Below are 61,031 nucleotides of genomic sequence, written 5' to 3'. Positions count from 1 at the left end.
AAAACCAAATATGAAAACACAATGTGTAAAAGTCAAACCGAGCCCCCGGATCACACGTGACAGGATTTTAAAAAACGAGGCCAACCTTGAACATTCAATGAAAATGTGAAAAATGGTCTCTGGGGTGTCACAAAAGGGGCACAATTCCGAGTTTTCAGGACATATACGGTGGGACAGGATGTTGCAAGGCAGGATATGGTGCGCTAACCGCCATTGTAGATCACCCGAGCGCTTGACAGTGGGTTCTTTGTACATCACCTGCCAGTTTATTGTTGTGAAACGGTTAGCTTGGAGCAGCGCTCGCCAATGAGCTTGTGGCTCTGCAGGTTTGCCAGGAAAAAGAGTGAGAACACATAGATTGTACACTGAGGATTTCTCCATCTGGGTAAAGAGCCTAAAACTTTGAAATAAAATTAAAAGATTTGGGAAAGGACATTGGGATCGATGGAGGGCATCTTCTATGTCTGGGTCCCATTTTAACCCGGTTTGCTTAAAGGTCCGTAAAATCACAGAGAAAATTCTGCCAATGACTCTGATGGACCTCACACTGGTGGCCACGGCAATGTCAGCAGCTGGCTTCCATCTATGTACAAAGGGGTTCCTGAGGTGTTTTACTCTGGTAACACCGGCATCAATAAACTTTTGCATAAAAGATCTGTCACTACAGACCCCATCAAAGAAAGAATTTAGAAATATTGGTTCATTTAGGAACATCTGAAGGGAGTAAGCACTGGTGTCACGGCGAAAAGAAACAGCCTGCACGCTTCCAGCATGCTTCGGTAAAACAACGGGACCGATGTCATATCCACGTGCTTCGCGTCAAGAAGAAAAAGCTCGTCACCAAAGCCAAGTTTCCAGCTTGCCTAAGCAAGCAATGGGCAAAGGCTTTCCATGGGACGTCGGAGTATAGAAGCCTTCGTACTGAGAGGAGGCGAAAAGCCATCACTTTGCTCGTCACATCTATTAGCCCTGTCCACCTTCTGCAATCGGCAGGCTTAGTATTCCTGGCCGGAGCCAGTGCTCCCCCCCCCAGAAAAAAAATCCACAAAAAAGCTTTGAAGTTTTTTAAGGACAAAACCTGGGGCCTGCAGTGCTTTGAAACATGCCAGAGCATTGATGCCGCGAGATTATTAATGACCAGAGTACGACCCCGGAAGGAAAGCTGCCTCAATAGTCCCCTCCATTTTATCAACCGCTGCTCAGTTTTGGTAATCAGCGACTCCCAGTTTTTTTAAATAAAATCTTGAGTTCCAAGAAAGACACCGAGGTAGTGTATTCCTTCATTGGTCCATACAAGCTGCCCTGGTAGGGTTGGAGGGGGAGTTTCATTCTGTGGACCTAAGTAAAAAGCTTTGCTCTTTTCCCAATTAACTTTAGTCGAGCTTGCCAGGCTGAATTCCTCGACAGACTCAACCAGAGCGCGAACATCGTCATCGGAGTACACAATTGCGCAGAGGTCATCCGCATAAGCAATGGTCTTTACGGGATTTTCTAACGGCAGAGGATAAAACCCTTGTAGCCGTGAGAGAGAGAGAGAGAGAGAGAGAGAGAGAGAGAGAGAGACCGTGGAGAGAGAGAGAGAGAGAGAGAGAGAGAGAGAGAGAGACCGTGGAGAGAGAGAGAGAGAGAGAGAGAGACCGTGGAGAGAGAGAGAGAGAGAGAGAGACCGTGGAGAGAGAGAGAGAGAGAGAGAGAGAGAGAGAGAGAGAGAGAGAGAGAGAGAGAGACCGTGGAGAGAGAGAGAGAGAGAGGACCGTGGAGAGAGAGAGAGAGAGAGAGAGACCGTGGAGAGAGAGAGAGAGACAGAGACAGAGACAGAGACAGAGACAGAGACAGAGAGAGAGAGAGAGAGAGAGAGAGAGAGAGAGAGAGAGAGAGAGAGAGAGAGAGAGACTTTTACATCCTTTTATTACAAAAATATCAAAAAGTATATTTTGTAAAACGTATAAATACAACCATTTCACAAAGCATTTCACAAATCAGAGGTAAAAAAACAAGCAAAACCATTTTTAAAGAGAGAGAGAGACTTGACTTTTATGTCCTTTTATTATAAACAATGTAAAGCCATTTCACAAGCAGTTGTAAAAAAAAAACACATTTCACAAAGCAGTTGTAAAAAAAAAAAAAAACCACAGCAACTAGTTTAAAGAAATTGCATAAGGATCATGAAGGCACCACAAAAAGAGCAAAGGGTATTTAAAAGAAACCAGCAAATATACAAAAAAGTATATATTGAGCAAATTAAGCGAAAAACTAAGAGAGAGAGAGAGAAATGTATTCAAGGACACAGGAAGAAACATATATGCAAGCAATCAGTTCCAAAGAAAAAAGTCAAATCAATCAGGAATTATAAAGTAATTACCACTTTTGAATCATCGACTGAGCACAGAACATTGCCAATACACCACTTTCTCTCAAAAAGTTGGACGTTTCCATTACTGACAAAGAAATCAAATTCTAGCTTGAGTCGTGTTGAGACAAACCCTTTAAAAATAGAAATAGCCTCAGAGCCATAGCCGTTATCTATTTTAATTTTCCGAGATTTATATATCGCATATTTTGCAACAGCAACCAAAAAATTGAGAAGAACACCCACATCCCTACATGTGGGCCTGAAAGACACACCAAATATAAACATATGCATATTGAAAGGGAAGGACAATTGGTGAAAAAGATATTCAAGGAACAAGAAAAGCGATGTCAGTCTACGACACTGTACATAAGCATGAAACAAATCCTCCTTCTGGTCACAGAAAGGACAAGTTTCCGGCAGTGAGCTGTTAATACGGTGGACAAAAATATTGGAGGGAAGCGCCCAGTGTGCTAACCTCCATTGTAATGTCCGCTAACACACCATGTATTGGTAAGGTGTACATGTGAGGCCAAAGGGGGGTAGAGGGAGACCCCAACCCTAACCGCTCTGACCACAAAGCTACTCGTGTTCTCCCAGAGAGGGGTACATTCTTATTTTGTCGAGAGAGATCACGGATTCCAATCTTAGTTACAAGATGAAAAGGGGTGGTATGTTCAATCTCCGGCTGAAGAGAAGACGAAAGGAGCACTTTGATTTCAGGGAAACCTAACCGAAAGTCCTCAATGTTACCAACACCTTCCCAGCCGATGTTTAGCTGTCTAAATTTTCTTATGACTATACGTACAACTTGGTCTACAAGTCGGACAGACCGAGATCCAACTGAGGTTGCCACCAAACCAGCAGGTTTCCACTTAACTCCAGATGAATCTCTCAGATCACATACTTTGTTAATCCCTCCTTGGATAAATTTTTAATCAGGGCATGGCTATGAGGGATACCAGGAAAAAAGTTATTGAAGAAAAGGGGTTCTTGAAGGAACATTCGACAATTATAGCCCTCAAGGAAGCGGTGGACGTCAAACCTTTTCCAAGTGTCCAATAAACTCTGATAGAATCTCGGAAGAGACGCAAAATTTATATGCTCGAGGTCTATCAAAAGAAGCTGCCGATCATATCTCAGTCTACCAGCCTGTTGTAACAGAAAAAATGCAAAGGGCCGCCAGGGCAGCTGTTCAGCGAACAGTAGTCTCTGCAGAGACTGCAGCCGAAAGGCACAACCCGACCAGAGATATCAACAATGCCCTGGCCACCTTCCTTCCGGGGGGGTAGTACAATATCTCAGGCCTCAGCCAATGGTAGCCACTCCAAAAGAAGTTTACTAGCATTCGCTGAGTAGCCATAATTAGTTGGTTTGATGGCTGTAAAGCAATAATTCTGTGCCATAATTTTGTTGCAACCAGATTGTTTATGACAAGGGTACGGCCTCGATAGGAGATGGACCTCAGCAGTCCTTCCCATGCTTTCAATCTGTGCATAATTTGCTCCAACACTCCTTCCCAATTTTTCATTTCTGTTTCACGATTACCGATATGCACTCCAAGATATTTAACTCCGTCCGTTCTCCAGACCAGGTTGTGTGGGAGTGAGGGTGGTGATACACAAGAGAGATTGCCTTTGCCACACCATAATGCTGTACTTTTATTCCAATTGATCCCACCGGAAGAGGCTGCAGAGAAATCTCGCATACAACGTTGTAAAGCAGAGACATCATTGGAGCTTCTAATCAAAACACAGACATCATCAGCATAAGCCGTCTGCACAAATTCTGCTCCTTCTATACTTCTCATTCCCTGAGGTATTTGCTGTCTAATAGACCGAAGGAGTGGTTCAAGGGCGACTATATATAGAAGCCCAGAGAGGGGGGCAACCTTGGCGAATACCCCGTTGGAAAGGAAAGGGAGAGCATAACCTATTGTTGATCTTCATCATACATTGAGTATTAGTATACAGGAGTTTCACATAAGAGGTGAAAGTTACACCAAACCCCATTCCTTTCAGGACAGAAAAAAGGTACTTGTGGTCAACACGATCGAAGGCCTTAGTTTGATCAAGAAACAGCAACCCAAAATCGTCACGCAGGAACTTATTGCATGAAATAATATCTCTTACCAAAAAAATATTATCATAAATAGATTTTCCAGGCACACAGTAGGTCTGGTCCGGGTGTATAACTGAACTGATCACAGTCTTCATACGATTAGCAAGTACTTTAGAGAAAATCTTGTAATCAACACACAATAAGGAGACAGGTCGCCAGTTATCAACCAGTTGAAGATTCCCAGCTTTTGGTAGCAAACAAACGACTGCTCGTCTACAAGACATTGGAAGTTCTCCGACACGTATGCTTTCATCGAGTACATCGAGTAAGTCAGGTCCCACAAGGGCCCAGAAGGTCTTGTAGAATTCTGTGGGCAGGCCATCTATTCCAGAAGCTTTCCCATCTTTCAGGCTCCGCACAGCTGCTTCAAGTTCATCAGCCGAGATTGGGGAATCGAGCATGCATCGCTCATCCTCCTCGACACTCGGAAGCCCAGCAGTTAACTCTCGTATCACCTCATTGTCCACGTTCTGAGGAGAATACAAGTTAGAATAGAACCCTTTCAGAGTACACCTGATCGCCTGCTGAGAGGTCACCAGCGACCCATTGGGAGTGAGTAAAGTATGAATTTGTTGTGACCTTTTGAGGGAAGACTCTAACTTAAAGAACTCTTTGTTTGGCATGTCCAGAGTTAAATAGCTCATTCGCATTCGGACCAAGGCACCCATCGCCCGTTGCCGTACCGCTTCCTCAGCACTGCTTTCTTTGCCCATATTAGTTGGTCACGTGCACCTCTCCCAACCTCGTCAACATTCTGTTCTAACGATATAATTTCAGATTTTAACTGATCTATTGATATTGATTGGATTTTGGTGGTGTATGCACTATATTGTTGACAGAAATTCTTAATTTGGGATTTTGCAATGTCCCACCACAGCCGGAGACTATCATACTCAGGTCTGGAGGAGCGAATTTTCTCCCACACGACGTGAAAGGCCTCATTAAATTCCTTGTCATGTAAGAGACGAGTATTCAAAGACCAGTAAGCACTACCACCGGGTGGAAAGGGTAACTTAAAGGACATTGAGATTAAACTGTGGTCTGTGAATCCAGTTGGTAAAATTTTGGAGACAGACACCACATTCAACATTGGCTTGTTCACATAGAATCTGTCCAGCCTTGCCATTGACATAATACCATCATTGCATCTACACCATGTATAACAGCGTGAGAGTGGGTGTTGTGATCTCCACACATCCTTAAACCGAAAGATGTTGATGGTGTCCTCTAGAGCTTTCGTAGAGGCAACATGAGGTTCATGACCATTCCTATCAATTGACGGACAAATTGTGCAATTAAAATCTCGCGCGATACAGATAAAGGCTGTTGGGTCCAGAGTTTTTACAAAATCCCGCAGAGTGGAAAAGAAAATTTTCCTCTCCATTGGGTCACACGGTGCAGTAAACATTCACTACGATAATCTTTTGGGTATTATAAAGAAAATCTACGGAGATCAAATGCCCTTTATAGATTTCTTTAAATGAAACCTGTTGAGCACAAATCTTGTGACTTAGGCAAATGGCAACACCGGCCCGAGGTGTAGGAACCCACTTAGCCACCATTGCCCTTTAAAAAGTTTCCCCCAATCGGCTACTTGAGCACTAGTAGCGTGGGTCTCTTGTAAGAGAATAATGTCAAGCCTTTTTCTTTTCCAACCGCTTGAATGGTTTGCACCCTCCGTAAGGGGGGCACGACCCCCATTTATATTTAAGGATACAACATTTAGTTCCATGGTTGATTCTTCTAGGGGGGTGAAGTCCTCTTCCTCAATTAATTCCTTGTTTGCCTTCGTGATGGATTTCCTCAGCCGCTGAAATTCAGGTTCGGAGATTTCCACATGCTCACTCCTTTGCAGCAAAGGTTTTGCGGCTGCAAGGAAGGCCTGGATATTAGGAAAATGATCCTTAATTCGTACATGCCTTTGTCTGAAAGTTTCCTTCAAAATCTGACAATATTTTCTTTTGAGATCTCCAAAGGCTGCTCTTCCTCCTGAGGGGGGGAAGCCCCTGTCAACCATTGCCACTGGTTCCTCATGGCCGATCAGTGTCTCTGTAGTTAGAATTCCCTCCGTGACGCTAGTAACGAGTTCCTCCTGAACCTGTACAGAAACACCTGTTCCATCCCCATCTACCTTAGGTTCTTCATCCTCTTCATCCTCATGCATCATTGCAATGGGGGGGGAGGAGTCGTTATTAGTAGTAATGGGTATTTTGCATTCCCCCATTAGAATTGATATGGTCATCAGTAGGCTGTTCGGTTTCGCAGGTTGATTTACAACCTTCAGGAAAAAGTTCCCCTTCATCCTGAGCAGGTGGTATCATGTCAGCCATAGTCTCACCACCTTGCTGATCTTCATGTGGAGGACTGTCTGAATCGTTTAAACTGCTTCCTGTCTGCACCACCAACACTTTAACACCTTTGTCCTCATTCCTCGCACTTACAAGTGACCGTTTCAAATTTTTCCGAGACGCCGCATCTACAATCTGCTGCTCCTCACAAAACATTCCCTCTACAGGTAGAGGCTTCTCCCTTACATTTGCTGACTCATCGTTTGCACGATGGCCAGCTGTACTGGATGACTCATCGCTTACACGAAGCACATCCGTATCGGTCTCATCAGCACCACTCTTAGCCGTACCTTGATGGTCCGATGTAGATTCCCGCACTGAAGGCGAAACATCTATAGAATCATCCGTAGTGGTCACGGGGGGAGGTGGTCCGGCTGCTGTGGCATACGTTTTCTCCCCATCAGGACAATACTGCCGAGTGTGTCCATGTACACCACACCCCGTAACAAATCAACCTCTCCGTTGCCGCAAAAATCCTGTGCTCACGTTTTGACGACTTAAAAACGGAGAGAGACATTCAATTGCGTCAAACCATCCTTCAAAACAACATAACAAAACCGTCTAAACGTTTCGATATGCTTAAGCTTCCCGTCTGTGGTGCGAATGGAGGCTTGGATAATTCTCGGCACCACAGTACCGTACTGACCGAGCTTCTGAAGAATTTCCTCATTAGACAGCGTCGGTAGAAACGTTTGATAGTATTACCTTCGAGGCCGGAGTGTTCCATGGCGAAACCGGAACAAACTGGTCATTGCCCAAGGTGAGTCCGTTCTGCACGACGATGCGTGCGAAATGGACACGTGAAACGAAGACAACCACCTTGTGGTGCATTCGGGACGCTGCCCGTATGTTCTCACAACCGATCAATTCTCCGATTGCGAGGAGCGTCTCCTCCAGCGAGACATCTTCCGGTGGGACAAAACACATGCCGTGTTCATCTGTTAACCCCTCATCGGCGTCACGACCGGCATTACTTCGACTATTCTTGCTAGCCATTTGAAGTAACTAAACGAAAAAAAGTAACCAATAAATGGTACAAAGGTTTATAAAGCCGAAATAAATGAAAAAATAAACAACAACAACAATAACTGGGAAATAAATAAATAAATCCCGTTAACCACCTAAAGTGGATAACTCTAACCGCGCTGTCTCTCCCTCTCTCGCTCAGTAGACAAGACGATAGAAAGGGACACCGACACTCGGACAGCAGAAAGGACCAAAAGGTAGGAAAAAAGCAACACGAGACACAGCACGTACCGCCAGTGACTGAGCAACAGACCTGGCAATCGCACGTGCGTGCTAAGCGAGCGGCAGCTGTGGAGAGAGAGAGAAAGAGAAAGAGAAAGAGAAAGAGGAAAGAGAAAGAGAAAGAGAAAGAGAAAGAGAAAGAGAAAGAGAAAGAGAAAGAGAAAGAGAAAGAGAAAGAGAAAGAGAAAGAAAGAGAGAAAGAGAGAAAGAGAGAGAAGAGAGAAGGAGAGAAGAGAAGAAGAGAAGAGAAAGAGAGAGAGAGAGAGAGAGAGAGAGAGAGAGAGAGAGAGAGAGAGAGAGAGAGAGAGAGACTTTTTTTTGTTGACTTTTTTATTACAAAAATATAAAAATACAAGCCAGTCGGTGAAGATACTATTCAATACAGGCACAATAATCAAAAATACAGAAAAGAAAAAGAGATAATGACAGAAATCAAAACAGTCCAATGAACTAGAAAAGAAAAACAACAGAAAAAACCGACCACACACTGATTCAATCCCAACAAACCTACAAATATATCAATAATTCATTCTCCTGCACCATGCAGATCCCATCAAAACACCAGATGTTCATAAACTCATCAATACATTTCTTTCTTCCAGAATCACAAAATTCAAGTTTGAGTCTTGCAGATATCAAGGCATTAAAAAAGAACAAGACATCACATTGCCCAATCGGCTTTCCTTTCAGTTTTTCCTTCCTCGATAAATAAATTGCCATTTTCGCCGTGGCCACTAAAAACAAAAACAACATATGTACATGTTCTTTCATATCATTGAAACCAAAAATAAATGATCGCAGAGAAAAAGTGATCTTCATTTTTCCAGCCATGTAGTTCAGCCATTGAAATAAAGGCACAAGCCTTGCACAATCAACGTATGCATGGAACACATCCTCTGTGTAAACACAGAACGGGCAACACGTAGATATGGGCGCGAAATGACTCACTAATTTATTAGATGGAATGATCCAGTGTATCATTCGCCACTGGAGATCACCTGTCCTTTTGCTTACCAGCTTACTGTATACTGATTCCCATGCAGGCTCAGATGGGAGTCCTTCCGGCATTAGCCCTTTCCACCTGGCCACTCCATTTAACGGTGAGTTCCCAAGCAGAACTGCAGTGCATAACCGATACAGGTCTTTACTACTGCATTTCTGAAAAATGTTTTGTCCCTCACTAATTGGGGGCAAGTCTCCGTGACTAGGCTGTACCAATAAACCAGGAAAATGCCAGTCATTGGATGTCACCAAAACTTCCTGGGTCCATCTTAGTCCAAGTTGGAAGCTTTTCTTTACTATTCCCTTTAGTATTCTTCCGATTATTCTGTTTGACCATATTCCAGTCATATCGGCTATCTCTTGCACCGACTTCCACCCCCAACCAGAATCATGGCGGAGGTCCAACACTTTGATTATGCCCGCTGTAATAAAGTGTTGATAAAAGTCTCGGCTTCTTGGAATTGCAGGAAACAGTAGGTTGTAAAAAAGGGGTTCTTCCACAAACATGCTTGTAGCATAGGTTTCTTGCTGGCGACTAGTCGAAAGGCTTTGCCAGGCATTCAGAAGGCTCTGATAGAATGATGGTAGATGAGATGTGTCGACATGTTGGAGTTGGACTAAGAAAAGTTCAAGGCCATATCCGAGCCCGCTTGCTTTTCGCAGCACGTGATAGGCCAGAAGTCGGCTTGGCAGTCGTTCCTTGTACAGCAACTGCTGTATGGTACACAGCCGAAAAGCCATGATACGACTTTTTATGTCGATCAGTCCCTGGCCACCTTCAGACAAGGGGCTACATATGACATTTGGTAGTAACCAATGGTGACCACTCCAAAAAAAATCCACGAGTAGCCTCTGCACTGCCTTTAGTAGTGCCTCTGGCGGCTGAAGGCAGATAAACCTATGCCACAGGGAAGAAGCCACCAAATTATTCACCACTAGAACCCTGCCTTTGTAGGAAAGGTGGGGCAGAGCTCGTTTCCACAGTCCCAGTCTTTTTTTGACATGCTCAACAATCCCGTCCCAATTTTTGAGGACGTAATGTGGAGATCCCAGGAAAACCCCAAGGTATTTGACTCCGTCTTCCACCCATTTTAACTTTGTTGGTAGATGCACAGGTGGTACCAGCACTCTTCCAGGTGGAATGTTCTTGAGACAGGGAATCCATAAGGCCTTACTCTTGTCCCAGTTACACTTCAAAGAAGAAGCGAGGCAAAAAAGATTTAAACATTCAACAAGTGCTGGGATATCACTCTCCTTCTTAACAACCACACAGACATCATCTGCATAAGCCGATACAACTACTGAAGGACTCCCAGGGGATACAGTCACTCCTGAAATATTTTTCCTAAATAAAATTAGGAGTGATTCCATTACCAAGGAAAATAATAACCCAGAAACCGGGCATCCTTGTCTCACCCCTCTTTGAACCTGTACCGGAGAGCTGAGTTCGTTATTTATTTTAAATAAACTAAATATATTGTTGTACAACAAAGTCACGTAGGCCCTAAAATTGACACCAAAGCCACATGCTTCTAGCACCCGATACAAAAAAACATGATCCACACTGTCAAAAGCCCTTTCCAAATCCAGGAATATTATCCCAAAATCTTTTTCCAAGCAATCACATTCCATTAAGTCTCTAATCAAAAAAATATTATCATAAATAGATCTGTTTGGGATGCAGTAACTCTGATCATGGTGGACTAGATCACCGATTACCGTCTTCAACCGACTGGCCAACACTTTTGACAATATTTTATAGTCCGTACATAATAACGAGACCGGCCGCCAATTCTTTATCTGTCGTAGATCCCCAGTCTTTGGAATCAGCGACACCACTGCTCTTCTGAAGCTTAGTGGGAGTTCTCCAAGCACCAAGGATGATTCCAGGACATTCAATAATTCAGGGCCCAAAAGGTCCCAAAAAGCCAAGAAAAATTCTGCCGGTAGGCCGTCAATCCCAGGAGCTTTCCCAGAGTCCATTTCACTTAGGGCCTGCGTTAGCTCAGGCAAAGTAATTGTTGAATCCAGGCCCAGGCACTGAGGCTCAGTTAGGGATGAAAGGTGAGAAGTTAAAAATTCCATGGTTTGCTCACAAACATTTTGTTTTGCATAGACTTTTGAAAAAAACTCTCTAATGCACAACCTTACATCTCCAGGGTTGGCAACCATGTTTCCCCTAAAGTCTTGTACAGAGAAAAGGGTTTTGGGTGACTTATTGACAAAATCCATTTGGAAAAAAGATTTACTCGGGGTGTCTGATACCTTTAAATTGTTTATTCTTAATCTAATTAACAGGCCTGCTGCTTTCTCCTGAATCAGCTCTCTCAGTTGAGCCTTCTTTTCAACCAATAACCTGTGGTCTCTTCTGATATTATCTTTAGCCAGTTTACACTCTAACCGTATAATATCAGCTTCTAAACACGCCATTGTTATATTTTTTATGTCAGTTCCATTTGAAACAAACTGCTGACAAAACACTCTAATCTGAGCTTTTGTATTATCCCACCATAATGCTAAAGAAGAGAAAGAGGGCTTTCTTGAAAGTTGGATGACCCAAAAAGCACGGAAGGCGTCTTTAAACAAAGCATCTTCGAGAAGACTGGTATTGAATTTCCAGTATGCACTTTTGCGTAAGGGTTGAGGGAAAAAGAGGCCCATGGTAACTAAATGATGATCAGAAAACAAAGATGGAAAATGATTTGGAGAGATAACCGCATTCCTGAACTGTGAGTTTATGTACCAACGGTCAAGTCTAGCGAAGGTCATTCTCCCATTGGCACATCGTCCCCAAGTATACTCAGATTTGTTGGGGTAATGCAGTCTCCATGCATCTAGCACACCCACTGCCGAAAAATAATTTAACAAATCAGTACTACCTTCGGGATGAGGTTCTGCTGTATTTCGGTCTATACTGGGTTTAAAGGTGCAATTAAAGTCACCCCCCATGCAAATACAATTATTGAGATCTATCGACTGCATGTGTCGAATTAAAGATGAAAAGAAAGCTCTTCGTTCCACACTCTCACTTGGTGCATAAACGTTGAATAGTGTAAACCGAAAATTATTAATGACCAGTTCCAATGAAATAAACCGGCCTTTAATCACCTCCTGGAAGAGGCATGACTCAGGTACCAGGCCTGGTCTGAGTAAAAAGGCTACACCAGCAGAAGAAGAAGACATGTTACTAAAAAAGCATTGTCCTTTAAAGAGGCGACACCAGTCGTACTCCCCATTTTGAATTATATGGGTTTCCTGGAGTAAGAGCACATCAATTTTCTTGCGCTCAAATAAACTTTTCACCTGAACCTGGCGGTTTTGGCTTGCACCTCCGCCATTCATATTTAAGGTTCCAAAGGTGATTTTTTTCATGGATTATCAAAAGGCGTGAGCGGTTGCTGGGAAATCTCGCTCCCTGCTTTTGTAACAGCCTTTCTAAGCCGATGAAACAGCGACCTTGTTAAATGAAATTCATCCGGCCTCCTAATTATGTCCTTTGCAGTCTGGATGAATGAAATTAAATCAGGAAAATGATCTTTTACAATCACATTTCGGTGTCGGTAGGTGTCATTCAGAAAAGAAATAACGAGTTGAGGGGCTATGGATGACTGATCAGATGAAGATTGAGACAACTCAGTCATCTCAACTTCATCCTCTGAATCTGACAAATCAGAAACAGCTCCACCCGGGTCACATATATCAGTCTGCCCAGTCCCCATTTTGATTCCAGCCAAGTCCGAAGATTTGCTGGAATGTTCTATGGTAGAGTCATCCTCACTCTGGTACCCGTGACATTCAGCAGGAACTGAAATCTCGGCTTCACCCTCCTGCAGGGAGATGTTCACTGGCTCAGTTGACGAACCAGTGTCATGATTTAGATCTTGCAGGGGTAAAGAGGAGCTTGGGGCTGAGACATTCCCAATCCGCTCGGTCTCAGCAGGTAGTAAAGGTGGCGGCTCACTAATGGGCTCACCATCATCTTTAGTCTCACCATCTACTTTTTCTCCCAGGTTTTCGGTGCTGCCCGATAATGTTTCAGAATTAATTAATTCATGTTCCTTCTCCCTGGTGTCAACACAGCTTGTGGACACCTGAGAAAGACGTTCCAGGGCGTCTGCACCCACACTGTCTTTATCCAACACTACCTTTTTCAAAGTAATGTTGGAGTTACAAGCACCAGGTGCTCTTCGTTTCTTTGTCACCACAATGGGATTTTCTTCCATCTCCTCACTGCACGTAGCATCTGCCACCACAGGTGGGTTATCTGGGGTTATTTCATTATTTACCGAATCAGCGGTGTTGTCGTTTACACTAAGACGAACAGGAGTATTACCCCTACTCCTCGAGTGCGAGGGAGCGTCGGTAGGAACCGTTCGGGTATTTCGGTTTACGTTGTTTCGTACGTTAGAGACCGGGGTGTTATCTCTTTTACAATCAGCGTCACTATGACCTGCTTCACCACACCTTACACACGATACCTTCGGACAAAACCTTTTCACATGGCCAAAAGCTCCGCACTGAAAACATGTTAATGAGGCCGATGACGCATACATCCGATACTCATGGTTGTTCACCTTTACCTTGAACGTGATGTTTAACCCCGTGTCATCGCCTCGATCCGGAAGCACCATATACACCTGCCGTCTGAAGCTCATCACGTGTTTAACACGTTCATCCTGAGACCGGAGCGGAATCATTGTGATTTTTGACACAGCTGTTCCGTATCGGGACAAAACGGACATCAGCTGGTTGCAGGTTATAAATGGGGGTACGTTAGATATGACGACCCTCATCGACGGAGTGTCCATAGGCGACGCCAAGACAAAGAGACCAGTCTCTGTGGTTAAACCCGCACTTACAACATCGTGAACGAATTTTTCATCGGACACAAATACAACAACTTTTTGATTCATTCTCGACGCTGCTCGTACATTTTCACAACCGATTATTTTCCCCACCGACAAAACAATGTCCTCAGTGGAAGTTCCTTCGGGTGGAACACACACAAATGCATGCTTCCTTGTTAAGTTGTCGAACGCCTCAAACCGAGAGCGTGCATTCGCCATCCCAGCGAATTAACACCCCCCCCACTTGTCCGAACCGGACAAGTAGGTACCAAAACGAAATAAATCAAACTAGAATAAATAATAAACGTGCAGTATAAGCACAAAAAGGCTTACAAAGCGTCGTCGAAGCCGGTAGGCCGCACCCAAAATGGGTCCGCTCTCAAACCTCTCTCTCTCTTGAAGACAAAGGTATAGGAAGGATGAAAAACAAAATGCCAAAGTACACAGGATGGAAAGGAGAGGGAGGGGGGGGGGCAGGGGAGGGCAGGAGAGGAGGAAAACTCACAAAGAACTCGCTACACCACAGAGCAGTTGCTCACAGCCGCCATGACGCCACGCCCAACACACGAACGGCCAGCAGGGGGCGCGAGAGAGAGAGAGAGAGAGAGAGAGAGAGAGAGAGAGAGACTTGACTTTTAAGCTCTTTTTATTATAAAAGTATAAAACAAGAATACCACCAAAAGCAATCAATCAGTAAAATCATAGCAATCCCGAAAGGAAAAAAACAAACGGTGCACTGCAAACCCAGCAACAGAAAGGTGCAAATGCCAGAAAAAAACAGCACACGATAAGAAACACCCGCACTGTATTATACGGAGATTAACAATTTGTTTTCCTGGACCTCACAAATCCCTCCAACACACCAAGTCGCAACAAAATTAGCAAGGTCCTTTGCCGTTTGGACACAGCCAAATTCAAGCTTGAGCCTTGCTGACACCAATGAACTAAAGAACGCCATGATACTGCATTCCTGCATGGGTCTGCCGCCCAGCTTCGCCTTCCGCGACAGGTATACGGCCAGTTTAGCAGTAGCGGTTAGGAACCCGAATACAATGGATGTGGTTCCCTTTTTGGGAGGAAAGCCAAAGATGTAAGCTTTCAAAGAAAAGGTAACCTGCAATCTATGGGAAATAAAATTTAACCAATGAAACAAAGGAGAAAGTCTTTCACAATTAATGAAAGCATGAAGCAAATCTTCCCTCGCCGGACAAAAGGGGCAACAGCCGGAAATGGGGGAAAAAAAACGGATGACAGCATTGGAAGGAACAATCCAGTGGACCAAACGCCACTGAAGGTCACCTGTTCTTTTAGAAATAAGTCCAGCATACATTGTATCCCATAAAGGCTCAGAGGGGGGACCGGGAGGCAAGAGTCCTTTCCACCGGGTACCCCAGCTAGAGGTGGGTCCCCAAGAAGAAGTTTCACACAAGACCTATAGATACTCTTGCTGCTCATGCCATGGAAGGGGGGTGACCCTGCGCTCATGGGGGGCAGCTCGTTTGGGGTAAAAGTGACCCCTAATTTTGGGACTGTGGGCTCGACCTCTATGTCCTGCGTCCAATGTAGGCCTAGCTGGTGGCCCTTTCGGATCACCGCTCTTAGTATATTGTTACAGACACGACTTTGATGTTAAAGTGGGCCGAGCGGAATGGCCGTCGTGTCCGCACAAATTACCCGACTATACTCGACGTTGACGAAGCCGCGCCACGCTGGCTCAATAAGAAAAAGAAGACACCCGGCTGGATTACAATAACACAATACGACACCAATGTTTCGATTCTCAAGTATATTCGTACGGAAAAGGTTAGATTACAGGGGCTAGAGGTATATTACAGGAAGACAGGCACTTAGACACACTCTTATATTAACCCCGGACAGACGACAGACACACAGGACAACGGCTGACTCACACGGGGGTTTGATGGCTAGGAAAGGCAGGCAGTCGATGGCTCAAGGTGCACTCTTGGCTCAAGGCAGAATCGACTCGGTCCGGTCCAGAGATGCGGGGAGGTATCGTCGCGCTGGGGGTGGCGGTGGCTTCTCTCTCCAGTCTCCAAGCTGAGGCGCATCCGACGTCACATCCGGCGCGGGGCCACGTATATCCGGCGGGGAGTGACACGCCCTCGGCTCGTTAGCTCCGCCTCGTGGAATCGGCACGTTGCTTCTCATTGGGTGCGTGGGGGGGTTACTGGCTCCGCCCCTGACGAGGAGCTGACAGCCAGCCCCTTCGGGGTAACCCCGTGGAGCGCATGGTCTGGAGCTAATCGAGCCGGTGTGAGGACGCATCCTCCCCCGCTCCGCCGCCATCTCCTCTGTTGTTGTTGTAATTGTTGTTGTAGTTGTTGTTATTGTTGTTGTTTGGGGAAGAAGATGGGAGGAGGTATGGGAAAGGTCCTAAACTCACTACTGATGCCATATAATCACATTCTGGTGCAACGAAGAGTCATAATTAATGGAAACGAGGCCTTAACTGACATAGATTAAGAATAACTAGGAAGATGTCCGAAAGTTGGCTACGTGTGGTGCGGTGGACCTGGGCACGACATTTAATGGGGGAATAAGGGGAAGGTCGGCTCTACTGATTGTTATTTACATGCAATGGGACTAGGGAATGGGGGATTGGGGAAAGTTGGGGAGTATTGGAGAAAATAGGGGAATATTTACAAGCGGATATGGAGGCCAAATTCCATATTCGCAACATTGCACCCTTCTCTACCCTCGGGGCGTCCCGACCCGATAAATTTTTACCTACTTTAGTGTGGCACGCAATGTAGTTCCCTCTACTATTAACTCTACCCTGAGTGCGACAGTTTTACAGATATTCACAAATGAGTAAATATGTCCCCCTGCGACGTTGCACCCTTCTCCTCACAGAAACACACCCACAGGATAACCGAATCCGGAAAGAATTCTCAAACTAAACATACAGCCGGTAGGGAGCATTATTTACAAGACTACGCTGCTATTTACACTACGATCCAGGACCTGTTTTTGGAGGAACACATGCAGATGTTATGCATAGAGAGAGCGCGCTTGCCAACATCGATACACCAACCCACGAGTGCTCTGTGGCCGACGGCCTTTAATAACGTGCAGAGCACCCTTCCCGAGCATCAAAAGCACCACCCCACCACCAATCGGTGCAGTCACCATTGTTCATTGGAATAAAAATAAATTCGACAACCCCTAACCCTGCAGGTGTCTCTTGCTCTTCTTGTGGTGCACTTGGTGTTAATTAACAGTGGTTCACCTTTATGGCATAGGTGCCACGTTGACCCATAGGTCCTTCCACGGGTGGTGCTTGGCCGCAAAAGAGCTGCGGTCCATTGTGGGTGGCCACAAACATTGCGGTCCATATGGTGTATCGATCCAGGCAGCCAACAGCGAAAGTGCAGGCCCACAACTGCGTAGCCAGCACCTCTCTCTCCTCTCTCTCTACCCCAAAGCCAGATCCTCGGAGGTGGGAGACAAAAGAAGAAACAAGTGAGTAAGGTGGTAAGGGCGCAAAAGTGCACGCAATATAAGGTAATGCACACTGGGGGCACATGGGAACCAGGTGAGACAGGTACGTTCCTATCGTACGCCCCCCCCCCACCAGGTAACCTACATGGCCCCTCCCTTACCCCTTACTGTATCCACAAAACACAACACTACCCATAAACATCTACTTTACAAATCAACAAACATCCCTACTGTCTTCCCCGTTCCTCCCATAAACCAAATTCGTCTTCTCTCCCTCCTAACCAATCAAATTTGCCATTTTCAACTCTCATCAAAATTTGCCATCTCCAACTGCACATCAAAATTTGCCATTACCAATTCATCATCAGTCCCTCCTAGGGAGGGAGAGATGGAATCACCCCAATGTCTCATCCACGTCGTGATGCGTCTCATAAATCCACAGCAATCTCATTTCCTGCAACACAAACAAAGAAAACACAGGTGTGGAGTCATCATCATCACCACAGGTAAGTGGCTGCGTATGGTGCGACAGGTTCTTCAATCCTAACTATTTCCTAAATGACTTTAACAACTTTACACTACCCGGGGTCTTTCTCCGGCCAAACCATTGGCCCCCTTACACTATGGGTTCTAAAAACCAATTCCCATTGGCCCGACTGTGGTGCGCTTCAATTTGGGGTCTCACTCCCCCGATTCATCTCCCGGTGCCCTCGCACAATTTCTGGGCTGCGGCGTGTACCTCTCCCAGTGGGTCTACCCACCTGCACACCTCCACCACTGCAGTTGCCTCCGAGCTTACCTGCTCCTTGCCCTAACCTAACTACCTGGGGAAGGCCCTCTGGCACTCTCCCCACTCGGTGCCCTCTCTGGCACTGGGCTACCCGGGTCCATCCTCCGGATCCTCGGGCCCCATCCACAACTCTACCGGCTCCCAGAGCCCACCTGCGGCCTCACCTGGCCGACATCCTCACAGTGGTGGAGTGCTCAACCAACTACACACACTAACAGGCTACACGCCCAGCCATTTCCACAACACTAATGCACCCATTCACAACACCATTCTGCAACCGCACCACAGATGCCAATATCCAACCACAATTTACCTGCACCCTCTACCTAACACTTACACTACCCGCCCCGGGTATCCGTGATGGGGGTCCACTCTTCCCCCATCCACACCTTCGCACCATGCACACCACTCCGTACCACTTACTCCAACTCTCTCCACACACCTGTACCTGCACACCTGTGCTCTCACACCTGGTGCCACCGGCACCCTTCTCTCCCCAAGCGCATTCGCGCTGATCCACAACACTCACTACTCATACACTGCTCCACACACCTGCCCAGTTGCACACCTGCGCAATCACACCTGTTCAATTCTCACAAACACGGCATCATCTCAGCTAACTACTCCCTTCTGAAACTTGCGCTTCCCAGTCGTCCCTTTAAACTATTGCGCTCCCTCGTCATTATCATCCATACTAATCTACCTGCGTCCCCACTACAGGTATCAGTCACTAACTAACCTTAACGTTACCTAAGGTCATCTTCTCTAGATCCCTACACACAATATCCTAACCCACCCGGGCTAGTTTTCACTGCCATACACCCCATAAGCTATTGCTCCTTTGCCCCCCCTCAGGGGAAGGGTGGCAGGGATGCCATCCCACCACATCGGGGGTCTCTCACTACCAATTTTGCACATCAAATTTCAACAAATTAAAAATTTGCCAATCACTACCCATCATCTGCCAATCACTACTGCCAATCCCTTGCCAATCATCAAATTTTGTTTTTCTCTAATTTTGGGTCCAAAACACTAACCTCATCACCCAGTCGACTCACTAATACCTCTCGGTGCGCCAATCCCTGTCCAAAGCCCGGCTTCGTAAAGCCAAGCAATGGATGCTGGTTGTTTTGTGCCAGCGGCTGGATGCGTCCGGCATTCGGGGCAGGGACGGGGGCTTACCCGGGCCGAGATCCCACGCATCACCTCGGCGTGGAGCCATCCAATGTCCCGATCTCGACCTGCCGGCACGTCTCAACAAAACGTGGTCGCCATGACGACCCTTCCTATCCAGCCGCCCGCTCCGCCTAGTGGAGCACGGACGCGGCCGTCCCACGCGAGGCCCAGCGTGGATCGCGCACGGCGGTCCTTTCGAACCCGCCGTGGCTCGGATCCCCGCTGGTTTTCGCGGCACTCGAAGCCCGGCACGCACCGAGGGCCCGATTCGGCTATAAGTCGTTCTAAACTCGAACCCGTTTAATGTCGATGCTTCACCTGCATGCTTACACCCCGAAGCCCGTTCCTTGCTCACACATCCAGCCGTTTCCATGCTCCTTGTACCGTTCCTTACACACCCAGGTACACCCATTCCACTCACAGCCTTGGACACACACCTGACCACCGAACACTTTGGCACACATTCGTTGCTCGCACACCTCACCAACACACCTCTTCGCGCCCCCTCCTCTGTCACCTCCTCTGTGACAATCACAGGTGTGCTCTCATTCGCACACCCAACCACGTGCCTCACTACCAATTCCAGCGTGCATTCCCACTCACGCTCTACCATTCCAGGTGTGCATCCTTCCATCCCAGGTGTACATCCTCGCTCACCTGTCACAACTAACTCACGCTCCATGTCACTCTCACTACTTTCACCTCCACTCGTGACAACGCACTCACCCTTACTCTTGACAGCACACTCTTTCCTCATGCACCTGTCCTTCACACACCTTTCTCGCGCACACTCTCCCGTTACACCCTCTGTAACACTCACCACAGGTGGACACTCTTCCTTACTTCTGACAGCGCACTCTTTCCTCATGCACCTGTCCGTCACACACCTTCCTCGCGCACACTCTTGCGCACACTCTCCGGTCACACCCTCTGTAACACTCACCACACCACGCTTCCATGTGCTCCCTCGCACACGCGCTACGACCGACTCACTCCCGCCAGCACACTCACTCCTTGGCACGCACTGTTTCCTCACACACCCCAGAGTCGGACTTTCTTGCACACCTCCATTTTCGCACACCAGACCTGTCGCACACTTCACCAACGGCCTCTCACGAACACCCGGGTCTATCTCGACCCCCAAGCTTATTAAATCCCCTGGCGCATCATACGCACGACCATATTGGTCACCACTTACACCGGGTCCTCTTCCTCTTCGCTTCTCCTCCATCACCTGGGAATCCCTCATCCGGTTAATGAGCACATCATCACGATCCAAACACAGACTTTGGACCAATTCTTTTATCTCCTCTTTTATCTCTTTGTTATCCCCTCTCCGTCGCTTCTTAATTTCGCTCACCCCTTCTTCCACTTCTTCTAATTTGTGCCTCACCTCTTTTATTCCCCGGTACGTCTCCTCAAGCTCATCCTCTAAGGCTACCTTGACCGTTTCCATGTGCGTCCTCACCTGCCGGTCCTTCGTCTCCATAACCTCTATCACTTCGTCCAACCTCGTTGTCAGTCCCTCACGTACCATCTGACATTCCCTCTTCGTCGCTACCAAGTCATCTTTTAGTTCTTTCTGTGTCGCCTTTAAACCTCCTAATACCGCAGTGTTCCTTTGAACCTGCTCCACTAACTCCGTCTGTCCCACCGTCAGCTGCTCCACCTCCTGCGTCAGGACCTCTATGCCCCCTTGTAACTTTACCGTCCCCTTTCTCACCTCCTTCTCCATGTGCTCCTTACAGTGCCTCACCTCCTCGCGCACTCCTCCGACCTCCTCACTCACTCCTCTTCTGATCTCCTCTCCCATCACTTGCATCTCCTGCCCAGATGCCACCCTCATCTGCTCCATTTCCTCCCTGTGAGCATCCAGTTTGGTCTCTACCCCCATTCTGACCCCCTCTATCTGCTGCTCCATTTGTTTAACTTCCCTTTCCGCTTGGTCCCTCATGTCCCTCAATTTGCCTTCCATACTGTTTTCTAACCCCTCTAACCCATTTTTCACTCCCTCTATCTGATTCTCCTGGGCAGCCATTCTATTTTCTACCCCCATTAACCCATTTTTCACTTCTTTTATCCCGTTGTCTAACCCCTCAAAATTATTGTCTAACTTCCCAATTTTCTTGTCTAACTCCTCAAAGTTATTGTCTAACTTCTCACCGGTACCCCTCGCTTCGTCCCTCATTACCCCCATTTGGTTTCCCAAGTCATTCCTCAGGTCTTCACTTGTCTGGACCATGAGCGCCTTTATTTGTTCCATAAATAGGCCCCAATCCATCGGCGGCGCTGCTACGGTCGCGGGCGCGGTGACCAGCGAGGCGCCATTTTGTGCGTTTGCTACCCTCGCTGCTTCGCTCTCCTCATGTCCCTCATGTCCCTCAATTTGGTCCTGGACCGACCCTGCTTCACTCTCCCCTACCGGACCCCAGCCGTCTTGATCCGCCATAGCGCGACTTGCAAAATTCGAGTTTCGTAAAACAAAACAAATTTCGGCCGCTCCAAATTTTGACCAAATTTTTTTTTTTTTCCTCTATTCGTTTTTTTTTTTTTTCTTCAAAATTTGGTCGGGCCTCGAATCTCACTCCCGACACCAATTGTTACAGACACGACTTTGATGTTAAAGTGGGCCGAGCGGAATGGCCGTCGTGTCCGCACAAATTACCCGACTATACTCGACGTTGACGAAGCCGCGCCACGCTGGCTCAATAAGAAAAAGAAGACACCCGGCTGGATTACAATAACACAATACGACACCAATGTTTCGATTCTCAAGTATATTCGTACGGAAAAGGTTAGATTACAGGGGCTAGAGGTATATTACAGGAAGACAGGCACTTAGACACACTCTTATATTAACCCCGGACAGACGACAGACACACGGGACAACGGCTGACTCACACGGGGGTTTGATGGCTAGGAAAGGCAGGCAGTCGATGGCTCAAGGTGCACTCTTGGCTCAAGGCAGAATCGACTCGGTCCGGTCCAGAGATGCGGGGAGGTATCGTCGCGCTGGGGGTGGCGGTGGCTTCTCTCTCCAGTCTCCAAGCTGAGGCGCATCCGACGTCACATCCGGCGCGGGGCCACGTATATCCGGCGGGGAGTGACACGCCCTCGGCTCGTTAGCTCCGCCTCGTGGAATCGGCACGTTGCTTCTCATTGGGTGCGTGGGGGGGTTACTGGCTCCGCCCCTGACGAGGAGCTGACAGCCAGCCCCTTCGGGGTAACCCCGTGGAGCGCATGGTCTGGAGCTAATCGAGCCGGTGTGAGGACGCATCCTCCCCCGCTCCGCCGCCATCTCCTCTGTTGTTGTTGTAATTGTTGTTGTAGTTGTTGTTATTGTTGTTGTTTGGGGAAGAAGATGGGAGGAGGTATGGGAAAGGTCCTAAACTCACTACTGATGCCATATAATCACATTCTGGTGCAACGAAGAGTCATAATTAATGGAAACGAGGCCTTAACTGACATAGATTAAGAATAACTAGGAAGATGTCCGAAAGTTGGCTACGTGTGGTGCGGTGGACCTGGGCACGACATTTAATGGGGGAATAAGGGGAAGGTCGGCTCTACTGATTGTTATTTACATGCAATGGGACTAGGGAATGGGGGATTGGGGAAAGTTGGGGAGTATTGGAGAAAATAGGGGAATATTTACAAGCGGATATGGAGGCCAAATTCCATATTCGCAACAATATTCTCGATTTGCCTCCTGGACCGAACACCTGTTAGGTCCGCCAGCTCGTTCGCAGGCTTCCATCCCTGTCCAGAGTCGTGTCGGAGATGACACACTTTCAGGATGTTGGCCGCTATAAAATGCTGGCAGAAGTCGCGACTCCTCGGGATATCGGGGAAAAGTGGGTTGAAAAATAAAGGCTCATGTGCATACATGTTAGTGCCATACGAGTCTGTTTGGCGACTTATCGAAACGCCCTGCCAGGCATTCAAGAGGCTCTGATAAAAAACTGGGAGCAGAGATGTATCGGTGTGTTGAAGGTTGGTCAGGAAAAGTTCCTGTCCGTATCCGAGCCTCCCAGCTCGTTGAAGAATGGAGCAGGCTAAGGGCTTTCCTGGTAGGTGTTCTGCATACAGCAAGCGTTGGATGGAGCGGAGCCGGAAGGCCAACAGGCGGCATTTCACATCGACTAGGCCATGACCACCCTCGGCCAAGGGACAACATATGGCGCTGGGTCGAAGCCAGTGGTAGCCTCCCCAAAAAAAATCCACCAGTTTCCTCTGGATAGCTTGGAGCAAAACCTCCGGTGGTTGCAGGCAGATGAACCGGTGCCACAAAAGGGTAGTGACGAGGTTGTTGACAACTAGCACGCGACCCTTATAGGACAGGTGGGGTAGAGCTCTTTTCCATCGGCTCAAACGCCCGTCTACCTGGTCAATGATCCTGTCCCAATTGTTCTGGGCATACTGAGGAGGTCCGAGGAAGACGCCCAAATACTTGATGCCATCGTTTGCCCACACTAGTTCTGCAGGAAGGGGAGGTGGTGGTAATAACGGTGGCATAGATAAGTCGTTTTTTGGAAAGGGGATCCACAGAGCCTTGCTTTTCCCCCAATTACACCTTAATGATGAGGCAAGGTTGAAGTCCGACAAACACTTTGCCATGGCGTCACTGTCGCATTTTCTTTTTATAATGACACACAGGTCGTCGGCATAAGCTGACAGGGTCAAAGGTGGGTGTCCTGGAGAAAGGGCAAGTCCAGGGATATCCTTTCTGAGGGCGATTAAGAGGGGCTCCAAGGCGAGGGCAAATAATAGACCTGAAAGTGGACAACCTTGCCTTACCCCTCTCTGAACCTTTATGGGTGGGCAAAATTCGTTGTTAACTTTGATCAGGCTGGAGATGTTTGCATATAACAAAGCTATGTAGGCTCTAAAATTTGTGCCAAGCCCGCAAGCTTGTAACACATGACACAAAAACTCATGATCAATGCTATCAAAGGCTTTTGCCAGGTCAAGAAACACCAATCCAAAATCCTCTTTAACACATTTACCAGTTAACAAATCTCTGACTAGGAATATGTTGTCATAGATGGATCTGCCAGGGATGCCGCAACTTTGATCAGGTGACACCAGGTCCCCGATAACTGTCTTCAACCGGTTCGCAAGGACCTTGGAAAACAGTTTGTAATCCGTGCACAACAACGAGATCGGACGCCAGTTTGACAGGTGTCGGAGATCGCCAGTCTTGGGTAGCAGGCAGAGTACTGCTCTTCTAAAACTGAGCGGTAATTCTCCGGATAAAAGAGATGCATCCAGAACATTGAGCAGCTCTGGGCCCAAAATGTCCCAGAATGCCGAAAGAAATTCGGCCGGTAGGCCATCGATGCCAGGGGCTTTTCCCGACTCCATCTCAGCGAGTGCACCGGATAGCTCTGGAAGGGTAATTGGAGCATCCAGTTCCAGACGTTGGGCCTCAGCCACGGAAGGAAGGTGAGAGGTCAAAACATTCATCATTTCGTGAGAAACTGTTTTGGCCTTGAAAAGTTCAGAAAAGAAATCAATTATATTTAATCTTATATCACTCGGATTTGTTAGGATGTTCCCCCCTGGGTCCAAAACCGAAGATATGAGTCGTGCTGGTTTCTCTATAGTTTCTAGGTGAAAGAAAGCCTTAGTTGGGGTATCTGAAACCTTTATATTTTGTATTCTTAGCCGAACTAGTGTGCCCGCTGCTTTTTCATGGATCAAATCCCTTAATTGGGCCTTCTTCTCGAGTAGCAACCGATAGTTCACTGGGTTGCTCTCATTGGCCAACTTGCTCTCTAACCTTAAGATGTCTGCTTCCAAGCAAGCCATCGTGATATGTTTTACATTGGTACAGTGCGAATTAAATTGTTGACAAAATACTCGAATTTGGGCCTTTAGGTTATCCCACCAGAGGCTAATTGAGGAGAAAGAAGATTTTTTAGTACTCATTTCAGCCCAGAAATCACGAAAGGAGTCTGTAAATAAACTGTCCTCTAAAAGTTTAACGTTAAACTTCCAGTAACTATTTCTGCATGTGGGTCGAGGAAAAGAAAGATCTAAGGTTACCATATGGTGGTCTGAAAACAATGACGGAAAACAACCTGACGAGGCCGCGACGTTCTTAAAGGGTACATTTATGTACCAGCGGTCGAGTCTTGCCGAAGACACCCGGCCATTGGCACATCGACACCAGGTAAACTGGACTGTGTTGGGGTGGTGCAATCGCCAAACATCCAGTAGACCGGCCGTCTTAAAGAAACGGGATAGGTCCGCATGGGACTCGGGGTGGGGTTCTGCCGAGTTTCTGTCTTTCGGAGGGTCAAAGGTGCAATTAAAGTCACCACCAATGCACACACATTGATCGAGATCAACTGATTTCAGGTGGTTTACCATGGAAGTGAAGAAGGCCTTTCGGTCCCTGCTCTCACTAGGTGCGTACACATTGAAAATGGTACAGCGGAAGTTTTGATGTGCAAGCTGGAGGGAAATAAGCCGGCCTTTTATGACTTCCTGAAAATGACAAGACTCGAAAGCTAGGCCTGGCTTTAGAAAAAACCCAACCCCAGCAGATGAGGCTGACAGATTGCTAAAATAGCATTGCCCTTTGAAAGTTTGGCACCAGTCATGTTCCACGTTAGGTGTGATGTGGGTCTCTTGTAGTAAAAGAACATTTGCCTTTTTACGGTCAAACAAGTTTTTGACTTGGGCCTGACGGAGGTGGCTTGCACCCCCACCATTCATGTTTAAGGTCGCAAAGGAAATGTTTTTCATTCCGTGGTAACGAAATCGCCCTGTGCTTGGGAACACTCTGCACCTGCTCGGGTAACAAACTTTCTTAACCTGTGGAGTTGAGATTTCGTCAGGTCAAAATCCTCACGCGCTTTGATTATTGACTTTGCGGTGCACATGAATGCAGCCAAGTCAGGGAAATTGTCTTTAATGACAATGTTGCGGTGACGATACGTTTCGTTAAGGAAGGTAAGAACGAGTTGAGGGGATACCTGCGAGTGACCTGTCATTGTTTGTGACAGCGCGGTTGCCTCAATGTCATCTTCGGACTCAGACACGTCAGATAACATGTCGTCGGGATCTGGGGTATTACCCGCTGCCCCCGCGGTCTTGTCTGGGGGCACCTTCACAAGTTTCTCAAGGTGTTCCCGAGGGCACTCGTTAACACTTTGGTGGATATTTGTTTCTGGGGTCGGAGCTTGGGTTTGAGATCCCGGCAAACTCAGATTTGCTGGCCCCGTTTGTACAGTGGGAGCGTTTATTGAATCCTTAGTCTGCTCGGTATTTAAAGGGGGGGCAGGCGGAAAACCATTTCCCAGCTCGGAAATGGTAATACTTTCACTGGAGGTTTCGCACTCGGAAACTTCCAGGTGAGAGGTACAAATTTTATTTTTTGGCTCATTTACATAATGAGACTCACTGGTGTCATTGGCAACGGTATCCATGTTCTCAGTTAGTGAGGGAATGTCAGAGGGGCACTCGGACACGTGTGCGCCGGAAATGGTGCCGCCCATGACCGCCTTCTTTGCAGCACCAGCGAAACTGCTTGGCGCTGGTGCTCTTCGCTTTTTAGAAAACACTGTGGATTCTTCGTTCATGGGTTCGGGAAAGGGGGCAATGCCAGTTGTGTCAGTCGCATCGGTGGGTGTCGTCACATTGGAATCGAAAAGCACCGGTGTGACAGACGACTCAGTCGGGGTGTCAGAAGGTACGGTCGGGGTGTCAGAAGGTACGGTCGGGGTGTCAGAAGGTACGGTCGGGGTGTCAGAAGGTACGGTCAGGGTGTCAGAAGGTACGGTCCGGGCGTCCGAAGGTGCGGTCGGGGTGTCAGAGGGTACGGTCCGGGTGACGGAAGGTACGGTCGGGGTGTCAGAAGGTACGGTCAGGGTGTCAGAAGGTACGGTCCGGGCGTCCGAAGGTGCGGTCGGGGTGTCAGAGGGTACGGTCCGGGTGACGGAAGGTACGGTAGGGGTAACAGGAGATACGGTCCGGGTGTCAGCGAGCATGGTCGGGGTGTCACAAGGCGCGGTGGAGGGATTGGCCTTTTTGCAAGCCCTTTCGTTATGTCCCGGTTCACCACACTTCGGACAAGCGGCCCTAGGACAGAATCTTTTAACGTGTCCGAATTCTCCACAATTAAAGCAAGTTAAGGAGGCTGAGGAAGCATACATGTGGTATTCTCGATCATCCAACGATACTTTAAAGGATATATTTAAACCTGTATCGGCTCCGCGATCCGGGAGGATCATGTACACCTGCCTCCTAAAGCTCATCACGTGTTTAACACGATCACTGCGACACCCGAGCGGGATCATTGAGATTCGGGAAACAATTTTTCCATAACGAGACAGAACAGATAGGAGTTTCTCGCCTGGCACAAATGGTGGGACGTTGGATATTGTTATCTTGGTCGCCGGCGTATCCATAGGGGATACCGTAATGTAATGGCCCCCTTTTATGGTTAGACCGGTACTAACGACGTCATGGACGAGTTTTTCTTCTGACACGAAGACAACAAATTTTTGGTTCATTCGTGACGCCGCACGAACATTACCGTCTCCTATGATGGATCCCACGGCAAGGATAATGTCCTCAGTAGGAGCTCCTTCGGGCGGAACACATGCGAATGCATGCTTACGTGTCAATTTCTCGAACGCCTCGCAACGAGAGCGTGTATTCGCCATACCGGCGAAATCCCCCCCCCCCCCCCTTGTCCGAACCGGACAAGAAGGTGTCAAACCTAAATAATCAAACTAAAGTAAATAATAAACGTGCATTATAAGCGCAAAAAAAGGCTTACAAAGCGTCGTCAAAGCCAGTAGGCCGCACCCAAAATGGGCTCGCTCTCAATCCTCTCTCTCTTGAAGACAAGGGTACAGAACGGATGGAAACACGATGCCGAAGCACAACGGATGGAAAAGGAGAGGGAGGGGGGGCAGGGGAGGGCAGGAGAGGAGAAAAACTCACAAAGAACTCACTACACCACAGAGCAGTTGCTCACAGCCGCCATGACGCCACACCCACCACAAACGGCCAGCAGGGGGCGCGAGAGAGAGAGAGAGAGAGAGAGAGAGAGAGAGAGAGTGTGTGTGTGTGTGTGTGTGTGTGTGTGTGTGTGTGTGTGTGTGTGTGTGTGTGTGTGTGTGTGATTTCTCAGGATTTAAAGACATATTGCAAGTGTTTGACCAGTTTTCTATTACGGTCTGGAGAGAGGGAAGAGGCTGCATCCTGCCTGTCAGAAGGATGAGATATGTCACGGCAGAGAGAGGAGTCATCAGCAAATAAATAAAGAGGATTTTCTGGAGAGTCAGTGAGATCATTGATGAAGATTAGGAATAGGACTGGGCCCAGAACACTACCTTGGGGCACTCCAGCCTTGACAGAGAGGGAAGATGAAAGGATTCCGTTGAGAGCCACACGTTGGCTAGGAGAGTGGAAGAAGTCAGTAATCCAAGAGTGGAGATGGCCTTGGATGCCATAGGCAGAGAGTTTGGAGAGCAAGGGATACCAGACTTTTTTTTTTTCTTTTTTTTTGTATACTGAATCGAGGCTCGTGAAAGAGCTGACATTTACTTCACAAACAAATCAACCAGACAAACAAAATATATAAAAAGAGGGAGCGGAAGACAAGATGGGGAGAGAAGGGGAAGCACACAAACACTTGAGAGCACACAACATTTAAGAGCAGGGAGATGTGTGGGAGGGAGAGGGCTTGGGGGGAGGAGGCGTGGGAAGGGGGGGGGGGGAGGGTGGGAGAAGTATAAAACACAAGGACTTCCTGGACAGAAGTTGGTATTTCAAAAAAGTGGAATTGGGGTGAAATTAGCGGGGATAGAAAAGATCATGTTTTGGATGGGGGAAGATAAGAGATGGTGGTGAACAGCTGTTTTAAAGACCTGGAGGGTGGAGTGGGATTGAAGAGAGTGAGGGAGTTTGTTCCAGAGGCGGAAGAAAAGAGGAATGAAGGAGTGAAGGTGAGCAGAGAGTCTTGATTTTGGCAGTTTAACCATAAGAGGGTTGCAGGCAGATCTTGTGCGACCTGTAGGAATATTTGCGGGACAGACAGAGCCCAGAGAGAGCTGGGGGTGGGGGGGGGGGGGGCAAGGCCAGAGAGGAGTCGGTAGAAGACGGAAAGACCACCAACCTGCCTGCGGTGAGTGAGTGAGAGGCCCTTGACGTTAGCTTCATCGCGGGAGATTCCAATGATTCTGAATGCTTTGGTTTTGAATACTGCATCAAAAGCACGAGATATGTTAGTGTAGCAGCATAGCAAACCTGTTGTGCATTTTGTGATACAAGCACCAAATTTGGTACACTAGTAGACTATCATATTGTCGCGTAACCGTGGTTAACACCACAGTTACGGATGACCGATTTGCGAGACTTTAACTCCCGAGGCGAACACTCAATGGCGGACTCAAGTTCAACACCAACGCGCGGAATGGCGGGACGCAGCGAAGGCTCCGCAACCTTATCTATTAAAATCAAACACCCAGGAAAACTGCGTTCAGATATTATGTACAAAAAGTAATATAAGGGTTTATTAGGAAAAGTAAAGCCAGTGAAAAAGCCCGCCGGTAAATCTAATGACTCTAATAAACCTAAATCGGGACGTCCCCACACGACTGACAGCAAACACAAACGAGGGAGATTAATCACGAAAATAACACGTCCCGTCGTTCAAAATATACGCGGAGATCGGGCTTATCTGTCTTTGTCGTCTTGTATTGTTGGTGTCCAGCACCGCTCCTTCCGGCCCGATCGCACACCACGAGGCCCCTCGCTCCAAGCACCACGCGTCCGACGCAGGCCAGCGGCTCCACTTGACCAGGGACAGGAAGGACTCCTTTCAACTTCACTCGACTCGACGCGGGAGTGCTGGCAGCCAAGTGCCAACGAACTGCTCAGTGCCAACTGGGTGTGCTCTCGTGTGTCTCCTGCGACTCCCTACAACCCGAACTGCACTCGAACTGCGACTGGAATGGCGTGTCCTCTCCAACTCTCCACCACCGCTCAACTCTCTGGTGCCTGCCTGGTGCCTGCGTCTGCGTCTGCCACGAAATGGCGTCCGACCGTCGCCTATATTGGTGGCCGATGACGTCACATTGGCGCACTCCTCAGCCAATCAAAGCCTCCCGCGACTCCTGACATCTCCCGTCCGTGACCCCGCGGTCCTGGCATAACACGTGCCGGCCAGGTTTTTAGGCCTTTGGAGGTGTACACGGTGGCGGCCAATTGTGGTGGTGTTTTTGACCTGGTTTCCTGTCAATTTAATACGAAGTCCTTGTCAGGGAAAGGGGATTATTTAATGTTGCGCTAAGGACCTAACTAATGTTTATGTGGTTTGCAGTGCCATAATGGACAAAGGTTTGACTACTAGGTGAGACTCACAGGGGCGTTACCTTTAATCCCTCACTATTTAACACTCGAATCTCCAGGTAGATCCACACTCATACATCTTACCCCGACAACCGCCTGAACATCAATAACTTATTACATGTAGAGTCCCTGTCACGACAGCCGAATACCTACCTATTCAGATCTACCTAGCTCTAGATGTTGCATTACCAAATTCATAACACAGCCCCCCCCCTGGAACCGTAGCTCCTGCAAGGTTCACCGCAGGGCTACCATTCCAGCCTTAACACTTACTGTCACACACTTAATTAACCTATGAAATAAATCAGGAAGGGCTGTGGGAAGTGAGTCGGACTACCTACCTACACTTCCTTAACATGCTGAACCCCTTAACCATCATGCAAGTATGTACATCTTCTTCGTTGTTCCTGTGGAGGGAGGAAACAACAACACACAACACTAACTTAACCACAAAACTTAACCATCTTTCCAAAACTCAAAACTCTAACCTTTGTACATACCCCGGTCTACAGACCGCGTCCCCCGGTGGATGCCACAAGACACAACCTTACCTGCGGGGCCATCCCCAATGCATCCCCCTAAATCTCCTCGGGCCCTGTCCAGATGTTACAGGTGAGTGACACGGCTCGGTGGATTTCGCCCACATTCATGCTACACAGACCCCTTAACCACTCATTCTCATTCCATAGGTCATCAAGGCATTGCGAAAATCAACAAAGCACTTATTCCCAATACACCCCCTGCAGGACCATGGCATTGATGTCATTCACGTGTGTGTGCATTCCTCAACTAGGCAGCGGGGAGGTACCGCACAAAAAGATGGTGGGGGCGCATCAGGCCGTGGTGCCCGCAGTCCCAAAAACAAGTCAACCGACTTACAAGTTCATTGCCCCCCCCCCCTTTACCTCTTGGCCCCGTGACAGCCCAACAGCCCCTTTCCGCCGTTACCTCGCCGGTGAGGGTCTCCACACACACCAGGCTCCTTTGCCTCCTGCTTTCGCGCAGCAACACGGGTCACCGGGGGACTTCCTCACCCCGCGGCGCCCAACCAGACCCTCCACCGACGAGCTCCAATTTCCAGTTACCACCGGCTGCCAGGGGTAATTGCCGCAGAGGGGGGCCCGCAGGCATCGCTCCTCAGAGCTTGCTCTGTACCTGCGGACACACACACCTTCCCCACCCACAAGACCCCAAAACACACTTCCTCCCCCACTGCCATTCAATTCTCCACACAACTCAGCACAATTCAGTACAATTCCATAGATGGTGTAAAAGGTGTTACAAGGCTTGCCATGGCCTGCTACATGTGAAATTCCCCCAGTTCACATTTAAACCATCACATCTTCCCAAAAGCACATTTCCAAAAGCACAATTATCACCCCTCATTATCTCCAATAATCATCACTCACTCTCCAGGTTCCACTCTCACGACCACATCAAAACACCTAACCACAATACAAAAACATACGCCACCCACAAGACACTGTGGCTCCCATTCCATCCCCTCACCGGCCATGTCATCACTCTCACCCGCCTCCCAACTCCAAATTACATGTCCCCAATTTCCCAAGCAAGTCCTGAAGCCTGGGACAGTACTCCTCAAAACACTCACCTCAAGTGCAGGTAGTTGCAGGTTGGTCAGGTCCAAAGGTGCCATCCACCCATACAATTCCCAAAATTTCACATTGGGCCTACCAAATACTTCCAAATTTCTCTTTTGTCCCCACTACACTGGCAGGTATGTGGATCCGCATCCAACGGTGATCATCACTACACAACTACCTGTGGCCACGACAGCTCTGCACCTCTACCGTGCAAGGGTCACCGGGACAAGGTGAGCAGTCAAAACGCCAACATGGCCCATGAGTGTCCATAAGGGTGCGACCCACCATCCATCCTTCGGCCCCCCTGCGAGGAACACAGCTGCAGCAGCCCCAGCTGGCCAATGTGGTGAGCACTTGCTGCCACAACACACACTACCGCACACACAACCTCGGCCCTGGGGGGCACGGTCGCAGTGCGTGGCATCCCTACAGCCACGTCCCCTGCACCTCCCCATCATCCCCCAGTCCGACTACAGAACTGCAGCCCCCCAGTGCTCACCCACACTTGACCACACCAAGGTCCAGTCAACAGCCATGCTCCACCAGGAGACCCACCCAGAAGACATGGTCCACACACCTCGGACACGCACAGCACCACGTTGACCCTCAGGCTACACAACTACATCCCCATCATCCCGCGTCCCAAATATCAGCACAGTTGCCCCCGCCACCAGTTGAAAGCTGTGTCTTGCTACCCTATTAATTTCATCACAGCCTCCAACACTTTGGTCTACACACCTGGATCAATAATGGCGTCACTGTACAGTGTCCACCATGGCATTTCAAAATCCACCCTTAAATTTGCATCTAACCCACAGATTACCCATGCCAAACATTTGTCACCTTTTACTAACCTCACCAAAGAAGGATGCTTTGCCATACACATGCCAGCCGAGCATGGCCCATATGCTCGGCTCGTTACACATCTCCCGATTCACATCCCCATGGCTCTCTTCCCAACCCGAGAGTCCATAAATCACAACGGAGCATCTGTGGAAGGTCACTCACACCATCACGTTCCACAGATGCCCCAATGGTTGTCCGGCAGGCTATCTCCATCCCTGTCCATTCGGTTTGACCCGCGTCCATAGACCAACCACCATGCCAGGTCACCACATGCTGGTTGTCCCAGAGTCCCTGGAGGAGAGTGCCAGGCCGCATGCCCGGGTGGTCACCACATCAGTCCCAAGTTGGCCGTCCACAGTGCCACCACCAAAGCGCGACCCACAACACCTCCCCCTAGTGGTCCTCAATATTTGCCATCCCAGGCTTGAGAAACCACCTCGGACCTCCCTGGAGGTCTTAACCCCCACCAGGGTCCGGTGACCCTGCCGGCCCGAGCCACCAGCTCGGACGGCGCCCCGACGGACAAGGGACGCCACACTCCACCAGACCCCCCGTGGGACCCAGGTCGTACCTCGACACCCAAGGCTGGACCCCACGTCCAAATCTCGCCATCACAGCCCCCCAGCTGGCCGGCATACCCAAATTTTGAAAGGGGCAACTTTTGCCCGAGGCCATCACCCATGACCTCTCCATGTCCAAGTCCCGCAGCCCGGGGACCAATCCCAACCATGGCTGCTCCAAATCAAGTTCCCATTGTAATTTTATTTTAAATTTTATTTTACAAATTTTCATTCCCATTGCCAAACCGCAGCTGCAGGGAACAACCTCTACCACCGGTTGTTCTGCCCCTCCCTGCAGTTGATCCAAATTCCCTACAGGGACCAAATCTCCAGAAGCTCTATCTCCCGATCCTCCAAGATCCAAATCCAGCCCGGAGCCAACACACTCCCCCAACTGGTTGTCCAATTTTGGAGCCTCTGTTTCCAAATAGCAGTGTACAGTGAGCGTCCCCTCGGTCATTCCAACCACCTCCTTGGACCAACTCACCTCTTCCCCCAGACTCCTTTGGGCCTGAACAAGCTCTACCTCCATGGGACTGTCACAGGTCTCCAGCCGCTGGATCAAATCATCCTCATCATTACAAATCATTCCTGGCCCCGCCAGGCTTTGATCAATATCCCCAATAAATACCTGGTCCGGCTCCATTGCATGGACCCCCAAAAACTCTACCCCCTCTTGCTCCGCACCACCGCCCTGGTGCTGCACAATTCCAAATTCATCCCCCGGTTGGGGTGTTGTGACATCCACACGGTCCCGATAAACAACCAGGCCAGAATGTGGGAAACATTCCCCATTACAACTCTCACATTCCAAATTTCCTTCCCCGCTCACCTGTGGACACTCCACGTTTACCTGCAGGCATTCCCCATCTACCTGTACACATTCCCCATCCACCTGTGGACATTCCCCATCCACCTGTGCACCTGCGGTCTCCCCATTTACTTCAATTGCCATTCCCTGTGCAATTCCCAATTTTGCCATTCCCGGCTCCTGAGCCCCGTCAATTTTAATACTCCATCGATCACTCATTTCCTTCATTTTGTTTGCCAGCCCATCAAGTTTATCCTCCAATCCACTTTTCGTTTCTCCCACTAATTCCTTTAAAAATTTCATTAAAGCCTGGTAGTCTCTAGGGGCCGTCCCATTTGTTCCCGACTCCCCGGTAGGGGAGGGGGATAAGTTGGTGCTCGGGACGAGGGAGGTTCCAAGGCTCACCTCTGCATCAAATTCCCCTATTTCCGGCTCACTCCCAACGCTGACGGAGGCCTCGCTGCGTACTTCCATCTCATCAATTTCCGACATCCGCTTTCCGGAAGATTGTTTCCCGCGCGCGTATTTATTTTAATAATTCCTGAAACAATTTAAATTTGACGAAGACACGATATCGCGCTCCGTTTGCCCGATTGATTATTAAATTTCTCCGCCTCGACTATAAAAATTTTGCGTTCGAACGTCGGGCGCAATGTACGCCCGACCGTGTCGATGTCTCCCCGCGGACAAAAAAATTTGTCCGACCGTGTCGATGTCTCGCCGCGGACAAAAAATTTGTCCGACGGGTTCAAATCCTACACTCCTGACACCACTTGTCGCGTAACCGTGGTTAACACCACAGTTACGGATGACCGATTTGCGAGACTTTAACTCCCGAGGCGAACACTCAATGGCGGACTCAAGTTCAACACCAACGCGCGGAATGGCGGGACGCAGCGAAGGCTCCGCAACCTTATCTATTAAAATCAAACACCCAGGAAAACTGCGTTCAGATATTATGTACAAAAAGTAATATAAGGGTTTATTAGGAAAAGTAAAGCCAGTGAAAAAGCCCGCCGGTAAATCTAATGACTCTAATAAACCTAAATCGGGACGTCCCCACACGACTGACAGCAAACACAAACGAGGGAGATTAATCACGAAAATAACACGTCCCGTCGTTCAAAATATACGCGGAGATCGGGCTTATCTGTCTTTGTCGTCTTGTATTGTTGGTGTCCAGCACCGCTCCTTCCGGCCCGATCGCACACCACGAGGCCCCTCGCTCCAAGCACCACGCGTCCGACGCAGGCCAGCGGCTCCACTTGACCAGGGACAGGAAGGACTCCTTTCAACTTCACTCGACTCGACGCGGGAGTGCTGGCAGCCAAGTGCCAACGAACTGCTCAGTGCCAACTGGGTGTGCTCTCGTGTGTCTCCTGCGACTCCCTACAACCCGAACTGCACTCGAACTGCGACTGGAATGGCGTGTCCTCTCCAACTCTCCACCACCGCTCAACTCTCTGGTGCCTGCCTGGTGCCTGCGTCTGCGTCTGCCACGAAATGGCGTCCGACCGTCGCCTATATTGGTGGCCGATGACGTCACATTGGCGCACTCCTCAGCCAATCAAAGCCTCCCGCGACTCCTGACATCTCCCGTCCGTGACCCCGCGGTCCTGGCATAACACGTGCCGGCCAGGTTTTTAGGCCTTTGGAGGTGTACACGGTGGCGGCCAATTGTGGTGGTGTTTTTGACCTGGTTTCCTGTCAATTTAATACGAAGTCCTTGTCAGGGAAAGGGGATTATTTAATGTTGCGCTAAGGACCTAACTAATGTTTATGTGGTTTGCAGTGCCATAATGGACAAAGGTTTGACTACTAGGTGAGACTCACAGGGGCGTTACCTTTAATCCCTCACTATTTAACACTCGAATCTCCAGGTAGATCCACACTCATACATCTTACCCCGACAACCGCCTGAACATCAATAACTTATTACATGTAGAGTCCCTGTCACGACAGCCGAATACCTACCTATTCAGATCTACCTAGCTCTAGATGTTGCATTACCAAATTCATAACAATATTATGAAAAGATCTGGATATTGGGCCATCTCAGATTCAGAGATTTGATTTTTGCAAGATTTCAATTCGATTGGGATCGAAGAGAACACCTTCTTCGTCTTCTGTACAGTGAAGTTGCCCGCTCTGAATTCTCTGGCTACATCTGGGTGCTTCATTGGGAGTGCAACCGTGTCCCTCAGGTGAACAGGGACCCACCTGGCATAGTGTGTGTGGTCTAAGGCATGGAACCATGGGACCAGTTCCGTCAGGGCATCAAGGTACGTCGTGAATGAAGCCTGCCGCAGAGAACGCACGTAGACCAGTACCAACATCTCTAGTTCCAGCACAGTTGCCCAGTACTGAAAGTTGGGAATGTCTTCTCCTCTCTGGTGACACCAGTCTTCGAACTCAGGCAGGTCTTCTGCATCATCAGCATATGTCATACAGTGGCGTTCATACGCACGGTGTTGCAGGATGTGCAGTGCCGCTGCAGTGATTTGATGAGCTCTTCTTGTGCGGGTGACGTGGGCAGCTCGTAGGAAGGAGTCGGCCGTCCCTGGCGTTGCAATCTCAGCTTGCAAAATCTGCAAATCTTGCAAAAATCAAATCTCTGAATCTGAGATGGCCCAATATCCAGATCTTTTCATAATATGATAGTCTACTAGTGTGCCAAATTTGGTGCTTTTATCACAAAATGCACAATTCTTTTGAATATTTGGGCTAAGCCGCCCCACTATGTTCCTGATCTCATGTCTGACATTGAGGGCTTCCATCCATTGTTGGGTGAGTAGAAGCAGCATGTCCAAGGTGAGGTGACCTGCTCTGAAACCAAATTGGTGATCTGAGATGAGGTTGTTGGAGAAAAGGGAGGATCTCATATCAACTGTGATGATGGATTCCATGACCTTGCTGATGATTTGAAAGAAGCTAATAGGTCTGTAGTCGAGGGGATCAGTTTCTGAACCTTTATTTTTAAATAATGCTGTGATGTTGGCGGATTTCCAAGCAGATGAAGGATAACCCAACAGATCATGGAAGCAGATGAGAGATATACAGCACAATATCTCAAAAAGTTATGGACAGATTCAGACAAAACTTGGTGGATGAGTTGGATAGTTGACAAGAACAAGCTAAAGTGCCATTCTAGTTCATTGATGTACCATTCACAGCATCAGCTTGATACGTGATGATACAAAGAGTCACATAATTATTTGCCGAGACAAGTTGCGGATATTCAGTTTGTGGCATATTGCAGGATGGAAATATACAGTACCTAGAACACAATTTCAGTCCTTGATTCCATAATCCTTCGTGTTGAAATCGTAAAATATTTGGCTGCACTTTCCGAACTCTATTTCTCGCTCATGATTTAGAATGTGAGTATGTCTATGAGGCATGTACGATGACGATTTGAGCACGTGTATAAAGTACGTACTTTTGCAATGTGGACATGTCTATAAAGTACGTGATATTACAATGTGAGCATGTCTATAAAGTATGTACTATTACAATTTGAGCACATCTATAAAGTACGTACTATTACAATGTGAGCACATCTATAAAGTACGTACTATTACAATGTGAGCATGTCTATAAAGTATGTACTATTACAATTGGAGCACATCTATAAAGTACATACTATTACAATGTGAGCACATCTATAAAGTATGTGCTATTACAATGTGAGCACATCTATAAAGTACGTACTATTACAATGTCAGCATGTCTATAAAGCACGTACTATTACAATGTGAGCACGTCTATAAAGTACGTACTATTACAATGTGAGCACATCTATAAAGTATGTGCTATTACAATGTGAGCACATCCATAAAGTACATACTATTACAATGTGAGCATGTCTATAAAGCACGTACTATTACAATGTGAGCACGTCTATAAAGTACGTACTATTACAATGTGAGCACATCTATAAAGTACGTGCTATTACAATGTGAGCACATCTATAAAGTACGTACTATTACATTGTGAGCACGTCTCTAAAGCACGTACTATTACAATGTGAGCACGTCTATAAAGTACGTACTATTACAATGTGAGCATGTCTATAAAGTATGTACTATTAGAATGCGAGTATGTCTAGAAAGTACATACTATTAGAATGTGAGTATGTCTATAAGGTATGTGTATTAAGAAGGCGAGTGTGTCTATAAAGTACATCGTATAAAAATTTGTCTCTATCATTAAAAAACATCTATAAAATACATACTTCTATAAAATACATACGATTGGAACATGAATTTTACCGAATAAAACTGTCACCTGTATGAACATTAACCTACATCATCAATGCATCGTCTAACGTCATCACACAAACACACCAGCACACAAACACCACACAAAACAAGTCCTGGCAGGGTCTGCAATCTTTGATTACATTTAGGAACTAGAAAGAGCAATGATTCAAGAAGATTCTCGCTGAGTTGAGTGGAAAGTTTTCTTCCCACAGAGTTGAAACTCCATAGCCGAACAACACAGATTCCTTCGGTAGCTTTTTTTTTGTAACCAACTTACATTTTACAAAATGTCTTTCATTTCGGAACTTTGTTGAACCGACCCCAGCATCATGCTTTGCAAAATCAACATTGGTTCATTTGGTTTATTGCATGAACTGTGTCCATTGATTATTGTCAGTATACCATATGTTTACGTGCACTGCCTAAGGTGGATGGAGGTTATGTTTTCACCCCTCTGTTTGTCTGTCTGTCTGTCTGTTTGTCTGTCTTTGGGTCTGTTTGTCTGTGAACAACACATCTCAAAACGTTGTGGACGGATTCGGACGAAATTTGGTGGAGAGGTTGGGTGTCTGACAAGGAAGAGTTGATTCAATTTTGGTAAAGATTCGAATTCGGATCCAGATCAGATAATTTTTAAGTGATTCTTCACCATTGAGTGATAGGGCTAAAACTGATATATAGCACAAAATCGTTAAAAAAATATCGATGGATTTGGATGAAACATGGTGGAGAGGTTGCGTATGTGACAAGGACGAATTGATTCGACTTTTGCAAATATCCGAATCCTGATCCAGATTGGAGAATTTTTTTAATTTTTGAAGTGATTCTTCACCATTCAGAATGGTGATAGGTCTAAAAAGTGATAGTGATAGGTGTAAAAACGATATGTAGCATGATATTTCAACAAGTTGTGGACGACTTATGATGAAACTTGGTGGATGAGTTGGTTAGATGATGAGAACAAGCCGATACGATTTTGGCTCAGATCCGAATCCAGATCTGATCTTTAACCTGATCCAGTGGATACAAAATGTAAATTGTTCACTTTTAAATTTTTTTTATTTTTGATACAGAATCGAGGCTCGTGAAAGAGCGAAGAGGTATGGCCTCCTGGCGGAGGTATGCTCTCTACCCAGTGTCGTTCTAGTTTGGAGACGTATTTAATGAGAACCCTTCATCAGATAAGTTGCTGCAACCACTGATAACATGACATTAACACCAATTTCAACAATAAAATCGTCTGCGGCTTCAAGTGGGTGGTTTGCACCACATTTTGAGCATGACAGGAAGGGCAGGCAGATCACCACCACCGAGAAAGTCGTCAATGAACCAGTTTAATTGTTTCCTATCAACAATCGAATAGCAGAACACGGTAAGTCTGTTGAAACCGTTTTGGTTTCAGAATGGCTTAAAACTACAAATATTTACTGATAACTTCAGCGGGATTTGAATCCATGTTCAAACTTTGGAATGCCAGTCCATCATCCCCCTCCATTAGTCATCTACAGTGCCCGTGTGCCTCATGTATTCCTCTTTCCTTCTCTCTCCTTACTTTGATCTCTTCCCACCCTCGTTTTGTATTGCCTTCCCTTTTGCCTATTTCCCCTCCCCTTCCAATTTTAACCTGTTTCCTTTTCCTTTCTTTTATGATTTTTTTTGTCTCGCCCCCATTCCTCCCTCAGTACAGTACACTTGTATCATAATTAGATGTCCATGGTCACAGCTTTCCTTTTTGTACCAGCTGGGACTAATGGGGTCATAATCCAGTGTATTTAAAATGCAGATGCTGTTCCATGATGTTTCATAAATGCTTTTCCACAATAGAAGAGGCTCCTGAGTTCAATTAACATACAGTACTTCCATTGTATTAAACCTAATGTCGTTGAATATCCACCAATTAACGATCACCTGTATACAGCAGTGCAGTTTGGTGCAGGTGGTTTCTTGTGTGGATGGGGTGTGTTGTTGCCACAGTGATATTTTACGATCGATCACGTCGGGGGTAGTAATGGATGCTATGAATGTGATTGACATTGCAGACGAGGTGACGACCAGTGCTCAGCTGACAGTGCTGCCATCGGAAACCCCTCTATTTACCAAGCGGCTGGAGGAGATCGAGGTGGTTGAGGGCCGTCCAGCTCGATTTGACTGCAAGATCAGTGGAAACCCGGCACCTACCGTTAACTGGTACCATTTTGGTATGTTTGTTTTTAATCACATCATTTATTGCTTAAGATTTACAGGATTTTTCTTTATATACATGATCGAGGCTCATGGAAGAGCGAGAGCAGAATATAAAGAACCGAAATTGAAAGGAGCAAACACAAACAACAGGGCAGAGTATATGTGAGGGTGAGAACAAGGGGAGGGAGAGAAGGGCACATGGGGGTGAACAAGCCACATACAAGCTGAATGAAACATAGAAAGAAGAGGAAGGGGAAGGAAAGCGGGGATGAAACAGGAAAGGTACAAATCAACTGACGACTAACAAATGAAAAGAGGTGAGGGAGAGGGGGAGGCGATAGAAGAGATCATAAGTATGGATGGAGGATGATCTGATGTGGTGAACAGCTTATTAAAGCCCTGAAAGGAAGAAAGGGACTGAGCAGAGTGAGGAAGTTGGTTCCATAGATGAGAGAAAAGAGGAACTAATGAGTAGAGGTTAGCACTGAGCCTGGATATTTGGAGTTTAACAAGAAGAGGGTTACTGGCAGATCATGTGCTCCCTGCAAAAACCTGGGAGGGACAGAGCCAAGTGAGGGAAGAGGATACAAGACGAAAAAGGAGGCGGTAGAATCCAGGGAGGCCACCAACCTGTCTGAGATGCGAAACTAACAGACCTAGACACTCAGCTTTGTCATGGGAGATCTCAATGATTTTGAAGGCCTTGCTTTCGCCAACATCAACAAGGGTCAGGTGTGAGGCAAGGGCACCTGCCCAAAGGGGAGAGTAGCACTCCATCAAGCTGCAAATGAAGGCCTTGTGAGTTGTGAAAAGTTCAGACTGGCCAAGGAAAGACCTCACACGATGAAGGATGCATAGTTGGTGGCTGGATTTGGAAGCCATGTTGGAAATATGATCTGCCCAAGAAAGATCATGGCTGATGGTGAGGGCCAAATGTTTGAGTGACTTAACCTCTTCAAGTGTTTTGATTCTGGCTTGTTGTGTGTAACACATTTGTTGTGTGCCTTAGCAATAATACATTGATTTGTATGTAACTGTATTTGCTGACAACCTTTCTTTAGGAAAACCTGCTTTACACCTACAACTGCTGAAAGTTTCTGTTTGAGATGAAATTTCTTGACAACTCCAAACCTATGTCAAATATGATGCTTCTTGTTAAGGGCCATGCAAATATTATGCATGGTGGGTGGGAGAGGTAAATCAAGAAGAAAACGTTTTGAGAGGTGGAAAATGAGGGAGAAAGGCAGAGAGGGTTTCAGAATCAGAGAGGAAGAAAGTGGGAATCAAATTGCGAGGAAAAATGAGTTGTATGAAATGAGGGAATTGGGATGTATGGGGCATAAGTAGGAATAGAAAGGTTTCCAAAAAATTCCCTTTTTACTCACGAGCACTCCTGCCCTCCAGGCAGAAGTACCGTTCTTGGCCCACCTTGGATGGAAATGTGCTGCGGCACATTATTGGAAATGCACTTTATAACTTTTGTCATTTTAGAGAGAAAATGTATTAATCATAATAGAAATCCAATAATTTTGAGAAGATTGATCGTTTTAACGATTTTTGAGAATGTTTCATTATATTATGAAGAAGATAAAGGAAGAAGATTTATCATACCTACTACCACCAAAGGTGGCGCTATTTTCGATATTCTGTACTGTATATACAGTAATGGGTTAAATGTGATACAATGCGTTGGCGAGGGTTAGAGTCGAGGTTTTACCCTTTTTGCTCCCCATTTCCTAGTGGGTAATTTTTATGTACGCGCATTGTGTTTTATTTAAATAGCTCCGTGGCGTGTGTGCGAGTTTGATACCGTAGCATGCCAAAAGGCGTTTGAATTGTGCGCCAAATCCCAACTGCCACAAGTCCTCAACGTCTCTAAATCTTCCCTTTAGATATATGAAAAGGACACAACACTTAGCTTTTAGTAAACATATTTTTAGTTATGCTTTATTTTGGTTTCAGTATAATTTTCACATTAAGTTTACCTGACATTAAGACATTAGACACATGGTAAGTGCCACAACCCAACAACCCCTCAACCCGATAACCACCATTTTGTCCTAACCGGCCCGCATGACCACAACCTCACCTAACCACCCTGCAGACACCGCCGCCGACCAAGAAGCACGAGAAGGGAAAGGCACAGGAAATGGCGGTGGTGGCAGATCGACTCTTCCCCTCCGTACTGGGTTAAACACCCAAACAACAAGGAGCTAAATGGCCACTGGTGTCTTGTTGACACCTTTTCGCTCCGCTCGCTCACCCCGACAAGTACCAGCTTCCCGGGGTTCGCCCCCTACAAGTAATTAATTGCTCCCAGAATTCGCCCCCACACTTATGAGCGTCGCAAGATGCTGGCCCATGTTAATCATGGAGTTCCATCGCGTTCTGCGTGGGGAGGCAAGACTGAGCCCAAACCGTTATGGGCCGGGCTAAAGTAGTAATGTGCCAATAAACAGGCTTTCTGAATACTTTCTGAAGGCACTGGATATATATATATATAATATGCATACATATAGCAATATACACATATGCTCCATTATAGATATATGTAATATCCCAATCATCCTTCACCACAAAAATTATTTACCTTTTAAATTGTTGTTTCAATATTTTCACTTCAAATCTCAACTCTGTCTGGCTGAAGAAATTTCTCTGGCACCAGGTGAATCGAACAAGTCATACAAATAAAATATCCCTGAGGTTTATCAAACAGATGAATGATATACTGTACTAGTTTTGAAAATGTAGACGGTACAACTTGATTGCAACAAACATTACACCAGTAGTAGTGCGCAAGGTGGGAACAATGCATGATGTACTTGATTGGAGTGCTTGAGCTAAGAAAGGAAAGAATTTTCTTTGTTGTGATGCTTCTGAAATATTTTTAGCCCACAAACTGTGATGTGAACCGTTAAGAAAGCTTACACAATATTGTCGTGCGAATACCCTCCGGTTACTACCAGGGCTCGCGAATGACCAAACGGATTTAATTGAGGCGACGACCAACTCGGATTCGAATATAAAAGCACGGGAGAAAGAAGTGAAGAAGAAGAGGCAGCAAAGCGCTTACCTAAAGTGAACCGACTGCAGCTCCGATCCTGGAAGAGATGAATTCAAACGAAAACGAAATGCCATGTACAGAAATAAGGATTTATTTAACGGAGCCCGATACAATGAAACACGATGATGAAATGAATAGGCCTAAATTGGGATCCCACACACAGACTTTGAATACACCACAAAGGAAAATGAATTACGAAAGGAAATGTCTCGTCGTGTAATGGTTTGTGGGTGTGAGCTTATCTGTCCGAAATGTGTCCTTCGTCCAACGTGGCTCCCTCAATCCGCCTTGCCCACGAGCTCTGCCAGGCCCGAGCGACCCGCCCCACTCCAGGCTCCTCGTCGACCACCCATGATGTCCGTTCGCTCCACGGCATGCCTCGCTCCAGCACCAAAAGCAACTGGGCTAGCGATCTCCCCGCGAAGCCGATCTCCAACACGAGGCCGATCTCCACCACGAGGCACAACGAGAGCCAGGAACGGAGAGTGAAGAGCGAAAGACCAGCACGACTCAATACAAGGAGAGAAGCCCAGCACGAAGAAGAGAGCGACGCACGTCAGCGAGCCCTTTTCTAACTTGGCATGTGACGTCAGTTCTGGCACGTCACCAACCAGGGCCTCATAGCTTCCTGCCGTCTGCCGAACGTCTTCGCGTCTTCCGCGCTGATTGGCTCCAGGCTCGCGCCTTCCGCGCCAACCAATCACACGTTCCCTGTGGCGTGGTTACAGCTCGTCTCACGCGATGTTGCTAGGCCAGCTCGTGGTGCGGCTGGTGGCGGCCATCGGTGGTGCCCCGATCTGGCTTCCTGCCTGTCTTCTTCCAAGGTCATTGTAAGGGAAGGGGAATTATTTAATGTTGCACTAAGGGCCTATCTAAGTGTTTATATGAGTATGTGTTGCCATAAGGGACAAAGGTTTGGCGACAGGGGGAAACGATGAACAAAGGAATCTTATCCATAATCCCTGCACTATTTAGCATGCCCTGCTCCCTCATAGTGGGGACACCAATACAGCTTATCCCGACAAACCTGACTAACATAGAACTTATTACAGGGTAGATTCCCGATCGTGACAGTCAAAGCATGTTACCTATACAGATCTACCTGGCTCTAGATATTCCTTTACCCCCCGACATAACAATATCATTACTGTGTTGAAAGGGTTTCACTCCCACTCATTGTCATTCCATCATTGCCAATCCAGGAATAGAGCTTCCTTACTTATCCTCGTTGACGTTTGAGCTGTGCACAGTACAGCCATCGCCATGGCAATGCCAGTCCATTCTTGATAATTGCGTTTTAAGGAAAAGATAATTGTCTTTTTTTTGTTTCCTCCTTTCTCCATTACCACCTCCTCCATACCCGCCTCAATAATGATGTTGAATGAAGGCTTTCTCACTTGTTTCCCAGGCTATTGAAGTGGTAGATGTCCTTGCTTGGTGTACTGTGGATGTTTGGTGTCCCATGAAATGTTCAAAACTGTTACGCTTTCATCAACAGATTAAAGATTAGTTTGGGCCAAAATAATCGTTTACTGGATGAAAATTTCGCCTTTCATGCTGAACCACATAAGATTCACCTGTTAATCATCAGCTCCAGACTGCAGATCCTTTGTTGACCACGGATACTCTGCTTCCTGGTTTTCATTGTCTCCCTGTTTTACCAATCGTGTTTCTGACAATAACTACTTTGTGACGTTGTCGCCATTGTTGTCATCGTCACCTCCTCGTCAGTGTAGACTGAGTCATCCGTCGTTCCTCCTTGGAACTGTGTCCCTCATCGCCATCAATCTTGACTGAACCTGATTTGTGTTCAAACATAGTTCAGGACACACAGATGTCAGAAGACTTCTCAATTTGTTACATGACACAATTCATATATTCTCTTTCGAAAAGTAATTCCAAGACACTTGAGGTCAACCTCATCCATGCTTTATTCCTTGAGCCATACAATCCATCATTGTCCTGAATAATGGCATGTCCAGATCATTTTCATTCTAAATAGAGTATTTCATCCAGATCATTTGGTCCTTATATGAAATAGGAATTTTAACTTGTATCACATAAATTTTTTATTAAATAATATTCATTCATATAAAATAGGGAAAAGATGTAGAGATTGGGGGAAAAAAACGTTTCATACAGTATTTTGAAAAGATGACGTCTTCTTGTCATTTTTTTTCCCTATTGCTTTTTACGGAATTTTGGGTTACCGGTACCTCATATAAAATGATGCTTTTGGAAACGATCCCTAAAAAAAAAGAATTCCTTAATTACAGTATAACATTTATATACACCCCTCCCAATGGGCATTTCAGTGGAAGCACTGATGAGAAACAGGATTTTAAAGTGGCCTTGTCTTACATTGTGAATCATCGCGTTTCTCCGAGTGAATGACTTTGAAAACGGAAATTTCAATTACAATCGGAGATCACATTGAGGATCGAGGATTACATGGACATTGTCTGGATCAGTCGGTCGCTTGGGTATATTGACGAGTGATTGTCTCGTGGTTGTGATGTCTATATGATCGGATCTTGTCAAAAATGGTAAATGTCCATGTTTGATCATCCTCACCACACTTCCCGTTGTCCCTAAAAACAGACCCTGGTGATGTCACTGTGTGCCTTACAGTTCTCCAACCCCTCTCCAGTGAAAGCATTTAAATTAATTGATTGATTTAATTGATATGCTGTGGATAAAGCACAGACATGAACTTGATCAAATGGCCTCTTCCTTTGTCCAAGTTATTTGTATTTTCTTGTATAAATTCATTGAAACATTCTTATTTATCTAATGGAGGAAATACAAATGAGACTATTTGTAATTGTATAAACTAGGGCATTGCCCATACTATATCTATATCTAAAATTATATCCCCCCCCTCTATTTACATGAAATGGTTTGGTCCAAAGCGAACGGCTTGCGAGTACGGTGACAATCCCCCCCCTCTATTTACATGCAATGGTTTGGTCCAAAGCGAACGGCTTCCGGAGTTTGGTAAAGAAATCGCCATCGCGTGCACAAACGCGCAGGAAAGCGAATGAATCGCAAATTCGGTTTTATTAGTTTTAAAACATAGTTTAACGCCAACATAGTTTGCAAACGTGAAATAAATGAATACGCTCTCAAATGTGCCATCCGAGGCAGAGTGTGCCCGCCACGTTCGGCACACGCGATCGTTCGCTGCTCTCTGATTGGTTGAATCGTTTTTTGGACATAGCTCGGTAAGTAATTGTCCGATTAATATGAAACCTTGAAAAGGCACATCCTCGGGTCCCCAGCAATATACCTGGCAAGTTAAAAGTATATCGGACCCGTGGTTGTCGAGAAACAGCGGTCACAGACAAACAGACGTACAGACGTACAGACGTACAAACGTACAAACGTACAAACGTACAGACAGAGATTACTGGAATTATAGATAGATAAAAAGGTTTAACTACGATCTTCTGCTGTTGCTATGAATTACTGGAGTATTTTTGGGAATGTAAAATAATACAGAGAATTGAACTTGTAATAACTGTTTGATTTATGCACATCAAAGAGAGACCCAAGGGGGTTTGTATTAGTCTTGATAATATGGGGATTGATACACAAATTTGTTCCTTTCCCCTCTAGGCCTACGTATATGGAAGGCTTTTTCATTGACTAATTTTCACCACTGATGTACAACTTCAGGTTTACAATTATTCTTATGGGATGCATATATAAGATGTATGCATATATAATATGAAGGTTCATGGAGGATTCCGCCATCGTATAATGGAAGGTTGATGTGAGAATTGTGAAGTTCTCGGAACAGACAGATATTGAATGTTCAGATGGATATGGATGTCATACTCTCGCAGATCCATGGTCCATGCTCTATCGGCTTATGTCAATTATTCTGTCGCGTCCGCCAATGGTTCGGATTAATTTCCAGGATGGTAACAGTCTCATGTGGTGTGGCCTCGTAGGGCGGACGGTGCAGGACAGTGAGCGAATGCGAGTGCTGCAAGATCGAGGCCTTCACTCATTGATCATCGGTCGCGTGTGCAGTGAGGACGAGGGTGAATACTTGGTCGTGGCACGGAACGACCTGGGCGAGGTTCGGTGCAGTGCTGAGCTTTACGTGGAAGAACCGCGTGCAACACTTGCGTCTCCAATGTGCGTCCATTGTAGCTAAAAAGCATTATAGTACAGCTTGTTGTGCATGCTCAGTAAATCCGTATTAAAATGCTTCCTCTCTTCCTTAATACTTTGTAGTAGTGTATTATTGTTTGAAAGTTTTTTTTTTTGTCTCAGAATTCCTTTTCATTTACATAGCTTGGGGTTCATACCAATACATTCTCTGGTCCCGCCATGCATGGTGTCCATCAGGACAAAACTGGAAAAGATGCCATCTATTCCTGAAGAACCTGAGGGACCTGACCCGGAAACAGAGGCCCTCATCCTGCCTGACTTCATCCAAACCATTCGAGATGTGGAGGTTCTGGAGGGAGGGCAAGCTAAGCTGCAATGCCAAGTTTGCGGTTCCCCTCGACCCACCGTGACATGGTGCCATCATGGCCTGCGCCTTGAGCCGGGCGGCAACATCACCATGACACAGCGTGAGTCAGGGTGGTACATACACACTCACCCAGTTGTTACAGCTAGCAGACAACAAGTGCAATGGAATGTGCCTCAAGTGCCATGGACAAAAATGGCGCTATGTGACGCATTGCTTGAGAATGCAATGAGCACATTGCTCCGTAACCTCTGCTGATTCTGTTTTGACATTACACCTTAAACAACAATGTTTGACCATTATTATCCCCATGGTTTATGCTCGCTTCTGGCATGTACGTGAAATCTCTGTTTCTCTTCACCAAGGCATGACGTGCTCACTTTTGTTTCACTCACAGAGAAAGATACATTTTGCTTGATCATTAAGTTGGCGAAGCGTTCCGATGGTGGTGTTTACAAATGTGTCATTTCCAACAAGGCCGGCAAGTCATCGGCCTACGCACATGTTTATATTATCGGTAAGCTTTCATTGAATTCCAATATGGAACCCGCGTTTTGTCAAATCATTTGCGCTCTCTGCGTATGTGCTTGGGAGAGGTTCGATTCCCATCTTCATTGGGGATGTCACGGCTACATGTCATGTCTGAGCATCGCTCACAGTCCTCATCAAGCCCTCGCACACTCCTGCCTCAAACACAGAATGACCTTCTGGAGAGGTTTATATTGATATGTTTTCCAGTTCTGCTGAATGAAAAAATTTAATAATCTGAAATTAACAAAATTTACTCGATTGGTGAATCAGTAATTATTAACCCACAAAATAGAACTACAGACACAATTTCGATGAAACTTGACCACAACCTTCATCACCTGTGATGTACCAAAGTTTGTTCAAGGCATTAAAGAAAATCAGGGTCTAGAGGGGTTTACATGGAGTCAAAGTGGGTCCAGGTTTAACGCCCCAAAATAGGTATTTGCTCTCTTCTCCGAAACTAGACAGCCCTATTTTCACCAAACTTTGTGGAACTTCTGAGGACTAAGGCCTCCTGATGCCTCGCAAATCCCATCAAAAATTTCGTATTAATTAGGTCAATTTAAAGGTCAAAGTAAAAATAAACAATTATTACTCCGCATGCGAAGCGAAAACCGGGGTGAAGCAATTGATTCATTTTGTCTGTCTTTCTGTCTACAAACGTCAGTTTATGATCAAGGAACAACTTGATTTCAATTGAATGTTATATTTTGAACATGAATCGGAAAGTAAATCTGTAGTTTAACAGTACTTTGGCTCTGAATTTGTCCCGATCGCACATGTGCAGTGGATAAGTTAAATAAGGTGGTGTAAAAGATACTGCATCAATGGCGGAAAACTTACAGAATGTTTTTTTTCAACAATCTTTAATATCCTTATTTTATTTTAATTGAATTATAGAATTGAATACTGTAGAACACAAATTGCCTTCTTGCCACTTTAAAATCCGTTCCGTTTAGCAGTACTTGGACAAAATATTACGGCATTTTACGTCATCACGACCAATCAAATTTGCTGCTCGCAGACACTGCCCATGTCGTTGTTTCTCAAGACAGTGTAGTGTAAGGTGTTCTATGAACTCTCTAGTTGGTTAATTTAATGCATACATGTGGACAGTTAGATATTGGTTAAAAGACATAAATGAAACAGGCATTTGTGCATACTCGTTTTCATTGGTATTGAGGAAGGAATAATGTGTATAATTACGTTCTGCAAGTATTGCGGTTACCAAGTGTGTTAACATTTGTGAGGCTGTGTTCTATTATTTTGTGATGGACAGGATTACAATTTGTGAGGGCCAGGGTTTCCGTCTCACAAGGACAGCCTCTGTGCCCCAGATCTGGGTGATCTCATTTTTCATTTGACACTACCACACCTCTTTCCTTTTCAGATCAGCCCCTTGATCCTCCGGAGAATGTCCATGTTCAAAATGCGACCAGTCGTACAATTACACTGAGCTGGAAGGAACCCAAGAAGATTCATTCCTTTATCGGTAATTTATGGGGAATATAAATGGGTGATGTGATGTTATTTAGTTGACCCCTACCTGGAAAAGAGCTTTTTCTGTTGTTTTTTAAATTTTTATTATTCCATTTTAATTTTTCTATACAAAATCTAGCTAGGCTCATGGAAGAGTGAACAAAGTGATGGAGGGTAAAATGACAGCATACTGACAGTGGGTAACAATTGAATTCAGAAAGCAAGGAATGTACAAACAATAAAACTGGTGGAGAGAGGACGGGATGGAACGACGTAGCCCACAAGAGGGTTGAGGTAGGGTGGGTTAACAGTGGTAGAACAGATTTCCGGTAGGGATCGGGGTTGACATTCAATGGTGGTGCACTGCATGCTTGAAGTAAAAAAAAAAAAAGTGTGATTGAACCAGGAGGGGTTACTGGAATAATTTGTATGCCCTAGAGGAGCTAGGGAAGGTTGTAGGGCTGAGAGAGCAGAGGAGCTGAATTGGAGAAGAGGTGGAAAAAAAACAGAGGCCATTGATCTAGCTGTCTACAATGTGAGTGCAGCAGACCTTTGGCTAAAGCCTCATAATAGGAGATGCCAATAATGTTGAGAGCTTTATATTCCACAGACTCCAGGAGAGATATATGTGATGTTGGGGCCCTAGCCTGTAGGGGAGAGGAGTACTGCATTGAATTATAGACAAAGGCCCCATAGGCGGTGTGTAGTTCTGATTTTCAAGGAATGAATTAGAATGATGGAGGTTGCTGTGGAAAGGGTGGAGGGTTTGCTTTTTATTTCTGTATACAGAGTCAAGGCTTGTGGAAGAGCTAGAACACAGAATGGATCAGAATGTGACAAAACAAAAGGAACAGCAAAAAGAGAAGGGGGAAATGCTAACAGCAGGACTGAAGGACAAAATAAACAGAGATGGATAAACAAGATATGGGTGTAATGATGAGGCCATTAGGCATAGGGGAGAATGCAGTGGGCAGATAATAAAGAGGCAAGCTCTAAGAAAGGAAAAAAACTGGAAAAAAAAATTGGGGGGGGGGGGGGGGGTGGGGGGGGGGTGCAGGAGGTGGTTTGACAGGTGTATTTAATTATCACTAGCAGAAGTTTGTGTTGAAAAAACCACGATATAAAAAGGAGAAAAGGAAACCTTCTTGCGCTGGTTGAAAGAGCTCAAAACTGGTAGGTTATGTATTTCTTCACAACAAAGAAAATGTCTGAGAGGGGAGCGGGGGCATAATCAAAGCCAAAGACAGTTGCTTATACACTGCCCAGCCATTTTTACTGTTAATTTTTTTCTCTCCAAGGAGCTTTTCCGTATTCCAAGGTGGGACAGACAGACAATAGGATTAGCGGATTATAGATATAGATTAACAGGCAAAATGCTCAGAAAAGTCGAAAAATAACTTCCATTCCATTTTAAACTTATGCTCAACTTCCTGTTTTACCATTCACCTGTACTTGACGCACAGCGGTTGTAGTTATATATAGTGCTCAGCTCTTCACTTTCCATGCAGATTTGCATTTCAATAGCTTCCTTTTTATTGTCTATCTATATATTACATATATATATATATATATATATATATATATATATATATATATATATATATATAATATTATATATATATATATATTATATTATATATATATATTATATTATATATATATATATATATATAATTATATATATATATATATATATATATATATATATATATATATATATATATATATATATATATATATATATATATATATATACAAAAGAAAGTTTTTGTTTGTTTGTTTGTTTGTCTGCACGCGCTAATCTCCTGAACGGTGAGAGATAGGAGGAAACCTCTGACACAAAAAATGTCGGGATGGCCCCCATGAAGGTTTTAGGCTAGGTGGCGAGGCCGGTCGAGGCCGCCTCGGCCGGGCTGGGCCCATTTCGCAATTAAAAGCTGAGCTGAATTATAGTAGTCAATCTTCTACGGCCGCGAGTAAAAGCTGAATTATAGTAGTAAATTCATTCAAAAAGAACCAAAAATGTCGGGACGGGCCCCGGGAAGGTTATAGGCTAGGTGGCGAGGCCGGTCCAGGCTGCTTCGGCCGGGCTGGGCCAATTTCGCAATTAAAAGCTGAGCTGAATTATAGTAGTCAATCTTCTACCGCCGCAAGTAAAAGCTGAATTATAGTAGTAAATTCATTCAAAAGAACCCGGGAAACGCCGGGTGCTTTCGGCTAGTAATACATAAGTTCTGCATTATTTATACAGGAAACAATGACATAACGCATTGTGGAATTTCCTGTATCCACCTATCACTTTGTTCCCCCTCCAACCCAATTCTGTTTCTTCATTCCAATTACACTCATAATTGGAGAGGGTAAGAGGATGATCAGCATTCTAGAAAAAGGAACCTTTAGCCCAGTTTTATTTTCAATTGATTTGATTTACACATATATTTCCCTCTGCCAGCAAAGTTGGATAGAGGTTAAGTTTTCATCCTTGTCTGTCTATAAGGTATGACAAAAAATTTCAATGAATAGAACGTGTCAGTCTGTCTCGTATGTTTGAATGTTTGTTACTTGGCAAAAACTTTTTTTTTTGACAAGTATGTTGATCACTCCGGTTTGTGTGTTTGTGTGTGTGTTTGTCTGTCCGCTCACTTATAACTTGCCTGCTGCAGGTCACAATTTTAAACTGATCTTCATGAAACTTCACCGAGTTGTTCACCAAATGGTAGAGTTGGTGGTAGAGTTGGTGGTACGACACCAACCAAATGGTAGAGTTGGTGGTATGACAGAATCCTATTTCTTTTTGAGGTCAAAAGGTCAAAAGGTCCAACATAGGCCAAGGGTCAACCACTTTTTTTTTCAAATTTCTGAAAACAGCCCCAGAACATTATTCCTCCTCCACCAAACTTTACAGTTGGCACTATGCATTTGGACAGGTAGCGTTCTCCTGGCATCCGCCAAACCCAGATTTGTCGACCGGACTGCCAGATGATGAAGCGTGATTCATCTCTCCAGAGAATGCGTTTCCACTGCTCCAGAGTCCAATGGTGGCGAGCTTTACACCACTCCAGCCGACGCTTGACATTGCGCATGATCTTAGGCTTGTGTGCGGCTGCTCGGCCATGGAAACCCTTTTCATGATGCTCCCGACAAATAGTTGTTGTGCTGACTCTGCATCCAGAGGCAGTTTGGAACTCGGCAGTGAGTGTTGCAACCGAGGACAGACGATTTTTACGCACTACGCGCTTCAGCACTTGGCAAACTCGTTCTGTGAGCTTGTGTGGCCTAACACTTCGTGGCTGAGCTGTTGTTGCTCCTAGCCATTTCCACTTCACAATAACCGCACTTAAGGTTGACCGGGGCAGCTCTAGCAAGGCAGAAATTTGACGAATTGACTTGTTGGAAAGGTGTCATTCTATGATGGTGCCACGTTTAAAGTCACTGAGCTCTTCAGTACGGCCCGTTCTACTTCCAATGTTTGTCTATGGAGATTGCATGACTGTGTGCTTGATTATATATACCTAGCTGTCAGCAATGGGTGTGGCTGAAATAGCCGAATCCACTAATTGGAAGGGGTGTCCACATACTTTTGGGCATATAGTGAATTAGTTGATGGACGTTAAAGATTCCGTGGTGTCCTTTGTGAGAGTAAGCAAGCTGTCACTGGCTCCATGAACAAATTCCTACCCTTACTACTGCTGGGGAGGCAATGGCAAACCACCCAGTATAACTATTGGTCAGGAAGCTGCTTCAGTGGCACTGATGCTTTGCAAAGAGTATGGTACATCAGAATCAGAGAGAATTATCTTGAGACTGGATGTGTTTCCAGAAGGTTAGAATTCACATGATTCGGTCCAATTTGAACCAACAACCTCCATGATGACAACCTCCATGATCTTCATGAAGGCCTAGTGTCGGTCTTGCAAGCTAGACTTCGCTACTTCATGTAAGTTAACATACTCGTCTTGGCTTTCCGTTGATAGAATCCTCGTCATTGTCCTTACCTTGTCACCATCATGCCCAGTGGACGGATTGTAAGCAGAACCACATGATGACAGTGCATCATTATTTAGCAGCTCGTGATGACATAACACCGGTTCTCTTTAATTTGCTTGATTTAAACATTGAGAATATTGCAAAACATTTGGATCATGCCAAAATATGGTGGCAGTTCATGAAGCAAAAAGCACATTTGTTTGAGGACCTAGGATATCAATGAATTCAAAATGGGAAGTGGAGGTCTAACTAGGTTAGCAACCGTACTTAACAGAAAATGGTGAAATTTTCACTAATGATTGTGGATGCTCTTTGTGTAACAAAGTGCATACTCAAAGTCCTCATTATAGCCAGTTTATTCACAACATTTTGAGAGAAGATACTCGTTTAAAAAAAGTTCCTCTGAGCCATGGCTTTGTGACTTTGTCAGATAATTCACAACTAGAATGGCACTCAATAGAGCGCAAACCTCCGCCAGGCTGAACAGTTTACGTTTTGTATCCCACTGATTGGCCGGATCTGGATTCGGACCTGAACCAAAAAATGTAATCAGCTTGTTCTTGACACTTAACCAACTCATCCACCAAGTTTTGTCCGAATCCACCCACAACTTTTTGAAATACTGTGCTACATATAGTTTTGGACCATATATCTCATTAGTGAAGAATCACTTTTCAAATTCTAGTATCTGGATCTGGATCTTCACCAAAATCTAATCAGCTTGTCCTTGTCACATACCCAGCCAGTCCACCTTGCTTACAAACACACAGGCACACAAACAGGGGTGAAAACATACACTACTCACAATAAGTTAGGGATATTGGCAGGTTCTTCGGTGTGGTTGATTTTGTGTATTAATTATGTTGAAAAAAGTTGTTGGTCCTAATTCTATGGTTATTAATGAGTGTGAAAAAACACAGCATTCTTGATTTCAATACCCTAACCCGAACCCCTATAAAAAACATAAACTCACTCCCACAATATCCCTAACTTATTGTGAGTAGTGTAATCCACCTTCCGTGGCGGAGGTAATAAGATCGATGCACTTCTGACATTTTGACACCACCCTGGACCATCATTTGACATGCCATTTCCACAGTTGCACAGTTTCTAATTTAAATTCATCGTCATTGGCAAACTGTCCGAGTGATTGAAACAGACTATAGCCTAATGGAAGCAAATCAAGGTGAAAAGGACTCGTTAAAAGGCAACTCCCAACTTATCTTGTTGAGACGCCCAGTCATTGTGTGTGTCACATGCAGCCTAGCAGGATGATGTTCTAGTCATTACGCCATTTGTGACAAATTGCTCCTTTTAACTTTACTCAATGTATCGTTACTTAGCACCGAAGGTGCATCTCCATGGTTGGTATTTTGTCAATGATGATGATGTCATCCACAATGAGATCCAATTTAAGGAGCGGCGGTGGATGCATTGTGCCACACAGCGCTCTATCATGATGGGTTTTCCCTGCTGTTGGCTAGAACTCCAGATGACAGCACTCCATCAATCATGAGGGAGATTATAGGTGGAGAAGCCACAACGTGCCCAGGTGTTTTTCCTGGTATGTGATTAGCCCGTCCCCCCATGCATTGGGAGATGGGGTTTTGCTTTCTGTCTCCGTCTATCTGTCTGTCCATCTGCCCAGGCTATAACTTTTTTTTTTACTATTTGAGCTTTTGTCATAAAATTTTCAACAAGCCTTCATTTTGAGAAAACAGATAAAAAAAATTAATGAATAATTGGGTCAAAATGTCAAAGGGCAGTTACTATCAATAGCCCTTATTAGCCTGGCTGCAACGCGCCAAGCGTGAGACCGCTGGATTTTTCGCCTTGGAATGTGGTTCCGGGAATGTGGATTTTCAAATCATCAAATCTCAACAGTCCTTTATTATGAGAATATGGAGAACAATTATTAATACAATTTACAAAAAGTATATTTTAGCTGTTGTTTTCGTCATGTTTAGTTTGAGTACAAAGCGGACGCGAACAGGCTGCATTTTGGGATGCTTTCTGTAGTTCCTATTCAGATGGTGTAAATATGGTATATTTGATCAATATGTTCGCTATACCTGTCTCGTATACCTGTATACAAAGCAGCTCTGGGTCCTGTACATTGAGCTTCTTTGCAAATAGAGCCTGAACTTATAACTTTCAAAATGGCTGAGCTAAATTTGACTTCAGGCCTGCTTGAAAGGTGATTGTTGACTTTATCTGTTGCAGACCCCAGTTCTGTGACGTACGCAGTTCAGAACCAGGTTCGGGGTGTGAACAACTGGTCTGATCTTGCGACTGGCCTCGTCGTCATCACCTATACAGTGCAGAATCTTATTCCTGGCTTGGAGTACTCCTTCCGGGTCATAACCTCATCGGGAAATTTTTGCAGTAAACCATCAAAACCAACAACTCTTTTCTGTTTGCCCCAAAAAGGTGGGAGATGTGGTTGCTATAATTTTGATTGAAGTTGTTGTTTTTTCAATCAATTTTGTGTGTTCGCATTCGTTGAAGCAGCAAATTCTTTTTTTCGTATATGGGGTTATTTTAAAGGGGGAAGAAAACGTTAACATTAACCCAATGCCCTCAGGTTATGACAATATATTTTCAGCAGGAAACATAACTGTCCAAAGAATGCGGCGGGAGTAATGCATTCGATCGTGTCCGTCCATGTGTGTGTGTGTGTGTGCGTATGTGTGTTCGTATGTTCGTGTGTTTTTTTTTGTTGTTTTTTTTTTGTTTTTTTTTGTATACTGAATCGAGGCTCGTAAAGAGCTAACATTTATTTCACAAACAAATCAACCAGACAAACAAAATATACAAAAAGAGGGAGCGGAAGACAAGATGGGGAAGAGATGGGGAAGCACACAAACACAACATCCGAGAGCAGGGAGATGCGTGGAAGGGAGAGGGCCAGGGGAGGAGGCGTGGGAAGGGGGGGGGGGGTGGGAGAAGTATATAACACAAGAACACCAAGGACTTCCAGGACAGAAGTGGTATTTCAAAAAAGTGGAATTGGGGTGAAATTAGCGGGGGTAGAAAAGATCAAGGTTTGGATGGGGGAAGATAAGAGATGGTGGTGAACAACTGTTTTAAAGACCTGGAGGGTGGAGTGGGATTGAAGAGAGTGAGGGAGTTTGTTCAGAGGCGGGAGAAAAGAGGAATGAAGGAGTGAAGGTGAGCAGAGAGTCTTGATTTTGGCAGTTTAACCATAAGAGGGTTGCAGGCAGATCTTGTGCGACTGTAGGAATATTTGCGGGACAGAGCCCAGAGAGAGCTGGGGGGGGGGGCAAGGCAGAGAGGAGTCGGTAGAAGACGGAAAGACCACCAACCTGCCTGCGGTGAGTGAGTGAGACGCCCTTGGAGTTAGCTTCATCGCGGGAGATTCAGGAAACATAACCGTCCAAGTTCGTGTGTTTGTGAACAAGATATCTGGAAAAGTTCTGAATGGATTTGGATGAAAGTTGGGGGATGATTGCCCTTGGGATAAGGAATAATTGATTTTTTTTTGGTGAAGCTCAGGATATTATTCGGATCCAGGAATTTTTTGAAGGATTTTTTACCATTGGAAGATAGCGCTCAGCAGCGGCCACCCACGGCGGGAGTATGCACTCTACTGAGTGGCGTTCTAGTTGATAACTGAAATTATATTAAATAATTATTAACCTCCTCATAAATTTGATTGATGCCAATTGGGCCTCCAGGAAGTTCATTTTGCACATAATGAGTGGGATTTTGCCGCATAAGCAATGCAGCCTAGGGGTGAGTGTGCGCACTCCGGGGCCATCATGTCAGGCCGAGACATTCAATAGCTAACCGTCCAAGTTTGATATATGTCTAGATACCCACGCTTCTTGTTACAGAACCATTCCTGGAGGAGAAGCCATGTTTCTTGGAAAGGCCTGACAATCTGTATGTGGCAGAAAACAGCAGCGTGCGTATCGGGTACACGTTGAACCATGTCAATGCTTCGGTGGCCTGGACCAGGTGAGACCATCACCCATCATACAGTTCCTTTTATGCCATACTTTCCAACACCTTATCTGAAGGGCTCGTCCTTCTGGCCTCACCCAACAGGACTCACCCCAACCTGCGATTGTTGTTCATATACACACATTTTCAACATTTTGGGATCTATATTTAGTAGCATGCGTCTGTGAATGTTACTTTGAGAAATCAATGTTTTTGAATGTAAAATATTTATTTCAAGGATGATGATGATCACAGGAATGCACTGCACTTCTGCGAGCACTGTGGGGTATCACATTGTTTGTGCAATTGTTTTGAAAGGCAAGCGCCACCTTGTGAGGTCATATAATACTGAACAATCAATTATTGCTTGTGACACTATTTTGTGACAAAGCTCTGTCCCTCATGTTTTGTGTAATATCAACCAACCAACCTGACCAGCGAGTCGATGGGTCGATCCATCATCGTTACCCAGCGCATGTAAAGCAAAAAGCAGGGTTAAGCAATTGTTCATGTCCGTCCGTCCATCTGTCTGTTTTACAAGTTTATGATCGTCATTTTATGAAAGAGGAACAACTTATTTCAATTGAATGATTTATTTTGAACACGAATCGGGACATGAAGAGGAAGGCAACTCTTTCATTTTACCGTACCTTGGCTCAGAATTCATCCCGATTGCACGCACACATTTGCGATTCATCAATGTGTGTGCCGTCCCTCGGATGGATGTTAAAAATGGCGTCACATCTGCCAGCATTGCTTGGCGGACATTAAAGATCCTACGGTTGTCCATTGTAAAGAGCCAGCACCACGAACAAATTATAAATTTCTGCTCTAAACTACAAGGGGCACTGCGACAATTTGGTACGAACCGACAGAAGGGTAGCAGCATCAACGGCACAGCTCCCTCAACCATCAATTATATATATATATATATATATATATATATATATATATACTATATATATATATATATATATATATACTAGCTTGGCCCGGCTCACTACGGTCGCCTCACCACGCGTTGTTACAGAGGAGTGGGCTTGCTTCAGCTGAGGATAATGACTGTACCTGAGTTGCTGTGTTGTCATGATTTACACCAATCATAATACAATCAATTATTTTGCACAAATGTATTCGTAATATACATGATATTACATTTTATAATAATTGAAGATGAAGATTCAAGTTGGAAAAAAAAAACATTTTCAAAAAAAGGAAAAAAAAATTCATAACTTTCAAAATACCCTTAGGACATACACACAGGAGAGATAGGTGCATACCAGAAGTTTGGTACGATTTCACAAAAGTTTGAGGGAGTAGTTCAGTGACAACACAACACAGGACAGACTGCACAGAGATTTACAGTATATATACTAGCAGAAGTACCCACCGTTGCCGAGCGGGGGGGGGGGGGGGGGGGGGGGGGGGAGGGGGAGGGGAGGGGTGGGGGGAAGGGGGGGAAGGGTGGCAGTCAGCAGTGGAAGCTCTTTTATGGATAATTTATATCTTAAAGGGGAGGGGAGGGGGTGGAAGGTGAGGGGGAGGGGAGGGCGGAGGGGAATGGTGAGGGAGTTAGGGGAGGGGAGGGGGAGGGGGCAAGGGAGGGGAGGAAGGGTGGGGAGAGGGGGAAGTGGAGCAGTCAGAAGTGGAAGCTCTTTTACAGAGAATTTATACCTTAAAGGGGAGGGGAGGAAGGGGGGGAAGGGGAGGGGGGTGGGAGGGGGTAGGGGGAGGTTGAAGGGGAGGGGGGAGGGAGGGGGGGCTGGGGGGAAGGGTGGGGAGAGGGGGGGGGGGAAGGGGGAGGCGAGGGTGGACACAGGAGAGGAAGGGGAGTGGCTCACGTTTCTGAGTGAATGTGGCTCACGTTTCTGAGTTAAGTGTGATGCCGATCAGGAAGAAGAAGAAGCCATACTACCAATTTCGTACACTTCCGGAATTGTTTGATTTATTTGTATTCAAATGTCTGGTAATTGTTTTGTATTTATTTATGCGAATGTGTACTTGTATATAACTGTCATTCATTTAAAAAGGCTTCGGCACGAAGGAGCGTTTTTTTTTTGTTTTTTTTTAACTCCAAAAAAACGAACTTTTTTTTTTTCAATTTTTTTTTGGCGTAAAACACTCCAGGCACTCACTGATGAACCTCTGAAAGTTTGATGAAGATCCGTTCAGCCATCTCTGAATAAAACGCGGACACACACACAGACAACTCGCGTTGAGAAATATATATATAAATCGGGGTTTAAATTTAATTCAAAAATTGATCCAGACGTCTATTCTCTTTCAAACATTCAAACCGACAGAGCGTAGTTATTTATCACAGCATCTGTAAAATTTTCACCCTTTTACTCAACTCCGTTTCGCTGTTATTTGGTGAGCAAAAAGTCAACTGAGCTTTATATATATATATATATATATATATATATATATATATATATATATATATATATACAGACTTGGCATTTAATATGGAATATTTTTTTTGTGGGGGTGAACTTACTTTTCAAGATGTCTTAGAACCAAAAGTTCATTGGAAT

At 45.8% G+C, this 61,031-nt stretch overlaps 1 protein-coding gene across 1 annotated transcript; it reads left to right on the top strand.

Moving 5' to 3' along the window:
* Nucleotides 1-40,805: 40,805 nt before the first annotated feature.
* On the top strand, nt 40,806-58,524 carry LOC137415604 (striated muscle preferentially expressed protein kinase-like). Its single transcript, XM_078769480.1, has 7 exons — nt 40,806-40,995; nt 48,002-48,191; nt 48,405-48,634; nt 48,929-49,048; nt 50,453-50,554; nt 56,752-56,958; nt 58,386-58,524. The coding sequence occupies exons 1-7, from the start codon at nt 40,806-40,808 to the stop codon at nt 58,511-58,513; spliced, it is 1,167 nt and encodes a 388-aa protein (XP_078625606.1). The 3' UTR covers nt 58,514-58,524.
* The last annotated feature ends 2,507 nt before the right edge of the window (nt 58,525-61,031 follow it).

This window comes from Myxine glutinosa, unplaced genomic scaffold (genome assembly GCF_964187855.1).
Source record: "Myxine glutinosa unplaced genomic scaffold, kmMyxGlut1.1 SCAFFOLD_2704, whole genome shotgun sequence".
NCBI lineage: Eukaryota > Metazoa > Chordata > Myxini > Myxiniformes > Myxinidae > Myxine > Myxine glutinosa.
Note: the sequence above shows the minus strand (reverse complement) of the source record. Positions and strands in the feature narration are given on the sequence as shown.

Coding starts and splice junctions, on each gene's coding strand:
- LOC137415604 (XM_078769480.1), top strand. CDS start 40,806: ATGGATGCTATGAATGTGATTGACATTGCAGACGAGGTGACGACCAGT. Junction 40,996..48,001: donor CGTTAACTGGTACCATTTTG/GTATGTTTGTTT, acceptor GTGGCCTCGTAG/GGCGGACGGTGCAGGACAGT. Junction 48,635..48,928: donor CAACATCACCATGACACAGC/GTGAGTCAGGGT, acceptor TTTCACTCACAG/AGAAAGATACATTTTGCTTG.